This window comes from Triticum aestivum, chromosome 2B, assembly GCF_018294505.1.
Source record: "Triticum aestivum cultivar Chinese Spring chromosome 2B, IWGSC CS RefSeq v2.1, whole genome shotgun sequence".
Lineage (NCBI taxonomy): Eukaryota > Viridiplantae > Streptophyta > Magnoliopsida > Poales > Poaceae > Triticum > Triticum aestivum.
Window position 1 is genome coordinate 316,284,174 of NC_057798.1, and position 72,089 is coordinate 316,356,262.

Sequence of the window (72,089 nt, forward strand, 5' to 3'; positions counted from 1 at the left end):
CTCCATATAAGATGGTTTATGGAAAAGCATGTCATTTACCTCTTGAACTTGAACATAAAGCATATTGGGCTATTAAGGAGCTCAATTATGACTTCAAACTTGCGGATGAGAAGAGATTATTTGATATTAGCTCACTTGATGAATGGAGAACCCAAGCATATGAGAATGCCAAGCTTTTCAAAGAAAAAGTCAAACGCTGGTATGATAAGAGGATACAAAAGCGTGAGTTTAACGTAGGAGATTATGTGTTATTGTTCAACTCTTGTATAAGATTTTTTGCAGGAAAACTTCTCTCAAAGTGGGAAGGTCCCCACGTTATCGAGGAGGTCTATCGTTCTGGTGCTATAAAAATCAACAGCTTCGAAGGCACAAATCTGAGGGTGGTAAACGATCAAAGAATTAAACATTATATTTCAGGTAATCCTATCAATGCTGAAACTAATATTATTGAAACCATAACCCCCGAGGAATAGATAAGGGACACTTTCCAGAACGTTCCAAACTCCGAAAAGGCATAGGTATGTGGTACGGTAAGTAAACTGACTCCAAAACAACTCTAATGGCAATTTTTATCAGTTTTGGATTATTTATGAATTTTAGGGAGAAAGAAGTAGTCCGAAAGGGACACGAGGCTCCCACGAGAGAGGAGCCCCCCCTTGTAGGGCGCGCCCCCCTGTCTCGTGGGCACCTCGTGTGCCTCCCGGACTCCGTTTTCTTGTATGTTATGTATTTTTGTCGGTAAAAATTCATTATATGTACTCCTGAAGGTTTTGATCACCGTATCACGCAAATATCATCTGTTTTCATTTGGAGCTGTTTCTGTTTCAGATCTAGAGCATCATGTCGTCTCCAAGCACTCCCAAGGACAAGTTTTTCAAGAGGGTTATCAACCCCTATCTCGCGGAGCTGCTGCATCATCCTCAAACCATTGAGATGCGTGAGGGGGTGCTGCACATCCATGATGTGGCGAGACCAAGGTGTACCGGGAGCGTGGAGACAAATCTTGAAGCCGTGGAGCAAGAAGTTTTCAAGTGCGAAGGGATGGTGGAGCGTGGACTCAACGCCAACTAGACGATGATCACGGAGTTTACTAACAACCACAAGGTAGATGCTAAAGTCGTTGGGGAGACCATCTTCAAGCTCCAAGAGAAAATCGAGCACCTCCAAGCCCAGATCTATGACCTGCAAAACCAGAACTGTGAGTATGAATATAGATTCAAACGAATGAGTTTGGCTGCAGATTTAAGGATCCCGGAGACTTGATCATCCTTTTATGATGGAGAGCCTATGCCTTGGAAGATGGACGACAAGCCTACATCATCAGCAACTCCTACTTCACCACCTCCGAGGAAATAATCACATGGGTATGGGCACTCCCCTTGGCAACTGCCAAGCGTGGGGGAGTTGCCCCGGTATCGTATCACCATCACACTCCTATCTTTACCACTTTATTTAGTTTGATCCTTTTAGTAGTATTTTGATCTAGTAGTTTGAAGTTTTGATATCAAGTAGTTTTGAGTTTTGCATTGTGGTCTTTTTATGTAATCGAGTCCGTGTTCTATCTATAATAAAGATTAATGTTGAGTCAAGGGCGTTTCTATGTTGCTATGATCTTGAGAAAGTAGAAATAACAAAAGAGTTCATATTGATCTTATGGATAGTGATAACTTCACACATAGAAAGTATGAGGCATAAAAATTGTTGAGAGTTCATGAACATAGCCTTGGTCATCATTGCAATTAATAGGAAGTGATAAGGAAAGAGGGGTTCACATATAAATATATTATCTTGGACATCTTTTATGATTGTGAAGCACTCATTAAGTATGACATGCTAAAGGAGTTGATGTTGGACAAGGAAGACAACGTAATGGTTTATTGCATTATGGGCTGTTATTACACATTATATCTCAATACTTATGGCAATTCTCTCTTATTTTACAAGGTTTACCATGAAGAGGGGGAATGCCGGCAGCTGGAATTATGGCTGGAAAAGGAGCAAATGTTGGAAACCTATTCTGCACAACTCCAAAAGTCTTGAAACTCCATGAAACAACTTTTTGGATTTAATAAGAATTTATGAGCGAAAGAAATAGGCCAAGGCCCCCACACCCTGTCCAGGAGAGAGGGCGGCCCCCTATCTCCTGGGCCCCCTGGTGGGCCTCCGGCGTCCATCTTCTGCTCTATCATCACTTTTACCCTGGAAAAAAATCATGGCCAAGCTTACGGGACGAAACTCCGCCGGCACGAGGCGGAACCTTGGCGGAATCAATCTAGGGCTCTCGCGGAGCTGTTCTGCTCGGGACACTTCCCTCCGGGAGGGGGAAATCATCACCAACGTCATCATTAACGATCCTCTCATTGGGAGGGGGTCAATCTCAATCAACATCTTCACCAGCACCATCTCCTCTCAAATCCCTTGTTCATCTCTTGTATCCAATCTTGTATCAAAACCACAAATTGGTACCTGTGGGTTGCTAGTAGTGTTGATTACTCCTTGTAGTTGATGCTAATTGGTTTACCTGGTGGAAGATCATATGTTCAGATCCTTTATGCATATTATTACTCCTCTGATTACGAACATGAATATGCTTTGTGAGTAGTTACGTTTGTTCCTGAGGACATGGGTGAAGTCTTGCTATTAGTAGTCATGTGAATTCGGTATTCGTTCAATATTTTGATGATATTTATGTTGTCTTTCCTCTAGTGGTGTTATGTGAACGTCGACTACATGACACTTCACCATTATATGGGCCTAGAGGAAGGCATGGGGAAGTAATAAGTAGATGATGGGTTGCTAGAGTGACAGAAGCTTAAACCCTAGTTTATGCGTTGCTTCATTAGGGGTTGATATGGACCCATATGTTTAATGTTGTGGTTAGGTTTACCTTAATACTCCTTTTTGTAGTTGCGGATGCTTGCAATAGGGGTTAATCATAAGTGGGATGCTTGTCCAAGTTAGGGCAGTACCCAAGTACTGGTCCACCCACATATCAAATTATCAAAGTATCGAACGCGAATCTTATGAACGTGATGAAAACTAGCTTGATGATAATTCCCAATGTGTCCTCGGGCGCTCTTTCTTCATTATTAGAATTTGTCCCGGCTTATCCTTTGCTACATAAAGGATTGGGCCACCTTGTTGCACTTTATTTACTTTATTTACTTTTTGCTCGTTACTATTTATCTTACCACAAAACTATCTATTACCTACAATTTCAGTGCTTGCAGAGAAAACCTTACTGAAAACCGCTTATCATTTCCTTCTGCTCCTCGTTGGGTTTGACACTCTACTTATCGAAAGGACTACGATAGATCCCCTACACTTGTGGGTCATCATTTCCTTGGTCATGCTGGTTTCTATAGGAGGTTTATTAAATACTTCTCTAAAATTTCTAGGTCTCTCAGTAATCTCTGATGTTCCTTTTTTTTGTTAATGATTGTGTAGAGGCATTTGACATACTTAAGAAAGCCTTAATTTCTGCACCTATTGTTCAGCCACCTGATTGGAATTTACCCTTTGAAATTATGTGTGATGCAAGTGATTATGTTGTTGGTGCTGTTCTAGGACAAAGAGTTGATAAGAAATTAAATGTGATCCATTATGCTAGTAAAACTCTAGATAGTGCCCCGGAGAAATTACGCTACTACTGAAAAAGATTTTTTGGTGGTTGTATTTTCTTCTGATAAGTTTAGATCTTATATTGTTGATTCCAAAGTAACTGCTCACACTGATCATGCTGCTATTAAATATCTTATGGAAAACAAAGATGCTAAACCTAAACTTATTAGGTGGGTTCTCTTGTTACAAGAATTTTATTTGCATATTATTGATAGAAAGGGAGCTGAGAACCCCGTTGCAAAAAACTTGTCTAGGTTAGAAAATGTTCTTGATGACCCACTGCCTATTGATGATAGCTTTCCCGATGAATAATTAGCTGTCATAAATGCTTCTTGTAATACTCCTTGTTAGGCTGATTATGCTAATTATATTGTTGCTAAATTTATACCACCTAGTTTCACATACCAGCAAAAGAAAAAGCTATTCTGTGATTTAAAACATTACTTTGGCATAACCCACACCTTTATAAAAAAGGAGTAGATGGTCTTATTAGACGTTGTGTACCTGAGCATGAAAAGGAACAGACCATACACAAGTGTCACTCTTAGGATTATAGAGGACACCACGCTAGGGATAGAACTGCACATAAGGTATTGCAATCCGGCTTTTATTGGACTACTCTCTTCAAGGATGCTCCTAAGTTTGTCTTGTCTTGTGATGAATGCCAAAGAATTGGTAATATTAGTAGACGTCAGGAAATGCCTATGATCTATTCACTTGTTATTAAACCATTTGATGTTTGGGGCTTTGATTATGTGGGACCTTTTCCTTCCTCTAATGTGTATACACATATTCTAGTTGCTGTTGATTATGTTACTAAGTGGGTAGAATCTATTCCAACTAGTAGTGCTAATTATAACACTTCTATTAAGATGCTTAAAGAGGTTATTTTTCCGAGGTTTGGAGTCCCTAGATATTTGATAACTGATGGTGGTTCACATTTTATTCATGGTGCTTTCTGTAAAATGCTTGCTAAATATGATGTTAACCGTAGAGTTGCATATCCATATCATCCTCAGTCTAGTGGTCAAGTAGAATTGAGTAATAGACAGATTAAATTGATTTTGCAAAAGACTGTTAATAGATCTAGAATGAATTGGTCCAAGAAACTTGATCATGCATTATGGGCTTATAAAACTGCTTATAAAAATCCTATGGCCATGTCTCCATATAAAATGGTTTATGGAAAGGCTTGTCACTTATCTCTCAAACTAGAACATAAGGCATATTGGGCTATTAAAGAACTCAATTATTATTTCAAACTTGCAGATGAGAAGAGGTTATTTGACATTATCTCACTTGATGAATGGAGAACCCAAGCCTATGAGAATGCCAAGTTGTTTAAAGAAAACGTTAAAAGATGGCATGACAAGAGGAACAAAAGCGTGAGTTTAATGTAGATGGTCATGTTTTGCTATACAACTCTTGTTTAAGCTTTTTTGCAGGAAAACTTCTCTCTAAATGGGAAGGTCCACTACAAAAAAAATACACTTACGTGATGATACGTGTTTGTCACAGTAGGTCGCGTTTTTTGTCATGCATGTACATCCATGAAAAATTTATGACAGAATCAAGATAGTCATACATGTGCTGTCGTAGAAGTGTTCCATGACATTACCAAAATTATCATCACGGATGTGTCCACTTCCATGACGATTAATCGCGCGTCAGAGAAGTGCTTTCGTCAAGGGTGACTGACACGTGGCATCCACCATAACAGAACGCCGTTAAGCTATTGGGTCGGGTTTTTGATCCGATAACCCGTTAGCAGCCCCGACCAATGGGGATTTTCCAGGTGTAATATCATCATTGGCTGGAGGAAACACGTGTCGGCTTACCGTTGGGACAGATGTCATCCGCTCATTGGACCGAAGGCGCCTATGATACGGCGACACGTGGCACGGCCCAACAGAGGCCCATTCCTGTGAAAAGGCCGACCCGTTTGACTTGGTCAAAAGGTGCCAGGCCGGCCCACGGAAATCCTGTTAATGGCCTGTTCGCATATAGCCCATTTACAGCCCGCTAACCCAGGGCTCGTTACGCCCTATCCGAATTAGGCCTAGTAGCGTCATCTGTGCCATCCAATATGATTCCAGCCTGTTTTAACATCCGACCCATGTGTGGCCCATGACTTCTTTCGGCCCATATGAGGCCCTTTCTAACTCTTGGCCCATTAACGGCCCGTGGTGGAACTGGCCCGTAATGAACAGTGTATCACTTTATACCCATTAACGGCCCCTTATTCTATTGGGCCGTTTCTAGCCCAAGTTATCTTTCAGCCTTCTCAAGGCCCATTGATTCTTGGGCTCATTTGCAGCATTCGGTTATATACGACCCGTTACTGTCATTTTCTGCTTGTGGGCCAAATTCAGCCCATCGTTACAGTCGGCCCGTTTGCGGACCGTTAATACATTGGGCCGTTTTCATGTAAAAAAAACCTGTTGGGCTGTTTTCATAGAGTTATCAAATACGGTCTATTAACGGCCCGTTATGGTCCATGAATTGTACGGCCAATGATTGGCGAAATGATGATATGCCCCGTAGAAGTCCCGTGGATCTACTGGCCATATGTGGCCCATGGATCTACGGCCCGTAGAAGGCCCATGGGTCGTACGGCTGGTAGAAGTCCCATGGACCCTACGGCCCGTAGAAGGCTCATGTACCCTAAGGCCCATATAGAAGGCCAATGGATCCTACGGCCCGTATAGAAGGCCAATGGATCCTACGGCCGGAATCAGGCCCATGGATCATACGGCCTGCAGGAGGCCCATGGTTACAACAGTCCGTGTGTTGCCATGATTATTTTGGCCTAGTTACCAAAAATAGGCTATTGTGGCCACTAGAAAAACACAAAAAAAGAACTGAAGTGACTACAAGAAAACAAATAAACAAGACAATAAGGAAATAAATAAGCAAGCAATTAACGCTAGCCTATTACCGCTATTACACATATTACATCCACTTGGCATCAAAGTTTGCCACCAGTGCAAATATAGGGAACAAAGCAGCATATTACATACACTGGCCATCAAAATTGGCCACCAGTGCAAATAAACACGGCAGCAAGACAAGAGCATAACTGAAACAACTTTAGAAGAGCTCAAGAAACGTTATCCTAGGTATCCACCATGCTGGCAATAAGCTAAGCAAGCTGATTAGCTTTTCCCTGTTTGGCACTAAAATCCTCCAACGCTTGCTGTTGCACCAGAAAGTATGCACCTGAATGCTCCAGGGACTTCCGCAGTCCTTCCGCTTCTTCTCGCAGCACAGCTGATCGATGTCTTTCAGCTTGTAGTTGAGACTCAAGAAACCGAACTGATTCAGATAGTCAGTTTGAATAGCTTGTGCAAGCGGTAGTGGCCAGTAACTCGAACACTAAACCAAGACAGGACTTTGGGGTTGTCTTGCTGTCTTCAAGATGGTCTTCCTTAGCTGTTTTATCAGCTTTGTTGGAGACCAACAAGTATGTGTCACTATCCCAAACCTTATCTACATTACTTCCTTTACCATTCCTTAATAAGGCACTCTTCCGCAATATTCTGTCAGCATTCTAAAAGAAGAAACAAGCAGACACATAACAAGTTTAGCATGTACTAGTATATGAAACTCATTTCGGTGCACTAGTTCATTAGTAAGGTGGACAGGATTAAACTACCAAGTCTTCTATTGCCAAGTAGTAGTACATAATAAAAGCAACAAACAAACATATATCTATGTCCTATGGTCACTGCATTTTCTTGCCAAATCAAAATAGAGACACGGTTCAAATCATATCAGTTCAAGACAAAGCAGCAGTGAAAGAATACAAAGCGTGGGAAACTACATGGCACAACAAGATTTCAGATGGGTACCACGGGTCTACATGTACAACAACACTATTGGCTCTGTTGTGATGCTAGTAATGTGCATGATATGAAAGTCAACTGTATACACAATTGAAATTGAAATCAAAAGAGCTATTGATAAGAGCAAACCTGTTAAAGAAACATGTGTGAACATACCTGCTGTGCCATTGGAGTTTTGATTGGATCCTTCAATTTGAAAATAAGTTTGTATCAGTAAATACAGTGATACAAGAGCAAAGCAATCATAGTTAAAAAAGGCGCGCCTAAGCAAGCGCTTAAGCGCGCCTAGGCTCTAGGCGTTGGCAAAACACATTGCACATAACTATGCTTAATCTGTGCATAACTGCGCATAAGCATGCGCTTTGTTCAGTAAAGCGCAAGGTGGTGGGAAAACACACAATTAACGCCTAGCGCTTTTTTGAACTATGATAGCAATGGAATCTTAAATTAGAACAGTTGTTCTTCAAGTTTAGACACTTGTTCTACATGAACAGAGAACAGTAAGATGCAAGAATATAATACTTAAAAATAGAAAATGAGCTCATAGACCTTACCACATTCTTGGTTCGGCACCAGTACAGAACAAGGCATTCCCATTCATCGTCCAGTAAATGTGTCTCAGGAGAACATAAAGGAATTTGATGAGTTTCTTTGCCGGTGAAGTACGTTTTCTTCAGGTAATTCCGATACTGCCACCAAACATTCTTGAAGATAGCAGAGGTATTAGCACAGGTTACCTCATCGTGAGTTTCCAAATCAGTCCTTCTCTATAGAGAAAAATGGGAAAATTTCTGTATTATAACCATCTTGGAGGTAGGATGTATGGGACGAAGCAAAGTAATTGCCATGAATAACATTACTTACACATAACTCCTGGACAAACACCTGCAACTGGCATTTTCCTTCATCTTCAGTATAATATTTCCAAGATGGGAAGATACACACATACGATTTAACAACATCAAATTCGATAGATGCTAAACTACGACTAGCTGGTTGTGCTTCCTCCATAGGAATAGGCATACTAACTGGTGGAGTTGGGGTTCACCGTGATAGTACTGACCCTTTGGGCATAGGAGCTGCCTTACTAACTGCTCTTGTTTGGGAGCTCTGTGGTGGAGATGGTGTTGTGTCAATAGGAACTGGGTTACTATCGGCTGGGGTTGGGGTTAGATTGGGTGAAGCTAGTTCTCTGTCCATCGCAGTAGGGGTACAATCTGCGAGAGTTTGGGTTATGTGTGGTAGGGCTGGTTCTTGTTCATGTACAACTGGGGTGCTATCTCCACCAAGAGGTAGCACTGTTTTATTTGAAGATCGTGTTTTTATTCCGCTAGATACTGGCATCACCCGCTCCAATTCAAATGGCTGATAAACAGGAAACATAGTTGAATGTACAGACATTGTATGAGAGACAGATGCAATAGATAGTGTGGAAAAAAGAGGGCATGAAATAGTTGACATGTATATTGTTTAACTAAAACGGATGGCATGAAATAATTTCACATATATGATGTCTATCTAAACTCGATAGCATAGCATAACATAATTCAAAGATATGATGAATAACTAAATAGGATCGCCTGACATAATTCACCTACATGTTATCTAAGTAATCAGGATCGCATCATTTAATTCACATATGTGATTTATATGCTAAACAGAGGGCATTCGATATGATGTCTGAACTAAGAACATGATGTTGAATATTGTGTATATGATGTCTAAACTATGCAATGCAAGACACCGTATGCATGATATGAGCAGTATAACCGTGCCAAGTTAGAGCATACAACCTTAGTGGGGGAATAGGACTGGTCATCTGTCTCTGAATCCATCTCTGTGGAGCTATCTGGACCCAACAAGAGATCTGCTTCAACAGGTAGCACTGTCTGCTCTGAAGGCCTTGTTTTCACTCCAGGTTTTTCCATCTCCCACCCAAATGGATGATTCACAGGAAGAGTAGTTTAATGTACAAACATTGTCGACAAATGGAAATGTAATGAAGAAAAGGATGGGCAAGATATCATTCAAATATATGATGCCTGGTTAAATAGGATGGCATTGCACATTTCACATATATTATGGCTGGCTAAAAGACATGAGACTGCATAATTCCCATATATGATATAGAAACTAAACATGTGGCATTAGAGAACATGTCTAAACTAGGCAGATGACATATATGAGGGAACGTTGCAGAAAATAAAAAATTTCTATGCTTCACCAAGAACAATCTATGGAGTCATCTAGCAATGAGAGAGAGGAGTGCATCTACATACCCTTGTAGATCGCACGCGGAAGCGTTCAAGAGAACGGGGTTGAGGGAGTCGTACTCGTCGTGATCCAAATCACCGGAGATCCTAGCGCCGAACGGATGGCACCTCCGCGTTCAACACACATACGGTTGGGAAGACGTCTCCTCCTTCTTGATCCAGCAAGGGGGAAGGAGTGGTTGATGGAGATCCAGCAGCACGGCGGCGTGGTGGTGGATGCATCAGCGATCTCGGCAGGGCTTCGCCAAGCACAGCGAGAGGGAGAGGTGTCACGGGAGGGAGAGGGAGGCGCCAGGGGCTAGGCTGCGGCTGCCCTCCCTCCCTCCCCCCACTATATATAGGGCCCATAGGGGGGCGCCGGCCCTAGGAGATCCAATCTCCAAGGGGGGGCGGCGGCCATGGGGGTGGCTTGCCCGCCAAGGCAAGTGAGGCGCCCCCCACCCCTAGGGTTTCCAACCATAGGCACAGGGGGGCCCAAGGGGGGGCGCACCAGCCCACCAGGGGCTGGTTCCCCTCCCACTTCAGCACATGGGGCCCTCCGGGATAGGTGGACCCACCTGGTGGACCCTTGGGACCCTTCCGGTGGTCCCGATACAATACCGGTGACCCCCAAAACTTTCCTGATTGCCGAAATTGAACATCGTATATATAAATCTTCACCTCCGAACCATTCCGTAACTCCTCGTGACGTCCGGGATCTCATCCAGGACTCCGAACAACTTTTGGGTTACTGCATACTAATATCTCAACAACCCTAGCGTCACCGAACCTTAAGTGTGAAGACCCTACGGGTTCGGGAGACATGCAGACATGACCGAGACGCCTGTACGGTCAATAACCAACAGCGGGATCTAGATACCCATGTTGGCTCCCACATGCTCCTCGATGATCCCATCGGATGAACCACGATGTCGAGGATTCAATCAATCCCGTATACAATTCTCTTTGTCAATCGGTACGTTACTTGCCCGAGATTCGATCGTCAGTATCCCAATACCTCGTTTAATCTCATTACCGGCAAGTCACTTTCCTTGTACCGTAATGCATGATCCCGTGACCAGACACTTGGTCACACTGAGCTCATTATGATGATGCATTACCGAGTGGGCCCAGAGATACCTCTCCGTCATACGGAGTGACAAATCCCAGTCTCGATTCGTGCCAACCCAACAGATACTTTCGGAGATACCTGTAGTGTACCTTTATAGTCACCCAGTTACGTTGTGATGTTTGGCAGACCCAAAGCACTCCTACGGTATCTAGGAGTTGCACAATCTCATGGTCTAAGGAATTTTTTTTGACTATAAACAGTAGGGTAAGACCCCACTGCAATTTTTATAAAATTAAAGGAACAAGGTACCAATTAGTCTTTATGGGCTTGAGATAAACCCAAAACAGAAAAAAGAGCTAAAAAAGAAAATAAGGATTAGAGAAGAAAAAAAGAGAAAAAAACACCTAGAAATCAAAAACTAAAAGATTACAGGAGGCCTTCAAGCCAAACAGAAAATTGTCTCTCATGCTTTTTCTTCATTCTGAACTTTAGTAGTTTCAGTTCCTCGATGAAAATGTACTTCCAGCCTTGAAATGATGGTGAAATGTTTTGAAAAATCTTATTGTTTCTAGTTATCCAAATAGCCCATGCTCCAAGTATGATGATCTCCATGTAGAATGGATATCTAAGCTTGTCTTTTAGATCCTGGAAAGCTTCTAGAACAGACAGGTTTGGTGTTCTTGTTGGACAGATGAAGTCCCAGCATTGCTGAACAAAGTGACAACCCCAAAATAGGTGATGCAGTGTTTCTTCTTGCTGACAACCTCCAATAGCACAGTTATAAGCTTCCAACACAAAAAATTTCCTTCTCAGCAAATTTCTGTGTTCACTCGATCATGAAGGAGTTGCCAGAAATAAACTTTATGCTTAGGCTGGCAGGAACTCTGCCAGATCCAATTGAAATGAGGTGGTGTTTGCTTATGCCCAATCAACACTTTGTATGCTTTAATGGATGAATAGTGTTCAGTCCCCCAAATGTAACTCCATGTGTCAAGTGTGTCCAAATATTCTGATTGTCTCATGGAAATACAGATATCTTCCATTTGTAAGAATTCCTCATAAGCCTCAGTTGTCAAGGGTGGAAAGAAGAGATCCTGGAGGTACTCTGTCTGCAAGACTTGTTGAATATTCAAATGAGGGTTTCTGACAAAGGAGAATAAGTGTGGGAATTGGTGCTTTAGAATTGTTTGGCTCTAGAGATCTTCCCAAAAGAAAGCAGAGACACCATCTCCCACATTACATATAGCCATAGCTTTGTACTGATCAATGAGAGCTAGGTTGGATTTCCGTCAGAATGATCCAATCATGTTATCCCCTGGTAACTTACCATCACTATAGTATGTCTCCCAAATCAGGTTGACCCAAGGGATATCGTGTCTGTTGAAGAATTTGTGAAGGTTTTTCATGAGCAATGTTTTGTTATGTGTGAAGATGTCCAAAACTCCCAATCCCCCCTGGTCCTTTGGTCTACACACAGTGCGCCAGGCAACCAGAGCAGGTCTTTTGTCCTCCATATCAGGTCCTCTCCAAAGACAGTGCCTCAAATATTTGGTGATCTGTTATTTTATTGTAATGGGAATGTCCAGACAGCACATGAAGAAAACTAATAATGATGTCATCACTGACTTGACCAAAAGTAGTTTACCAGCTTGAGTCATGAAGATGGAGATACCTGCCAATCTTTTTGCAATCCTGTTCACAAGGGGGAGGCATTGTTTAACTGTTGGTTTGTATATACCCAATGGCATACCAAGGTAAGTAAATGGGAATTGTCCTCTAGCACACTGCAATGTATTAGTGAAAATCTCAACCCTGTATTCATTAATATTCATAGGGACCATGATGGACTTCCCATAATTCACTTTGAGCCCTGTTGCTATAGCAAAAGTATTGAGAAGAGCATTTAAACATAACAGTTGCCTAGAATCAGCTTGCATAATAAGAAGGGTATCATCAGCATATTGCACAATTGGGAAGTGTGGGCAAGTGTTGACTTGGAGAGGAGCATTGATCAGTTGTAATCTCATGGCTTTATTAAGAATGGATTGTAGAAGATCAGCAGCTAGTACAAAGATTAAAGGAGAGTAAGGATCCCCTTGCCTTACTCCTCTTTTGATGTAAATTCTTTTTCCAGGCATACCATTCAATAAAATGGAAGAAGAAGCTATCGTAAACAGAGCATCCATCCAGGAAATCCATTTCTATCCAAAACCTTTGGCTCTAAAAATGTCAATGATAGCAGCATGTTCAATTGTATCAAAGGCCTTCTCAAAATCCAATTTAATAACTAAGATTTCCTCTTTTGACTTATGACACTGGTGAATGTACTCATATGCCCATCCAAGACAATCTTGGATCACTCTATCTTTGAGGAAGCCATATTGATTAATGTGTACCATCTGCAGGATAACTCTTTGCAATCTATTGGCCAATAGTTTAGTAAGTATCTTCAGCACTCCATTCAGCAAGGAAATAGGTCTGAAGTCATTTGGGGACAGAGGCACATCTTTTTTGGGAACTAAGGTTATGAAAGAGGAGTTGATGCTCTCAAGATTTACATTCCCAGCATGGAATGCCAGAATAAGCTCAAAGACATCATTTTTTATAATATCCTAACAACTTTTGATAAACTCATTATTGAAACCATCTGGCCCTGGGGATTTGTCTACAGGCAGGTTTTTTACCACTTCCTCAACTTCTTCAATAGAAATAGGTTTTTCCAGGTCAAGGAAGATTTGGGGGTCCACTGTGTTTTCATATAGGTCAGAAAGGTTAAAGTGCATGGAATGACCATTAGATTGCCCCAATCTTTCTTTAAAAGCCTCCCGTAGGATTGCAGCCTTACCATCATGATCTGTGACTTCCACTTGCTCCTTATTCAACAACATAGCAATTTTATTGTGTCTGTGATTAATAGAGGCTTTAGTGTGGAAGAATTTTGTATTCTCATCTCCAAATTTGACCCCTTTAATTTAACTCTCTGTTTGCAGTAGATCTTCTGATCATTTAGCATAGTGAAAAGATATTCCTTGAGCATTGTCCTGCAGTTATTCTCAAACACTGTGAGATCCCTGTATTCCTCAATCATGTCCCAAAGAAAGATACATTCATTGAGATCAGCAATTAGCTTGCTATGAGAAGCAAGATTTTTAGCCCAAAGTTTAAGAGCTCTTCTGACATTTTTGAATTTAGCATTGAGCTTCTTTGCACAATTAGCATGACCCAAAATCTAAAGTGTTCAGATTTGAGAACTATTGGCTGAATCATAGGTCTAAGGAAATGATACTTGACATTTGGAAAAGCTCTAGAGAAATGAACTATGATGGTGTGCTATGCTTAGGATTGGGTCTTGTCCATCACATCATTCTCCTAATGATGTGATCCCGTTATGAATGACATCCAATGTCTATAGTCAGGAAACCATGACTATCTGTTGATCAACGAGCTAGTCAACTAGAGGCTCACTAGGGACGTGTTGTGGTCTATATATTCACACATGTATTACGATTTCTGGATAACACAGTTATAGCATGAACAATAGACAATTATCATGAACAAGGAAATATAATAATAACCATTTTATTATTGCCTCTAGGGCATATTTCCAACAATATATGATGTCAAAAGTAGGCACTGCAAGGCAACATATGCATGATATGACTAACACATATCATGCCAGGGTAGAGAAAACACCTTGGGGGGTAAATAGGAGTGGTCAGCAGCGTCTGAATCCGCCTCAGAACAGATATCTTCCTCTGGATTACAATTTGGAGAGGGGTGGGGAGGGTTTGCCATTGAACCCACCATGGAGCAATGTCTCCATGACATTGTATTGCCGCGCAAAACTCTCCTCTTTTTCTCTACATGTTCAGCATGACTGTGTACAATATCTGACATGCATACGAAAAAATATGGTGAGATTATGTAAGGAGAACATGCAGAAATTTAGGGTGATGGTAACAACCAGTGGATGGATCCAAAAATAATGATAGCAGGCTGATGATTGCTTTAAATTAATAAAAATACAGATGATGATTGCTTTACTATTTGTTTCCCACCCAAGATGAACAACATAGGCATACTCTAGGTGAACCAGATATTAGACATACATACTATTCATTGCTGCCTCGATATGTGCCCCACAACTAATTTAGAACTCAAGTCTGAACATTAATTTGGACCTGACTTGGGATTCCAAGAGCTGAACAGGAAGATAAAGTAGCAGGTAAGTTTAAGCAATGCATAACATAAGCAGAAACAAAAGAGTGCGACCTCTCTTGCGGACCCGTGTACTCCTCAGGTTCATCTGCTGAGTAGATGATGGTGATGCCGTTGGGGTCGGTGCCGGCGGCAGGGAAGGAGATCTGAGGCGGTGAAAGACAGTCAGGAGTCGTGATGTCTGGTTTGGTGGATGCTTCTGTCGATGGATCAGCTCAGGTGAGGTGGACGACGTCGCGGCAGGAGCAGGACAAACCACACAAAGTTCCCTTCGACACGTACCTGTAACTGAAGTAATTCTGTAAGGGCTCATTTGGCTTGCATGATTCTTAACACGCAGGGATAGGAAAAACACTGGAACAGGATAGGAACATGCACATGGTAAACAGACAATTTGTAAACACAGGATTTCTGTCAACTTGGGTGTTTGGTTTATAGGAATTGGAAGAGTGGAGGAATGCAAAGAAACATGGCCAAAATAAAGAGAAACCATATGAAAGCGTTTATAGTTAGAATGTTATTCTGTCACTAATGCACTTGGTCTTGTTTTCATGCATAGGATTTTGAAAAGTAGGTCTAGGTGGATGTTTTGCTTCATTCCTTTCAACAAAATGCATGAATAATTGAATAGTAGAGTGCCATTGGAAAATTCCCTATTGCTATGTTTTTTCCGTTGAACAAAAGTAGCCCTAATGGATCGGCGTGAATGTATAGTAATAAGTGATGCAACAAGTGTACAACCTCTTTGCCATAGCCGTGTCGACCTCAGCATCATTGGGTTGGTCGCTGAAGCAGTTGAGCTAGAGGTGGCTGTCGGAGGTGTGGAGGAAGATATGAGGAATCTGTAGACGGCGTCCAGGGCACTGCTCTGTTGTGATGGATCGTTCTGTCGTTGGAGCAGCTCCGGTGAGCCATAAGACGTCAAGGCTGAAGCAGCACAAGACAGACATCGTCAATCTCAAGTGGGATTCTAATAGCACCTCCAATAGATGATGTAGAATGGATGTAAAATTAAAATCACCAAAAACCACCTGACTACAATAGATGAGGTAAAAACTGTTGACTCTGAACTTAACTGTTGAAACTGAAATTTACTGTGGAATCTGAATGCTACTGTCAAAACTAAATGCAATGGTAGCAAAGAGGCACTTGACATGTAGTTTGGGGAGGGCCTGCAGTTCATCTTCAACCTGCGCCCCCTGAGCCGCCTGCCACTACCGGCCGAACAGCCGGCCCCCGCACCGCCTCGCCGCCCTGAAACAACTCGCCACCGCCACCCCAGCCAGCCCTCTAGGACCCCCGCCCCCACCCTGAACCCTAAGATACATAGTGGGGTACCTCTCCGGCAAGCCCCCGTCCCCGCTGTGGGTGGTTCTTCCTTAACTCCGGCGAGCCCCCCGCAACCCCTAAAAATCGACTGACCCAAAAGTCGATTTAGTCGACTGAAGTGTGGCTTAATTGGAGCAGAGCAGCAGCATGAGCAAGGGGGAGAGCAGCAGCAGTAGCTGGGCAAGCGAGCGATCGAGCGAGAGCCGGAGCAGCAGCAGCAGCACGAGCAAGCGAGCGAGAGCCGGAGCAGCAGCAGCAGATCCGGCTGGTATGGACGCCGCCGCCGAAGGGGCCTCGCACTAGGGGAGAGCCGCCATGGAGATGTCGCCCACGGAGCCGGCTTCAAGGTAGCCGCTCCATGGGGGTGCGGGATGGAGCGTCGTCTGCGCCGGGAGTTTGAGTTAAGGAGAAGGTCTGATGCGATGAGTGTACAACCTCTTTGGTGGCGCCGAGTAGGCCTCGGCTTCGTCCGAGGAGTTGGTGAGGATGCTGCAGTTCCAGTGGAGCAGGTTAAGGCGGCGCTATGAGGATGGAGCAGCCGCGATAGGCGAGGCGATTGTCGGAGCAGCTCCTCGGAGGTGGAGGACGGGGCAGCTGAACCGGCGGTACGGCGAGATGGATGACGGTTCCTCATCCGGGGAGGTGGACGAGGGACTTTGACCTCTTGCGGTGGACAACGTCGTCGGGGAAGAGGCTCCGGCTGGGCAGCGATGACATGGCGGATGGATGAGGGTGGGGTTTCCCGGCTGGAGCAGAGAGGTTATGGTGGCCTGGGATTTCGAATGGCGAAAAGGGGGCGATGGGAGGGTGTGAAGCATGACTTAGGGACGCGCTTGTCCAAAATGTAGGGTGTGTTACAAAAGTACTGCCGACCGATTTGAACTAGCAGCCCTTTCGGCTCAGGGTTAGAAGGGGGATTTCACGTGTCGGGATTTGGCAGCTGGAGGGAGTTTTCGCGCGCATTGTAATTTCGGGTTAGCGAAGCGCGGGTTCTGAAGATGCCAGTTTTGGGAGCACGATATCTGAATTTTCGGGATATAACAAGATGCTGGTTGAATTTTAGGGACAAGCCTAACGTGTAGTAATATTGTACTTGTATGTACCAAATCAATTCACACTTCCCTCAACCAAAAAGAAAACAAAAAAACTAAAACTATTCACACCACACAAAGAGAGAGTCTTGCCCCGTTCTACTATACAAATGCTATTCAAAGCTACTCCCTCCTTCCATCTATATAGGGCCTAATGCGTTTTTTGATGCTAATTTGACCAAATATTAGAGCAATGATATATGACATGCAACTTACACAAAGCACACCGTTAACTTCGTTTGTGAAAGGTTCTTTCAATGATATATTTTTCACATTGTGCAAGTCATGTACTATTAATCTTGTCAATAGTCAAAGCCGGTCTTAAAAATCTCATTACGCCCTATATAGATGGAAGGAGGGAGTATGAATCCATGTTATGTCCGATTAAATTTTTTTGCTTGCTGTATAATGCATGTAACCTACTCATACCAACATTTTAGTGCATTCCAAATGTCTATACTACCGCTGCAATTCGAACTAAATTTGAATTTGTTTCTCTATTTCAATAAGAATCTACAATCATGATTGTTGCCAACTTCAACCATCATTCGTGTATTACCTTAATAACACACCACATGATTACTATAGAGATAGATATGAACTATGTGTACTACATGAACTCGAATTCTATTTTTTGAATACACTTGATGTTGATTCCAAATAATAGTACATTTGATGTAATAACTATATATTCATAATCTAAACCAGGTTCCATATGTACACCGTGTTTAACACACAAACTATAGTGCCCCGCCCCCTACATTATGACAAATATTTACACCTGAGTTGCAAAAGCCACACATTAGCCCAAATTATAATCAATGTTCTACATTATGATATATTCTTCAAGTATCTGTATCCACATTTTTATAATGAATTATGATCTTTGTTCGTCTTTTACACCTTCACGATCCTCTTCTATTTGTAGCTTGCTAGTGCTAACTTTCTATCGTGCATGCACACGCCCGCCCCCCTCACACACCCTTAGCATACCCTCCATCGCGCACGTTCATTATTTCTCTTTAGGTCGTCCACCAGCGGTTTGTGTCGGCCCCCGACTCCTTCTTTCTGGCACACACCGGTCGATACACCTCTCTAGCCAAGTGTGACTACAACAAACACATATATACTTCCCCTCTTCTCTTCTCACCGTCCATGCCCCCATATGTCCAATACGATTCCACGCAGGTACACACTCCCGCCCCTCTTTTCATTAATCACATGCTCGCACACTCCTCCCCCCTCGACATGGTAGGCCTCTCGCACCACCTCCTAGCCACACCATCTCCCCTTGTCTGCCTCTCCGGACATTATTTGCTTCTAACACATGCAGGCATGTATATGAACGGATCTCCCTACATATAGCCAGGTCGACTATAATTCGTTTTCACCAAGCACCGATACACTTACCTCGCTAGTTATGTCTCTCCTTTTCTCGGACACACGATGGTTGATCTTCCTATGTACTTACGCATGCTTACCACAACCATGTCTTCTCCCCTCATCATCCTTGAATACCTCCCGACCCGTCTCTCACACGCACGTGCATAGACAGACAGACATCCCCCGCCCTCTCTTATTGATATTGCACTCATACCCTACGTTTGTCTAGCAGGCCTCTCCCACCATTTGTGAGACGCCACTCCACCACCAACCCTCCTTTGCTCTACCTTTGTCTTTTTCCCAACCTTATTCCTCTGCTACACATATCCATGGATGTCGATCGATCTCCCTCAATACATAGCTAGGTCTCTCTCCTTCCCCACACATATACTAGTCGACCGGTCTCTAGCCCCCCCCACACACCGATAGTCGAACGTTGTAGGTAGGTATCCATGCGATGGAGAAGAACTGCACCTCTGCCCTCTCGAATTCTAGTAGGCCAGCCGCCCTGTATCTTTGACGTGGACAAACACAAATTTGATGGCACTCTTTAGCGATCGCGCGGCCACACACTTCATCCCTGTTTTCAATTCTATCGATATCTAATGTCCATGACTCCATTTCACACACATTACATATGTTACGTTTTTCTGATTGAGATATCATCAACACATTGGCTCTGTTTCGGACAAACCATCTCTCTTACACCCACCCACGTACGTACCTGCACCTAAAGAAGAAGTGCACGTAGGATGCACGTACTCACGTCTCGTTCCCGGCCACACCCTCGTGGGTACACGATGGAGTTCGCTTTTGTATGAAAAGGAAGCCCACGTGATAATTTGACGCGTGTAGCGGTTGTTTACCGAAGGAGGGTCGGGTACCACGCTTAGAATACAAAATGATTGCCGTGGGGAAAATGGAAAAATGGGTTTGTCTCTCGTGAGTCTCGTCACACCATCTCACACAAGGCCGCCATGGCCTCTCTCTCAGCGTTGGTCAGTAATCCGGCCGCATCCCGTCCGCCGGCGGAAAGGGAGGATGTGCATCGTCTCTCTGTTCGACGGCATTGAGGTAGCTCATCCCGATCTGCGGTACCCACCGTTCTCTCTGACCAAGCTCCGGTGCTGTAGGGCCTTCACCACTTGCTCGCTGCTGCAGTATGGGAAGATCCCGGCCGCCTGCGCCCTCCTAGTAACATTTCGACGACCCTCAGGTACAACTTCCTCTGGCGTTGCTCCACTGCCCATCTTCCCACCTTGCTGCATGTGGATCTTCTTTAGTTGTTTGCTTAAATCCTATCTCGCCGGCGTACTTTCCATCTTGCAATCTCGTCCTCAAACCATTTTTGATAAACCACCATGTGCTATATTTCCCTTTTTACATGGAACATGCTTCTTTTGTGTCAGCGTATGTGTCTATAACTCATGTTATTGGGCAGTAATTGTGACCTTTTGGTGAACTGCACAAATCACTTTTCCGAAGAGTGTTTTGTGCAGTTCCGCCAAAATGTCACATGGGCAACGTTTTTACATTTCTGTGGGACTACAGAAAGGGAGATTGGTTTTGCTATCCTCCGCATCCAACTCCGTTCCTAATCTTCTCCAACAAGAAGTTAGTCCTAAAGAGAGATTGTAGAGGTGATCGGCTTCTATATATGTGTGTTATGTTTCATCATCTAGTTCCACTATTATTGTAATCACACTGACTGGGTATCTTTGCAAACAGGGATGGTCCGCCCTATTTTAGTGGAGCTGCACAAAATGATCGGATTGTGGTGTCCTTCATACACCTCTTTTTTGGCTATAGAGCTGGGTGAAACTAGCTGCCAAGCAATGAACACTATGCCAAGAAAATGTAGCCATGCCTATGAACAACATCGATCAATTATATCTTTTTCTTTATTTGTACACCTTCTCACAACTTTGTATTCAGTTGTTCTGTGAATATTGGCGCTGATCTGCGAACCATTGAGATGCATTATCCATGGTAGTTTCATTTGTATTTGATGGAATGTTGTAACGAGATAATCTCGAGGCAAGACACATGAATCCTAAGTTTAAACCTTTGTTTTCCTGCACGAACTAGAGTTGAAACCTTCATAACATCACAGTACAATTTCATCAAAATTATGCGTAACTATAAACAAATCCTGAAGGATTGATAGCAATGCCAAAAACAATTCAACTTCGTCTCGCCGACATGTTGGACATCCTTCATCCGGCTCCACCTGCCATGCAACAATATTGAGTGCACAACACAACTTCAGGGAAAGATTCACCCCGGTCGTTGCGCCGCAGTATTAATGACTAGTGAGTAGTCAAATCAAAGATCCCCACCTTCGCCACAGTAAGTTGCTCGGACAAAGCAACCATCATTTGTCTGTTCCTTGAATCCGCTGGTACTCCCATATTCCCACAGTAATAAGTTGCTCGGGCGAATCAACCATCACTATATCCGCTCACGTGTGATGACAACAGGAGCTACCCATTCAGATTCCACGTTAAAAAAATAAAGGTCGATAACTAATGCAGCAAACTTTCAAAAAACACTAAAGCGGCACCTCGGGCCAACGCGGCCAGATCGCATTTTTCACGAGAAATTACACACCATGTTTCATTGACATGTGGTCCCGTTCCAACATATCAGTGAGACGACGGCGAGTAGTAGGAGTATTTCCGAACCGACATGTAAGCTGGGGCGCCCCTTCGTGAACAGTGGCAAACTGGCAACCATCCACCGACTCTTCGCCTGTCCCTCTCGATTTGGAATTGCTGTCGCATGCTCTTCCTCTCCCTCCTCCATTTTCCTTTAGCCCTTCACCCTTTCTTCTGCCATTGTTCGATCGTCTTCTCCATGGAGGGATCAGGACAGAAACGACCCCGTTATTCTTGCCCCGATCTGAAAGATCACATGGTGGAGGAACTCATTGATCGGTGCGACATCATCACCTCGGCTAGCATGGCAGGTTCATTCAAGCCCATTCTTGACTCAACTAATAACATAATTACAAGGAACCCAAGAGTCAAGGAGCGGTTTGATCTCCCCTATCTTCTTTGCTATGACCCTGATGACTGGCATCGTCACGATGGAGGCCTCGCCCTGTGCAAGTTGATGCCGCTTGATAATGATATGTATGATGTTAAGATGCCATTGCTTGAGGGCAAGGCATGGGTAGGCGCAAATAATGGAGATTGCGTTGTTTACATTGGGCCCAACTGCGAGTGTTAACTTGTGAATGTGTACACTCGTGACTGGGTTCCACTTCCAAAAATCTCAGCAGACTGTCCAGAGGTTGAGAACACCGGTATTGTATGCACGTTCAAATACAATCATGGTGACTGTCTTCTATGGAAGATACCAATTTCTTGAGTTCGCACCCGCTCTTGCATTTACAACAACTATGAAGTTGTTGCTATCTTCGACAAGCTTGTTGCCGTGGTTGTTGGTTTGACTCGATGGACATTGCTCAAAAATCAGTTTCTGTACACGCATGAGTACTGTGATGCAATTCAATACGAGGGCCTTGTGTTTGCTGCCACCACTCGTGGCACTATTTTTGCATGGAATCGTAATGATTTCGGTACGTTTGTCTTCCACCGTAATTATAATTGTTTCATCCACATGCATGCGGGTTAGCAAGTTTCCCTTTACTAATTAACCTTCTTCTTGTGTTTCCAAGGTCCTGTGAACATTCCACCACCTATACTTGAAAAAATTTATAACCAAGGGGGAGATGACGATGGTGATGATCACGAGCATGAGGACGAGCAGTGACCATATACTCGTTGGGCCTAGCAACTATTTCCGATGGATCACCTCTTCCTGTGTGTATACAGCCCACTAATGATGTTACAGCTAAGGAAGTAGGTGTAGTCTCCCATGGTCGCACTCTCCGGACCTATTCCAATACCCGTTGCATGGTATTCGGGATGGATACTTGTGTGCTAGCGCCAACACCTTCTCCCTGGTACAGAATTGATAGTCTTGGAGAAAACTCGCTCTTCCTTGGACAAAACTATCCGATGATGGTGAAAGGTGATCCAACTGCTGTTGACACAGCATTACTAGCACCATTTATGAGAAGAAACTATGTCTATACCTCGGACATTAGCGTGGTTCCCTACCCTGGTACTGATATAGTAGGCCGCTTCAGCCTGGATGATCAGTCGTGCATTGGTCTCGAGATTGACAATAGATGCCCCGTCCCAGAGAGTCACTGGTGGTTCAAAGCAAGCGTTTCCAATGCTGAGGAATGGTTGAGTTGAAGTTCATTTCATTGCTTGTTATTTGTTGTGTGGTGAAAACTTTAGTATTTATAACGTATCCTCGTTGTCGATGTGGGTTGATGACCTGTTGTATGTAATAAAATGATATGCCTGTGATAAACTTACTAAATTTATGAATGGCTTTCGAGTTGCTTCTTTGAGTGAGTGGTGCGACGAGGCAAAAAAATATTTTCCAAATACATAATTGTACGTGCATTGCAACAGGTTATGGATGAGGCCAATCAAAAATAGTAGTACACTATTTGTACTAGCTTCATATGCTTCGCGCGTCGTGCGGGTGTTTTTACTGTATCCATATTGTACGTAACCAGCACCTCGAATCCTCGATACTAGTATAGTAAGTAGTAGGAGTAGTAGGGTGGCATGGGCCAGAACAAGCATTAACGTCCAGGAGTACGGCACACGCCACCAGCATGACTTCCATCTGACACCATATTTCTTGGAGTCCATGCTAGAGCAATCTCTTCAACCTCATCGTTTCTCTAACTCAGCCATCACGCGGCGGGCGAGGTGGGGGTTTGCCGATAGTCGGTTTCCTCAATTGCGGTCCCACTTGTAAGGCCAACTCCAACACTCTATCAATATATGGATGTACTCTTCTTCCCAATACAAAAACTTGCATCCATTCTACTCCCTCCATTGCACAATACATGCCTTCTACTACCTCCATCCTGGTTTATAGGTCCCCTTTGTAGTTTGTGTCAAATTTTGACTAAAGATTTAACTAACAAAATATCGGGTTCTTCCTCCTTTTGCCGACACGTGGGACATCCAGCATCCAGGTCGTGTCATGAAAGAAAATAGAGTGGTAGTTGATAAGTTGAAGCCACGAGATGTGCATGTTCGGTTAAACTGTAAATAGAATCCTACTACTCTTGAGTAACTCCAAAAGCGGCCATCGAAGATCTTTCTTGGATTTGTTTTTCATCCCCAGCACGTCAGGGTGAAAGATGTGCAGGTTCAGTGGGTCCTCTTGCATTTTCACTGACATGTGGTGCCGCATGTGAGGGAACAGACGATGGGCTCCGCGCATCCACTGGCTGGCTGAGAAGAGAGATAGAGGAGGGCTGAGCATGGACTGTAGGAAATTTGTTCTGCGTAACCAGCACCTCGATATTCACATGTGGCTGTTTCTAGAATAAAAAAAAGGAGGTATCCGTACTTATGTTACTCCCACTACGCCTAGCCTAAGGTTAGTAGGTGGCCTTGCGCTTGGCTCTTCGCCTCTTCTGAAAGTCGATGGTTCTACAGTAGTGCTTCTGGCAATCTAACACCAAATGAACTGCTGCACGTCCACCGCTTGTAAGCAAAAGTTTCTCCTCGTGCTACGAGCCACCGCGCACGCGTTGGCGAGGGAGAAAGCGTAATCAAGCTTCTCGTCGTTCTGCGAGTTGAAGGGACACATCAAAGTTATTTACTACTAGTATGTATTCTCTCCAAAAAAAGGGCTGACCATGTCATTGCTACCATCCCGTGCTCCGTCGTTGAGTACATGCACTATTCACGTGCCATTCACGTGCCATCGAGCAGAAAAAATATTGCGTAGGTGCCATCGAAGTGCACGACTCACTTATAGAAAAGGGTTTCCCCCCGCTCCCCCCCCCCCGCATGACTCACTTACACATTGCTTATCTGATTATCTCCATTTTCTTGCAAGACACGTGCACCTTGATGCTAGATCTCTCGTGTGTTGGGAAAAGGATGAACAAATCTTACGTAAAAGAAAAGAGTTGTAGAGTATAGATTCCCGTCGACCGAGGAGGAGCAAGGAACCTCGCGGTGGAGCGTCTGCAAGGAACCTTGCGCGTTTTCCCCTGTTTTTTGCCGCCTGCCCACCTATAAACAACTAAAAGAACATGAACTTTTTGCTAACCACTAGAAACGGTACATCAGGATGCTAAGTTGAAGATGTTTTATACTCCCTCCGTTCCCAAATATAAGTCTTTTTAGATATTTCAATAAGGGACTACATACGAAACAAAATGAGTGAATCTACACTCTAAAATATGTCTGCATAGATCTGTATGTTGTAGTCTATTTGAAATGGCTAGAAAGACTTTTATTTAGGAACGGAGGGAGTTGTTTATATTGAGTTATTGATAACCACGCAACAAGTCACACATGTACACAAGCCAACACACTAACTCCATCCGATCCAACTCATGCACATACGCGCACAACATGGAGCACACAACGCACGTACACAAAGACGTGCATGCACACACGCTCGGCCGCAGAATGGACGTGAATAACACATGCATGCACACACACTCGGCTGCATGGAGGCGTGCGCCATCCGCGGCGACGTCCGGTTTGTCGTGCTACGGTGAAGCTCGCACGCAACGGTGCATACGCATCTCTAGCAACACCTCTTTGACGTCGTTGCTCAACTACTAGTCAGAGACAAAGACGACCGCAACCTCGGCCTTAGAGCTAGCATCGATGGAAAAACACGCACGCTGCATGCACACGAGCACATACGGAGTGCCCACGACGTGGTGGTGGTGCATCCCCAGTCGCCTCTACTCCTTCTGCGCATGTTCTCTATCAAGGCGGCTGCATGCTAATGATGATGTGGGTGAGATCTTCTAGGACTCAGATGATGACGAGGAAAATTATGAGACACAAGGTGATGTACACCATCAAGGTCCACGGTCAAAGGGGTGCTAGCAAGTGCTTAGATGTGCTTAGAGCAAGTACAACAGAGCCGAGTCAGCGGGCTATAAGGAATAAACAGTAGTATTTTCTGCTTAGTTGGAGGAAAGAGAAGAGGAGAGAGAAGGTAAGAGGGCTCTTCGTGAAGAGCCAACTCTACCACATGCTCCTAGGCACTTTGTGAGAATGAAAGGAGGGCCACAGAACAAAAAAGTAGTAGTACTATTGTACATGTTGACTATAAGATGGGATGTAGATGACATGGCACTGGCTTATAGCCAGCAGCTGGCTATACTATTAATGCTCTTTAGATGAGGTGCTAAGTGCATTAAATGGGTTAGTAACTCAAGTCTTCAATGCATAGGTGCTTAGTTTATTGGTGCCACATTATATTTTATGCCTACATGGCAGGCTTAGCAGCTATACATGGTGGAGCACTGGGAGAGGCCAAGGCTGGTCATAGTGGAGAGTAACTTGTATTGTAACATATTACTATGTTACTCTAAACATCTCTATAAACCGGAAACGAGGGAGTAGTAACATAGACTAGTGTCATATGCAGAGTATGGGAGCACATGATATTTCCCCGTCCGGAATGATCCCAAGTTGGCTTCTCACCTTCTTGGCACAACAAAAACCCCTCCCCCCTCCCGCGTGCACTTCCCGCCCGGCTCCAGCTGAGCCCGCCGCTCCACATTGATGGCAAGTCAGGGCGACGCAAACTCTCACTGCTTCTGCCATTGAAGCGGCGTGCCGACCGAGGGCACTGCCCGCTGCATGCCCAGCATTTCAGACTACAAAGTGGATAATAACTTTTACAGCAAGTACTACAATTAGATGACATAAGCAAGCTATAAGGATTTAAATATAGTATTTGTTCTTAGTTGAAGGATAAAGAAGATGAGAGAGAAGAGAAGCGGATTGTAAACGTGTAGCCGGTTGTACTCCAACATACTCTACTTTGTGAGACAAAAGGTGGGGCCATTAATAATGATATTATATTTATACTAAAGGGACTAACGAACGCCTCAATTACTCCGGTTTTTTTGAGACAAACCGTGGTGGGGCTATTATTAACTTTTTTGAGCTATTATTGACTTGGACGTGGGGTTTGGGGGCCAAAGGCCTACTATTATACTCGCACGACCGACCTGACATGCTCTACCCTAGCCGCCACTGTATCATATGGTTTCACACCATTCCAGATCTTAGCGCCGCCACACAATTCTTCTCCAGCCCTCCTTCCGGCATGCACCGTGAGAAGGGACAATAGTCCTCCAAACCCCGCCTTTCGTGATCCTGTACGGGAGAGGGGCGATCAGGTTTTTGGGTGAGCACACTCCTGTGACTGTTGCTAGGGACGACTTCCTCAATGAAAACCTTCTTCCCTGACCTCAGTAACCTCTTCATGAACGACATGAGTGACAACATCAACCACATCGATTCTGCTCCCGGTGTACAGGATGTGATTCTGTCCTCCTGGTTTAGTCCGCATCATTACTTTGATGTTTGCAATTGTCGTCATGATCTATTTACTGCTGAGTCTGATTAAATCTCATACTAAATTGCTCATATATTCAACAATCCAATCCAAAAACCTGATCACAGGCAATTTACTCCAAGGGGTTTTGTTGCACTTTTGAAGCCGCCTACTTTTAAGGGGGTGCAATATAAAAGGTGGCACACAAGAGCAGTATATTGGTTTCAGATCATGTACTGCTATGACGCCACTAAGGGTAAGCCTGAGGGCGATCTTAATCCTACACAGCAGGAAGCTTTTCAGAACATGGATACCCTCTTCAAAGCCGCCCTGCTAAGTCTTCTTGACAATTCCATTGTGGGTTCATATATGTCGTTTGACAGCGGCAAAGACATGTGGGCTGCACTCGAGGCCACGTTTGGGCCCTCGGGCGCTGGCAACGAGTTGTACGTCATGGAGCAATTTTGTGACTACAAGATGACTGATGAGCGCTCTGTTGTTCAACAGACTCATGAGATACAGTCACTCTCTAAGGAACTTGAGTACTTTAAGTGTGTGTTGCCGGACAAATTTGTTGCTGGGACCATCATTGCCAAGCTTCCACCTTCGTGGAACGATTTTGCTACTTCTCTGAAAAACAAGAGACATGAGTTTTCTGTTTTGGATCTTATTAGCACTCTTGATTTTGAGGAGAAGGCAAGAACAAAAGACACACGTGCTCGGGTCGCCGAGGGAGCTTCTAGTTCCCACTTGGTACACAAGAAGAACTTCCAGCCCAACCTGCCCCAAAACAACAAGAACAAATCTCAGGGGAAAGGCAAGTTTGATGCAAAGAACAAGCCGTCACATTCTAACAACTTCAAGAAGAATTCTCATAACGGAAAGGGATACAAACCTCAACTTCCTTAGCACCACACAAAAATTATATGGCTGCATCTACCTGCTGTAAGCTAACCTCATGGTGCTCCAGGTATTCCTACATTCGTAACTAGGTACAATGACCACCGCAAGATGAATTAGCTTATTCGTACATTGACTTGCTGAATGCAGTGCAGAACGATCCTGTCATGTGTGGAGGAGAAAACAAGCAGTGTAGCCGAAGGTGGAAATCAACCAAGGACTTATGAAGTTATATGTAATCTTCCTTGGGCAGGTCAGTATCCCCTTCGTCGAGATGATCGTGTTTTGTCACGCCGAGCTATTGATATGTGCTACTGTTTTGCAACACCGTTTAAGTATAGCTATTGTTTTCCTATCTTTTCAGATTCAGGATAATGAATATGATATCAGGGGAACTCCACAATATGGACCCATGTTGAGTCACCTCTATTGCCTCATGTGTTTGCTGCAAATGTGTCAACATCAATTGCAAGATGAGGCAGCTAGCTAGCTGTGGAGTTGCCAACATGCTCAAAGTGCTCGCAACATTGAGAAGAAACAAGCATGCCCAGGAAATTAATGCGTGCGTAGGGAGGCCCATTGCTCAGAGAAGCATCGACCGATTTTCTTTATTTCCACACCTTCTCACAGCTTTGTATATTGGTTATAGTAGGGTGAATCATTGAGATGCATAGACATGTTGAACTTTTGTTCTTCTGAATGTTAGTTTAATGTGAGAGTTTGCATCCAGTACGCATCCTCCAATTTGGTGGATGCACACAGAGAAAATAAATCTCCTTAATATTCTCCATAACCACCCTATAAATAGGCCTAGTAACAAACCAGGCACATGCAGTGGCCGGCGGGTAGATGCATCCTGCATGCATGGCCAGTCATGCCGCAACGCAAAAGAAGAGAGCGGTTCTTGGGAAAAAGCGAGTAGTTAGTGCAGCGGGCCTTATAAACACGAACAACTCGCTCTCCCGCTTCTGTCTCCCAACCCAATTACCCCGCTCCCCAATCTTCCTCACTCGTCCAAAAAACCCCGCTCACCTTCTTCCTCACTCGTACAGAAAATGCCTGCTCCTCTTCTTCCACTCCTACAGAAATCCCCGGCCCTCCTTCTTCCCCACTCGCACTGCCACTAGGCTCGTCTCTGGCTACTCTGCTCAAACCCGTGAGCTCGGCGCAACGCGCACAAGGAAATTGGAGTCGGCTGGCCCCAGCGCCAATAAGATGAGGCTCCCGCCAGCGGCGATGCCGGTTGTAGATCCCGCAACCGGCAGCACGGGGAGAAGCGGCGAGCCCCCCCCCCACCTGGATCTGAGGAACCGGTAGAATCTCCGGTGGACCGCATCAGCGATCTCCCGGGCGTCATCCTTGAGGAGATCATCTCGCTTCTCCCCACCAAGGATTGCTGCCGCACACAAGTCCTCTCAACTAGGTGGCACCCTCTATGGCGCACCGCGCCCCTCAATCTCGACTGTCGTTAGATATCTGTCCTTCCTGAATTTGATCTCATCAGAGCCATTGTCTCTTCTCACCAGCAGGGCCCTGTTCAATGCCTCTGCATCCTGACAAGCTACATGCTGTCCATACCCGGCAAGGTGGACGCTTGGCTGACATCCCCTGAATTCGGAAAACTCCAGTAGTTTGAGTTCTACCATTACCACGAAATTTTCATACCATGAACATACCAAAAATTTGTGCCCACACCACCGTTGTCCATCTCGTGGTTTTCCTCCTCTCTCCACACCTCCACCTTCGCCCGGTGCCATCTACCAGACGATCTGGTACAAATGCTTCGACTCCCACTGCTAAAAAAACTTTCGCTTGTGGTGGTTTATCTGTCGGAGGCCTCTCTGCACAGCATCATCCACTACAGTTGCCCTGCCCTGGAGCGCTTGCTGATTGTTTTGGGAATAGAAATCGGTATCAGTTGTCTCCAAATAAAGTCGCCTCACCTTAAAAGCATTGGAATTTGATTTAAAGGACAACAGCTCATCATCAAAGATGCCCCTTCACTTGAAAGGTTGCTCCTTCATAATTGTTATATACCTTCAGAAATAACTGTCGTCTCTGCGCCCAAACTGGAGACCTTGGGTGTAATTCGTGACCAGTTTAATAATCACAAGGAGTTGGTGTTTGGCTCCTCACTTTTTCAGGTACCGTATATTATCATCTACACATTTGTAATCATATGCTGCATTTTTCATTTGTGCGCATAAGTTTTATATCATCTTGGAGTACACTTTGGGTACTAATATTATGTTATATGCTCAATGAAGAGTTTGTCCATTGATAGCCTATCAATGCTGCTGGATTCTGTCAAGATCATATATATTAGTATGTATAGTTTTGATCTGGACATAATTAATGGCTTGCTGCAATGCTTTCGATCTCTGGAGAATTTATACATAGAGGTGATGATTTCATGCACATTGAAAGCCCATATATATTGTACTAGAATTAACTGTTCAGTTGTCGTTTTTTCGAAATACTCTTTTTTCAGACCTTAACTGTTTTCAATCTGCATGTCTACTTAGGGAGAACCACATGGATAAAAACATATAACCAATCGTTGGCGTAATAAGCACAAGGTATTTCTCAGTTCTCATGACATTCATTTGAGGACAATAACGATGGAACGATATGCATCCAACCAGGCAAACAGAAGCTTTGTCACATTTTTCTTGTTGCACGCGAGGTTACTATTGTCCATGAGGCTTAATTTTTACAGCAAGAGATTTCTCACAGACGAACATGTTGAACAGCAAAAATAGAAGTTTCAGGTGGAGAAATGTGCTTCTATACGTGCTCGGCTTATATTTACAGTAAGTTGTAGACATCCTGAAATAATTTTTTTTGCACAGGATGTTGATTTCATGTTCAATCTGGGTTTTGTCTGTGACTGCAAAAAAGAGTGGTTGGGTTAGATGTTACTATCATGTTCAATCTGGGTTTTGTCTAAAAAATTGATGAACAATTAATCCTTGGGCTTTTTGTACCATTTGTATTCTTGACTTGCATGTTGTTGCCCTCGTACTCCCCTCCACCTGCCACTACACTGTCGCATCTTCCATGGCTGTTGTTCGTTCCCGCCCGAGGCCTTGCCATCGTTCTCCGCCTTGGTTAGCTCGCTGTGCCCGCTGCCGTCTGGCGTTGTCAACATGGTCAACAACCAAGAGGAATCAGGAGATGACTGTACGTGGAGAGGCTGACAGTAGGGACCCACCAGGGTCATTGCATTTCGCAAGCAGGTGCCTCGTTATTACAAGCCAAAAAATACTTCCTCCTAATTGTTTGACAACTAGGTTCCACGCCATTGTCAATGTAGTCAATAAACAAGAAAATTACACAACGAGTGGATAACACTAGGGACCCAGCAGCTCGCCCACCTGTTTTGCAGTTTCAAAGACGGAGCTCAACTGCATGTTGTGCGGGGGCTGTGGCCCGTCTAGCCCACACTTACGCTTTTATTAAGCACATAACGAGCCCAGTTGATATATTTTTTATTTCTGAAATTGGCTAGCCCAGTTCTTTTTTTTGGAGCATACAAAAACCGAGGCCTACTTGCTTTTCTCAGCCCTGCTGGGCTGCAAATCTTTCAAACGAGGAGGGATAAGAAATGGGCTTCCCCAGAAAACGGGCTATAAGTTGTAAGAAATGGGATGTAAATTTTTAAACCAAAGCCAACCGGCAATTGCATTAAAATATCATCTTTTCAGGATTTCTCTACTCTCTACTCTTATAAAAACCAAAGCCAACTGGCAATTACATTAAAATATCATCTTTTCTCCCACAAGATAAACTACTCATACAAATGCATCTTCATGTTCCGTGCAACGAACGGGCATCTTGCTAGTTAAGATTCTAAATTTCATTCATTTTTTTGGCGGAGAATTGTTTTTTGAATTTTATTTTGATATAATTTTTTGAAAACTATTTTTAACGTGACTCGAAATTTCGTGATTAAAAGAGTTCGGACCCCACCGAAATATGCAAAATTTCGTTGAATTTTTTAGGAGTGCCCAGAATATATGGTTTGTAATGCTAATAAAAAGAATATGGGCTTCAAATATCCTTAAAAATTAGCAAATGTGCTGTAAATTATTGAAAATAATGGCTAATGGGTTGTATGTTGTTTTCCACAGATTTGGAGGCTGATTCTAGGCCTACTAGGTTGACGATGACGCTGTCCTAAAATTTTTTTTGACGCATACGCAAGGCTTTGTCAACTTAGTCAACACACAACAGTGACTATTGGATGTCCATCCAACGGCCGCCGTGCTTCTTCAATCTCTAAACTTCCTGCTCCAGCCGCCCAAACCAGCGCCGGCGGGACTGCCTGCTCCCTCCTCCCGTGGCTGGCTGTGCTGTCGCCAGGCCATCCTTTAACCACCCACACATCCTGTTATTTTCTGGCGACGTCAGCCTCACCTTGCAGCCGACCAGTAAGCGCTCGTTCTCCCCTCAGCGTGGGCATCCGCTGCGGTGGCTTCGCCGGCTCAGGGTGGTTCTCTTCCTGGGCCTCACCCTCATCCACCGCATTTGTGCTCTCGGTGCGGCGAGGTGAACATGGTCTACAAACAACAGCCATCATAAGAGGCTGACAGTAGGGGCCCACACAGGAAAATGCCTCCTTATTACGCGCAAAATAATGATTCCTCCACCTAATAGCTAGGACCCACAGGAAGGGTCTCTGTATTTTGTGAAAAAAACGTTCCCCCCGCTGTCAGCTCGGACACACCGGAAATGCCTCCTTATTACGGACAAAAAAATGAATACTCCCCCTGCTAGCTGGGACTCACCTTGGTGGGAGGCTGACTTGTGCGCCTACTAAGTTAACATGGACGGAGGGCTTTGTCAACTTAGTCAATATGAACGACTCTAGCTCCAGTGACCGTACGATGTCCATCCAACTGCCGTAGTGCTTCTTCAACCTCTGGTCTTCGTGCTCCAGCCGCCCAAAGTAGCACCAGTAGTGCCGCGTGCTCCTGCCTCCCGTGGCCGGCTGTGATACCGCGGAGGACACACCGCCCCCTACTACTCCCACCGCTGGCCAGGCCATCCCTCTACTCACCCACACCCACTGTTATTCTGGGGAGACGGCAGCCTCACCCTCGTACTCCTCTTCGCATGGGCATCCACTGCTGCGTCTTCCCCGGCACCGCGTCGTCCCCTTCCTAGGCCTCGCTGTCATCCACCGCCGTGGTGCTCTCGGCGCGGCGTGGTCAATGTGGTCAACGACCGACTTCCATCGGAAGAGTACTGTGCATGGAGAGGCTGACAGCTGGGTCCACGGCGGCCGCAAGAAAGTGCCTCCTTATTACGTGCAAAATAATTATTCCTCCACCTGACAGCTGGGACCCACCGGACGACCACCGTATTTCATGAAAAAAATGTTTCCCCCCTGACTGCTGGGACCCACCAGCTACACCTTCGCACGCAAGGAAGTGCGTCCGGGCAAAAAAAACGATTCGCCCCCCTGACTGCTGGGACCCACCAGCTACATCTTCGCACGCAAGGAAGTGCGTCCGGGCAAAAAAAAACGATCCCCCTCCCCTGACTGCTGGGACCCACCAGCCACATCTTCGCAGGCAAGGAAGTGCCTGACAGTCAGGACCCACCAGGTCGAAGCGTATGTAGCGTTTTCATTCTAGTCGCGAACGTGTACGTACATACTGGTCGATGTAGAGGCGCGCACGTGTCGTAGTAGAGGCGCGCACATAGCATGTACATGTATGTATAGCGGCGAGCGTGCAAGAAAGGAAATACAGTCACATACGTACATACGGGCAGGGTCTCGAACGCCTACTCGTGCATACATACATGGCTGGGTCAGAATGGAGAAACAACGTTGTCGTCGTGTTCATGGGGAGCCAACCGGCTAGGTCAGAACGGAATGCGTGGTCGTGTTCATCGGGAGGGCTTGGATGGAACAGGCGATGGAAATGAGGCCTGGCGTACCGCAAAACGGAGGAAATGGACCTCCTACATTCGGAACGGGGTCCTGTTGATCGGGAGGGGTGTGGCGTTCTGCAAAACGGAGGAAACGGACCTCCTACGGTCGAAACGGGGGTCCTATTCATCAGGAGGGTTGTCGCATACCGCAAAACGGACGAAACGGACATCCTACGGTCGAAACGGGGGTCCTGTTCATTGGGAGGGGTGTGGCGTACCGCAAAATGGGACTCCACTGGATACTGTTCATCTCCACCGTCGACCTTCCCCAGCCTCCATGGGCTACCGTCGACCTCCTCCAGCCTCCACGGGCTCCTGTTCATCCAGCCTCCACCGCGCGCTACTCCAAAGGCTACTGTTCAACTACCCCTCCATCGGCTACTATTCATCCAGCTCTCTACCGTCTACTGTTCATCCAGCCCTCCACACCACGGGGTCCTGTTCAACCACCCCTCCACAGGCACCCCTCCACCATCTACTGTTCATCCATCCCTCCATAACCTGTGGTCCTGTTCATCAAGAGGCAACGCCGCTGCTCACTGTTCATCCACCCCCCCCCCACAACGCTCACTGTTCATCCAATCGATCGGCTTCAGTTAGCAGCAGTAGCAAAGGAATCACTCCATCGGATTCAGTTAACAGCCATCGATCGATCGCTCGGGTTCAGTAACGCGTAGCCTAAAGTGCAATCGCTCGGGTTTAGTTAGAGCCCAACGCCTCGCTCGGGTTCAGTTAGAGCCAATGCCTTGCACACACGCGCTTATGTGTACGAGAGAAACGCGCATCGCTCGGCCCCTGACCTCCCACCGTAACCGGCGACTCCTCGAAATTTTCCTCCCCCTCGCTTCTACCACGTTTTTTCCGTCATGGCCGGCCTAAAGAATGCCATGCAACTAAGTCTCCAGCACGCCCAGGACAAAAAGCCCATTTTTTGTCATGATTTTTTGTCATAGAAGTAGGAGCCCACCACATCTATGATGATACCGGGTTTTGTCACAATTATCGTCATAGAAATGTCATATGTATGACACAAAAAAAATTGTTCGGCCCAAAATGTTACGGATGTGTCTTTTTTTGTAGTGGTCCTTACATTATCAAAGAGGTCTATCATTCCGGTGCCTTTAGAATCAACAATGCGAAGGAACAAATCCAAAGATAGTAAACGGTCAAAGAATCAAACATTATATCTCTTTTAACCCCATAAATGTTGAGACCAATATAATTGACACCGTAACACCAGAGGAGTACATAAGGGACACTTTCCAGAATGTTTCAGACTCCGAAAAGGAATAGGTATGTGGTACGATAAGTAAACCAACTCCAAAACTTTTCTAATAGCAATTTCTCTCTGTTTCGGAATATTTAAAAAATTCGGAAAATTAAAGGTAGTCCGAAAGAGACACGAGGCGACCACATGGGTGAAGGACGCACCCTACCTCCCAAGGTGCACACCCTACCTTGTGGCCACCTCATGTGCCCTTCGGACTCCGTTTTGGTGCACGATACATATTTTGGTCATTAAAAATTCATTATATAGTCTCCCAAAGGTTTTGACCACCGTACCTCGGCAAAATCCTCTGTTTTTGTTTTGAGATGTTTCTGCAGCATATTTAGAACAATATGTCGTCCCAGGAATCGGAGGGAGAAAGCTATGTGTCTGATTACGTTGGACACCCCAAAGTCTACAGGAATTTGGAGCATTGTGCTTGGACCACGGAGGAAGAAGAAGACTATGATCTTAAGCGAAAGGAAGAGACAAGCTCAGATGAAGATGAACTCCCACTACCTTAACCTGGGGACATGTTTGTGGAGTTCAAAAAGTCAAGCCTCCCTAATAAAGCAAAGAAACCTAAGATTGAGTTTATCACTTTTCGTCACTTGCGAGAAAACAAAAATGAATTATGTAAAAAGATATGAAGTCTTGAGCAGGAGATCGATGACTTAAGGGAGAAAAATTCTACCCTCAAGCGCAAGCTAAGGAAGAAGCCTACATCATTGGCAACTCAATCATCGCCACTTCCGAAGAAAGATTCATAAATACCTGGGTATGGGCACTCCCCTTTGCAACTGCCAAGCTTGGGGGAGGTGCCCCGGTATCATATCACCATCACACCTCTATCTTTATCATTTTTTTAGTTCGATCCTTTTGGTTATATCTTGATCTAGTACAATAAAGTTTTAGTATGATCTTGCTTTGAGTTTTGTTTTGATCTCTATCTATGTAATCGAGTTTGTGAGTTATATATAATAAAGAGGAGTTTTGAGTTGAGGCATTGCTTTTGTGCTATGATCTGGAGGGAATTAAAGAAAGAATTAAAAGGAAGTAGGAAGATCATATTTAGATCTTATGGAGAGTAATGACTTCACATATGAAGACTATGATGAATAAAAGTTGTTGAGAGTTGAAAAACATAGTTTTGGTCATTGTTGCAATTAATAGGAAGTAATAAAGAAAGAGAGTTTCTACATATAAATATAGTATCTTGGACATCTTTTGTGATTGTGAGCACTCTTTAAAATATGACATGTTAAAAAGATGATGTTAGACAAGGAAGACCACTTAATGGGTTATGTTTCCTTATATCCAAATAGAAGTTATATTGTCATGGATCATCCAAAATTCTTTGCACCAAGTAGAAGTTATGTTTCCTTATATCCGAATAGAAGTTATATCCGAATAGAAGTTATGTTTCATTTCCCTCTCATGCTAGCCAAAATTCTTTGCACCAAGTAGAGATACTACTTGTGTTTCCAAACATCCCTAAACCAAGTTTTGCCATAAGAGTCCACCATACCTACCTATGGATTGAGTAAGATCCTTCAAATAAGTTGTCATCGGTGCAAGCAATAAAAATTGCCCTCTAAATATGTATGATCTATTAGTGTGATATGGAAGAAATAAATTCAATGGACTTCATAATAAAGTTCTTTATCACAAGTGGCAATATAAAGTGATGTTCTTTTGCATTAAGATTTTGTGCATCCAACGATAAAAGCGCATGACAACCTCTACTTCCCTCTTCGAAGGGCCTATCTTTTATTTTTACCTTCTACCCTTACACAAGAGTCACGGTGATCATCACCTTTCCTTTTACACCTTACCCTTTGGCAAGCACTATGTGTTGGAGAGATCCGGATATATATATATATATATATATCCACTTGGATGTAGCTTTTCACAAAGTATTATTGTTGACATTACCCTTGAGGTAAAAGTTTGGGAGGCGAAACTATAAGCCCCTATCTTTGTCTGTGTCCGACGGAAGCTTTGAACCCATTAGAATCGGGTGAGTTTTAGCAATTGTGAAAGACTAAATGATAGTTGAGTATGTGGACTTGCTGAAAAACTCTTATAATGACTCTTCCCGATGTTATGATAAATTGCAATTGTTTCAATTTGACTGAGATCATAATTTGTTAGTTTTCAATAAAGTTTCTCATTCATACTTTACTTTGTGAATGATTGTTACTTTAGCATAAGGAATTGTATGACATTATATGTTGATGTTCTAAAGATGATCATGATGCCATCATGTCCGTATTTTATTTTATCGACACCTCGATCTCTAAACATGTGGACATATTTTTCGATATCGGCTTTCGCCTGAGGACAAGCGAGGTCTAAGCTTGGGGGAGTTGATACATCCATTTTTCATCATGGTTTTATATTGATATTTATTGCATTATGGGATGTTATTACACATTGTGGCACTATACTTATGCCTTTTCTCTCTTATTTTACAAGGTTTACATGAAGAATGAGAATGCCAGCAACTGGAATTCTGGACTGGAAAAGGAGCAAATATTAGAGACCTATTCTGCACAACTCCAAAAGTCCTGAAACTTCATGGAGATCAGTTTTGTAGTACATTAAAAATATTGGGTGAAGAAAGCACCAGAGGGGGGCACCAGCTAGCCAGAAGGGTGGAGTGCGTGCCCTACCCCCTGGTTGCGCCCCCTGATATGTCTCCAATGTATCTACTTTTCCAAACACATTTGCCCTTGTTTTGGACTCTAACTTGCATGATTTGAATGGAACTAACCCAGACTGACGCTGTTTTCAGCAGAATTGCCATGGTGTTATTTTTGTGCAGAAATAAAAGTTCTCGGAATGACATGAAATCCACGGATAAACGTTTTGGAATTAATAAAAAATATTGTCGAAATAATCAGCGTAAGGGGGTCCACACCCTGGGGCACGCCCCCTGCCTCGTTGGCCCCCTGGACCTCCACCGACCTCAACTCCAACTCCATATATTCATGTTCGTGGAGAAAAAATCATGGAGAAGGAGTCATCGCGTTTTATGATACGGAGCCACCGCCAAGCCCTAATCTTCCTCGGGAGGTCTGATCTGGAGTCCGGTCAGGGCTCCATAAAGGGGAATCCATCACCATCGTCATCATCAACCATCCTCCATCGTCAATTTCATGATGCTCACCACCGTGCGTGAGTAATCCCATCGTAGGCTTGCTGGACAGTGATGGGTTGGATGAGATTTACCATGTAATCGAGTTTGTTTTGTTAGGGTTTGATCCCTAGTATCCATTATGTTCTAAGATTGAAGTTGCTATGAATTTGCCATGCTTAATGCTTGTCACTAGGGCCCGAGTCCCATGATTTCAGATCTGAACCTACTATGTTTTGATGAATATATGTGAGTTCTTGATCCTATCTTGCAAGTCAATAGTCACTTACTATGTGTTATGATCGGGCAACCCCGAAGTGACAATAATCGGGACCACTCCCGGTGATGATCGTAGTTTGAGGAGTTCATGTATTCACTAAGTGTTAATGCTTTGGTCTGGTACTCTATTAAAAGGAAGCCTTAATATCCCTTAGTTTCCATTAGGAGCCCCGTCGCCATGGTAGGGTAGGACAAAAGATGTCATGCAATTTCTTTTCCGTAAACACGTATGACTATACTCGGAATACATGCCTGCATTACATTGATGAACTGGAGCTAGTTCTGTGTCACCCTATGTTATAACTGTTGCATGATGAATTGCATCCGAGATAATTATCCATCATTGATCCATTGCCTACGAGCTTTTCACATATTGAAATTTGTTTAGTTACTTCTCCATTGCCACTGTTACGATTGCTACAAAACGACTACTTTTACTTTTAACACTGTTACCGTTACCTCCATACTACTTTGCTACTAAATACTTTGATGTAGATATTAAGTCTTTCAGGTGTGGTCGAATTGACAACTCATCTATTAATACTTGAGAGTATTCTTTGGCTCCCCTTGTGTCAAATCAATAAATTTGGGTTGAATACTCTACCCTCTAAAATGGTTTTGATCCCTTATACTTGTGGGTTATCACTCCCATCCTTGTGGGCCCCTGACAGGCCCCCGACGCCCATATTCTGCTATATGGTGTCTTTTGCCCTGAAGAAGTTGGAAGCAAGCTTTCGAGACGAAGCCCCGCCGTCTAGAGGCGGAACCTGGGCAGAACCAATCTAGGGCTTTGGGGGAGCTGTTCTGCCTGGGAAACATCCCTTCGGGAGGGGGAAATCATCGCCATTGTCATCACCATCAATCCTCTCATCGAGAATGTCATGGGAAAACACGACCACCTATGGGACTAGGACGGCCCCTTGCTGGTACGGTAGGGGGTGTCGCATTGCACAAAGAGCAGACTAACACAAGGCAACATGGCTGGGATCACACATGCAGTTTTACCCAGGTTAGGGCCGCCGCGAGGGGTAAAACCCTACTCCTGCTTTGGTGGATTGATTGGGTAAAGGTGGTGGTGTTGCGTTCTACACTTGCCCGACAGGGTTGCTTCGGGGCAGTGGCGACTACGCGCATATGTGGGTGTGTGTGATCTAAGTTTCCAACCCCTCTAATCGTTGCCATGGGCCAATTTTATAGTCCAAGGGGTTCCACAGTGGCAATTTGGTCATTAGATACTGATATGATAGCAAACAGTGTTATCAAACCTAACTCTGCAGGCTGACAGCATGCATTTAATGCACCACTTAGTGTCATGTCATTGGTCGCCCGACAGGGCTTGCCGGGCTAATTCGCCTGCTCCACGCCTGCTCGCTTGACACGTCTCTGGACGGGTGTCATTTGTCGGTTCACTTGGTAGAAATTGCCGCCATGTGGCGAATGGTTGCCACTTAATCATCCTTCATCTTGACACCGTAGTGATCCACGACATGGGTCGTGGTGGAGCAATCGGTGGGATGATTTGGTCTCTGTGAGTCGTGGCAGGCCCTGCTGGGGCGCCTTGGTCCTCTTCTTCTGGGGGTGGCCTCGCTCCTTGCCGGTCTCGCCTGTCCTACAAGGGAGGCTTCTTGCTTAGTAATATTTGGCTCCTCTGGCTCAGTCTTGGCTCTTTTTGATTTGTTAGCTGGTTCTGCAAGTCTCTTGGTGTCTTGTTCTGGTGCTCCCCTCTTGATCTTGTGCCTATGCACAGTCAGGTCAATGGGCCCTGGGTCTGTTGCACCGACAGAAGCCCTCGGGCCTGCCCCGATCACGCTGCCGAGCGCCGTCAGGGTAGGGCCTAACAAGTGCATAGGCAGCACTACTGAAGAAGCTGGTCTCTTGAGATCTTCTTTGCTTCATCATTAGTCTTGATTTTGGTCTAGTTTCTAGTTTTCCTGCGCGTCGAGCAAAGCCAATGGTGGTGGGACTGCTCTAGTAATGGCCTGTGAATGACTTTAACACACGGGGTGGAAACTGCCAATTTACTCTTCCCACCGCGCCCTTATCCTTAGCCAAGTATGTCGCATGCATCGCGCGGGGTAGGTAATGGAGGCGCGTGGCATGCGAGAGCATGATGGTGAGGGCCCAACTCCCTTGAACTGATGGAGGAGGGCGGTGGTCGCTCACTATGGATCCAGCCCCCAAACCCCCGCCTGCTTATAAAAGGGAGAGCTGGGGTGGAACAGAGCCATCCAGCAGCATCCAGTTCTTCTTCTGTCTTTATAAATCTTGGGAATGCTGGAACGGGGAGCTTGGGGCTGGCCTCTAGGCTTTAGCTTCGAGTCGAAAATTCTGAGTGAAGATGCTAGAGCTTGGGGAGTGAGCTTGGTTCAAGCCCAAGAGGAGGGGCTAGGGACCGTTGGAAATCCCAGTACGACCCCTCTCCATAGAGATGGAGTTGATGCCGACGAGGGCTGCGCCTTCCTGCCCGCCAAGGAGGGGAGTGCCGTGCTTCTCGCCTCTCAGCCACCTTGGTGACTCGTCGTGTCTTCGGAGGGGGCGCCGGACTGCGGTCTTGGCGCTCCCCAGGCGTGTCGGTGATGGAGAAAAAATGAGGGAAGGCGGAGGTGGCTAGTGGTGGGGAGCCAGGTCAGAGTATGATGGCGTGGATGCCTTCGCCTCTGACCTGTGACCTGCCGCCTCATCTTTCATCCTTCCCCTCCCTCCCCGGCACCATCTTCACCAGCCTCTTTGAACTATAGCCGGGGAGGGGGATCTCCTCGGTGCCTACTCTTTTCTTCCGGTGATCTCCCGACCGAGCCCCCAAGGATGGCTTCGCCAGGGCTCAAGTCTGGTCTTCTCGCTGGTGAGGGCAGCCAGGGGTGCTCTGCCCCGTTCCTACGCTTCTCCTCCACACCATTGCTGGCCCCGGTCGTGTTCGGTTGCTCCCAAACGGGCTCCTACCAGGTGCTTTTCTCATCTTTTCCTCCTTCCACCGCAGTGTTTGGGGGAGGAAAAACGAAAAGAGGAGATCTGGGGCACTTATCTTTTTTCAATCTTAAACTTGTGGGCACTTGCCAAATTTTAATTCAAATAATGTAATCTCTCAAGTCCATGTTTGTGTTCTGTAATGCTTGTACTTGTATCAGCATATTAATGAAAAATATAAACCTTACCGAGAACTCGTGGATGTATACGTCCATGCAGAGGTGAGATGACTCTTTAGCGTAAGTAAATGATTGTGCCCGGGCAGGCTATCATGTCGGCCTTCTTTTTGTCTGCCGGAGAACCTTATCTGCCGGGGTACAGACAGAAGGACCACCCCCCCGTCAACTTCCGTTTACCAATGGCAACTACAACCACCCGACTGAAGTAGCGTTCAGGCCAGGAATGGGAGCACCTAAGTCTAAAAGGAGTGGCGAGGTTTTCCATTGCATAAGTCATAACTTATAGAACACGAATGGACAAGAGGTAGAACTTATCTGTTTGGCTTGTCGGGACCGCAGTGCCGGGCAATCTTCTCATCCCTTCCTCGGATCCAAGTCCATGATGAGAACCTACAACTTCATGTAGATGAGAATGAATGCAGGATGCAATCCTATCTATATGAAGATGCTCATGAAATGCTTATGTGGTAATCAGAAATGCTCATGCATGCATGCAATCTAGGTTGGGTCCCATCTACAGAGCTTCTTTATTCTCGTAGGGGGTCATCGCCCCGCCTTTGTACAAGGGGTTACATGCAACTAAGGAAAGGCCTGTACAAATGGGTGGCTGCTGGGCAGGGCCCGGCAGCCTCGCGCCTTATGGGTACAACTTGTGGAGATGCTCAATATTCCATGAGTTTTGCAACAGAGTGCCATCTTCGGTGTTTGGATGGACTACGCCAGGTTTGGTGACTCGTACTACCCGGTAAGGGCCTTCACACTTCGGTGACATCTTGTGTGTATCCTTGTCGGACTGAGCGCGCCTAAGGACAAGGTCACCTTCCTCAAAACTCTGGGAGTGAACCCTGAGGAAATGATATTGATTTAGTGCTTGCTGGTAGCGTGCAGCACGCATAGCAGCCCGGAGACGATTCTCCTCGAGTAGCACGGCTTCGTCACGCCGGTGCTGATCTTGCACTATCTCATCATAAGCAAGTACTCGAGGCGACCCGTAAATGAGTTCTGTGGGGATAACTGCTTTTGTCCCGTAGACCAGGGAGAAGGAAGTCTACCCGATAGCTCGGTTTGGTGTCGTTTTGAAGGACCAGAGAACTACCGGCAGCTCCTCGATCCACCACCTACCGTGCTTCTACAGCGTATCAAAGGTTCTTGTCCTGAGTCAGCGTAGCACTTCGGCGTTCGCCCTCTCAGCTTGTCTATTTCTCCGAGGGTGTGCCACATAGGCGAATGAGGTATTGCATCCGAGGGCATCAACATATTGCATGAAGGCGCGGCTCGTGAACTGGGTGCCGTTGTCTGTGATGATCCTTGCCGGAACTCCAAAATGACACACCAGATCTTTCAAGAACTTGATAGCTGACTAAGCAGTCACCTTTCTTATGGCAGTCACTTCTGGCCACTTTGTACACTTGTCGATGGTAACAAACAAGAATTCAAAGCCCCCGATTGCTCGGGGGAAGGGGCCAAGGATATCGAGCCCCCTGGCCGAAAATGACCATGGTAGAGGTATTGTCTGAAGCACTTGGGAAGGCAGGTGGGTTTTCTTGGAATGGAACTGGCAGGCTCCACACTTAGTGACTAGCTCGACTGCACCATGGAGGGCTATGGGCCAATAGAATCATTGTCGAAATGCTTTCCCAACTAATGCCCTTGACCAATGTTGGAGCCGCACATTCCTTTGTGTATATCACCCGGCAGTTCCTTTCCTTCTTCCAAGTAGACACACTTCAATGTCACACCATTGGGCCTCCTTCTGTACAGAGTATCATCGACAAACTTATACATACTGGCCCTCCGGGCTACCCGTTCAGCTTCGTCTTGATCGTCGAGAAGCTCTCCGGTTTGGAGGAAGCGGACAATGTGCCTTGCCCAAGTTGGAGCCTGTGGCTCAACAACGAGGACTAGCGGCACCTCCTTTGCTATGGGAGCACTGGCCTCGTGCGTGAGGTCCATGGACCCAGCAGGAGGGGGTGGTCCGGCAGGCTGTGAGGAGTTATTTCCGGGAAGGTCTCTGCCATGAGCGGACAACTCGACCGGGAGAGGCTTTCCGGTGTCCAACTTTCTCCTCTTCCAGGCCATTGTTGCCGGGGATATGGAAGGCTGACTAAGACAGATAACAAAAGTCCCTGGTTCCATAGGAAACTTCTGTGCAGCAAACTTTGATAGATGATCAGCTATGCTGTTTTCCGCACGAGGTACGTGTTTTGTTTGTAATCTGTCAAAGTAATCCTCCAATATTGTTACTTCCTCGACGTATGCCTCCATTAATGGACTTTGATAATCCTTGTTAACTTGCCTCACCACCAATTGTGAGTCTCCTCGAATGATCAACTTCTTAATTCCCAATTCAGTTGCAATCCTGAGCCCGGCAAGGAGCCCTTCATACTCTGTTGTATTGTTGGTGGCTTCTTGTCGTGCAAAATGCATCTGGACGACGTACTTCAAGTGCCCCCCGATGGGGGAAACAAGAAGAACGCCAGCCCCCGCACCTTGCAGGGAAAAAGCACCATCAAAATACATAATCCACTCTTGGGGTGCTTCCCTGCCGGGGACAACTGTCTCTGTCACTTCCTCGTCAGGGGTTGGCATCCATTCAACAATAAACTCTGCCAATGCCCTGCTCTGGACAGTTGATGTGGTCTCAAACCATAAACCAAAGATGGATAACTCCAAAGCCCACTCCACTATTCTGCCGGTAGCCTCTGGGTTTCGAAGTATCCATTGTAATGGGAAACGAGTAGCAATCGTGATCTCATGGGCTTGGAAGTAGTGGCGCAGTTTCCTTGAGGCCATGATGAGGCCAAAGATCAACTTTTGCACACCACAGTACCACGATCTAGCCCCCTATAATAAGGAGCTAACGAAGTACACTAGGTGGTACACCACCTTCTTCCTTGCCGCGTCCTCGGGGTACTCACCATTGTTGTGCTTGCTCTTGCTCTGATCCTTCTCTGGCCCTGCTGGCCTCTGCTCACTGTCTTTTGCATCCACTTCTCGCTGTGCTATTAAGGCTGCACTAACCAGTTAATTTGTTGCCGCCAAGTACAACAACAATGGCTCCTCAGGCTTGGGTGCAACTAGAGTAGGAACGGAGGACAATTAGGTCTTCAGCTCTTACAAAGATGCATCTACTTCAGGGGTCCATTTCATTGGACCTGCCTTCTTCAAAATTTTGAAGAATGGCAGGGCACGCTCGGCAGACTTGGAGATGAATCTGCTAAGCGCGGGAATGCATCCCGTCAGGCGCCTCACATCTTTTATTGTCCTTGGCGCTTGGATCTGTTCGATGGTTTTGATCTTGTCGGGATTGGCTTTGATCCCCATGTTGGACACATAGTATCCAAGCAGCTTGCGGAGGGGATGCCAAACACACATTTCTGTGGGTTTAGCTTCAATTTGATCTTGTGCAGATTTGCAAACGTCTCCTCCAAATCCTGGATGAGAGTTGCCCTATCTTTGGTTTTGACCACAATGTCATCCATATAAGCCTCAATGTTTCTGTGCAGCTGAGGTCCAAAACCAATCTGGGCTGCCCTTGCAAAGGTGGACCAGGCACTCTTTAATCCAAACGGCATGCGGATAAAGCAATACGTACCACATGGAGTGGCGAATTATGTCCTCTCCTCATCCTCCTTTGACATGAAGATTTGGTGGTACACAGAATAGGCATCTAGAAATGAGAGCAAGTCGCAACCTGAGGTGGAATCCACTATCTAATCAATGCAGGGCAAGGGGAACGGGTCCTTCGGGCAAGCATTGTTGAGGTCTGTGAATTCAATGCACAGCCTCCACTTCCCGTTCGCCTTCCAGACTACTACTGGGTTTGCTAGCCAAGTGGGATGCAGCACTCCTCTAACCAAACCAGCTGCTTCAAGATTCTTGATTTCTTCTGCAATGAACGGTTGCCTCTCCAAGGCCTGCTTCCGTAGTTTCTGCTTACAGGTCTGGCGTGTGGGCAGACAACAAGGTGGTGCTTGATTACCTCCCTAGGAACACTAGGGATATCACACGGTTGCCAACCAAACACATCGATATTTTCCTGCAGGAAGGCAACGAGCGCGCTTTCCTATTTGTCATCAAGGATGGTGCTGATGGTGAAAGTATCATCAACGCCAGCCAGCCCTGCTGGAACCTTTTTCACTTGCGGAGCAGCAACCTTGGATCTCTCGCTGTTGGAACACTCTGGCACGTCGTCGACGGGTGCTGTGCACTTGGAGGAGGCACGCTTCCCGCACTCTTTGCCAGAGGCCCTACAATCCTATTTCTTCCTTTTGCTCTGCTTGGCGGGAACTACTGCCGTCGTAGGCTCTGCTACGACCGCGACCCTGTACATCTTGTCCACAAAAATGACGGCATCTTTCTCATTTGACGGGATGGTGCGGACTTCCAGCACGGCCCATGCATTTTCAGGGTATTGTTGGCATAGTGGGAAGCCGCCATAAATTTAGCCAAGGCTGGGCGTCCAAGGATCCCATTGTACGGCAGGGGGAGGTCAACTACTTCAAACACAATCTTCTCAGTCCGGTAGTTAAGCTCCCCCCAAATGTTATTGGCAACGCAATCTTCCCTTTAGGATGGCTCCTACTAGGGTTGACTCCTTGAAACATGCCTGTAACCTCTAACTCTTCTTCTGCTATCTGCAGCCTGCCGATAACTGCCGGGGAAATCAGATTCAGTCTGGCCCCACCGCCCACCAACATCTTTGTGACCTTGAGGTTGCGAATTGTTGGAGAAACCAACAAAGGCAAGCATACTACCATAGTGGTGTCGCTAGGTTGATCTTCTACGTAGAAGCTGATGGGCGTACGGGACCATTTGAGCGTCTTCTAGGCCTCCGGCGCTGGTTCCAAGGCATTGACTTCCCGAGCCCACCGCTTGAGTTTGCGGTGAGAGGTGTGCAAAGATGAACCTCCGTCAATGCACAGGGCGTCCGTGGCCTTCTGAAACTCCTGCTCACTGGTTTCCTCTTAGTCCCCCTTTGTCACTCTCATCACCACAGACTTCTTTCTCCTGGCCCATGGCGGGTTTTCCTTTCTTTCGAAAGGGCTTGCCAGGGCGATATTCTCCATTGCCTCGGCCCTTGCCGCTAGTGGCATTCTGACCCTTCCTTATGAGTGGAGGTCGGGATCGCGCGATGGTTAACTCCTACCAACCCTTACCCTAGGAGCATGCGTAGTAGTACTTTGCTTCGAGGGCTAATAAACTTTTGCAAAAAGTATATGAGTTATTTATGACTAATGTGATTCCATGGATTATACGGACTCTTACCCTTCCATCATTGCTAGCCTCTATTGTACCGTGCATTGCCCTTTCTCACCTTGAGAGTTGGTGCAAACTTCGCCGGTGCATCCAAACCCCGTGATACGATATGCTCTATCACACATAAACCTCCTTATATCTTCCTCAAAATAGCCACCATACCAAGCTATTATGGCATTTCCATAGCCATTCCGAGATATATTGCCATGCAACTTTCCATCGTTCCGTTTATTATGACACGTTCAGTCATTGTCAAATTGCTTTTGCATGATCATGTAGTTGACATCGTATTTGTGGCAAAGCCTCCTTCATAATTCTTTCATACATGTCGCTCTTGGTTCATTGCATATCCTGGTACACCGTCGGAGGCATTCACATAGAGTCATATTTTGTTCTAAGTATTGAGTTGTAATTCTTGAGTTGTAAATCAATAAAAGTGTGATGATCTTCATTATTAGAGCATTGTCCCAAGTGAGGAAAGTATGATGGAGACTATGATTCCCCCACAAGTCGGGATGAGACTTCTGACTTTATGAAAAATGAAAGAGGCCAAAGAAGCCCAAATAAAAAAAAGAGGCCAAAGAAGCTCACCAAAAAACTGAGATAAAAATAGAAAAGGGACAATGTTACTATCCTTTTCCACACTTGTGCTTCAAAGTAGCAGCATGATCTTCATGATAGAGAGTCTCCTATGTTGTCACTTTCATATACTAGTGGGAATTTCTCATTATAGAACTTGGCTTGTATATTCCAATGATGGGATTCCTCAAAATTCCCTAGGTCTTCATGAGCAAGCAAGTTGGACGCACACCCACTTGGTTTCTTTTGTCGAGCTTTCATACATTTATAGCTCTAGTGCATCTGTTGCATGGCAATCCCTACTCCTCGCATTGACATCAATTGATGGGCATCTCCATAGCCCGTTGATTAGCCTCGTCAATGTGAGACCTTCTCCTTTTTTGTCTTCTCCACACAACCTCCGTCATCATATTCTGTTTCACCCATAGTGCTATATCCATGGCTTACGCTCATGTATTGCGTGAGAGTTAAAAAAGTTGAAGTGCATTAAAAAGTATGAACCAATTGCTTGGCTGAAACCGTGGTTGTGCATGATTTGAGTATTTTGTGTGATGAAAATGAAGCATAGCCTAACTACATGATTTTGTAGGGATAAGCTTTCTTTGGCTATGCTATTTTGATAAGACATGATTACTTGTTAGTATGCTTGAAGTATTACTATTTTTATGTTAATATGAACTTTTATCTTGAATCATTTGGATCTAAATATTCATGCCACAATAAAAAAAATACATTGAGAAATATGCTAGGTAGCATTCCACATCAAAAATTCTGTTTTTATCATTTACCTACTCGAGGCCGAGCAGGAATTAAGCTTGGGGATGCTTGATACGTCAACGTATCTATAATTTTTGATTGTTCCATGCTATTATATTACCCGTTTTGGATATTTATGGGCTTTACTAAGAACTTTTATATCATTTTTGGGACTAACCTATTAACCGAAGGCCCAGCCCAAATTATTGTTTTTTGCCTATTTCAGTGTTTCGCAGAAAAGGAATATCAAACGGAGTCCAAACGGAATGAAACCTTCGGGAGAGATATTTTTGGAACAAACGCAATCTAGGAGACTTGGAGTGGACGTCAAGAAGTAAACGAGGCGGCCACGAGGTAGGAGGGCGCGCCCCAGGGGGTGGGCGCGCCCCCACCCTCGTGGGCCCCTCGTGACTCCCCTGACCGACTTCCTTCACCTATATATACTTGCATACCCTGAAAACATGCAGGAGCACCACGAAACCCTATTCCCACTGCCGCAACCTTCTGTACCCGTGAGATCCCATCTTGGAGCCTTTTTCGGTGCTCCGCCGGAGGGGGAATCAATCACGGAGGGCTTCTACATCAACACCAAAGCCTCTCCGATGAAATGTGAGTAGTTTACCACAGACCTTCGGGTCCATAGTTATTAGCTAGATGGCTTCTTCTCTCTCTTTGAATCTCAATACAATGTTCTCCTCGATCTTCTTGGTGATCTATTTGATGTAACTCTTTTTGCGGTGTGTTTGTTGACATAAGATGAATTGTGGGTTTATGATCAAGTTTATCTATGAGAAATATTTGAATCACCTCTGAATTCTTTTATGTATGATTGGTTATCTTTGCAAGTCTCTTCGAATTATCAGTTTGGTTTGGCCTACTAGATTGACCTTTCTTGCAATGGGAGAAGTTCTTAGCTTGGGCTTCAATCTTGCGGTGTCCTTTCCGAGTGACAGCAGGGGCAGCAAGGCACGTATTGTATTGTTGCCATCGAGGATAAAAAGATGGGGTTTATATCATATTGCTTGAGTTTATCCCTCTACATCATGTCATCTTGCCTAGTACGTTACTCTGTTCTTATGAACTTAATACTCCAGACGCATGCTGGATAGCGGTCGATGTGTGGAGTAATAGTAGTAGATGTAGAATCGTTTCGATCTACTTGTCACGGACGTGATGCCTATATACCTGATCATGCCTAGATATTCTCATAACTATGCAATTTTCTATCAATTGCTCGACAGTAATTTTTTCACCCACCATAATACTTATGCTATCTTGGGAGAAGCCACTAGTGAAACCTATGGCCTCTGGGTCTATTTGCCATCATATAAGTTTCCGATCTACTTTATTTTGTAATCTTTACTTTTCAATCTATATCATAAAAATACCAAAAATATTTATCTTATTATTATCTCTATCATATCTCACTTTTGCAAGTGGCCGTGAAGGGATTGACAACCCCTTTACCACGTTGGTTGCGAGGTTCTTATTTGTTTGTGTAGGTATGAGGGACTTGCGTATAGCCCCCTACTGGATTGATACCTTGGTTCTCAAAAACTGAGGGAAATACTTATGCTACTTTGCTGCTTCACCCTTTGCTCTTCAAGGGAAAACCAACGCAGTGCTCAAGAGGTAGCACACCTTAGTTACTTTTGTTACTTGTTACCCATCACGAATTACTTTATCACAAAACTACCTGTTACCGATAATTTCAATGCTTCCAAAGATTACCTTGCTGAAAACCGCTTGTCATTTCCTTCGGCTCCTTGTTGGGTTCGACACTCTTACTTATCAAAAGGACTATGATAGATCCCCTATACTTGTGGGTCATCAGTAATCGATCCAGAAATCATACCAAAGTTAGAGAATGATTTGGCGCAATGTCTTGTCAGTTTCAAGTTGGTGTTCCCACCATCCTTCTTCAATATCATGACGCACGTCCTAGTTCACCTAGCCGAAGAGATTGCCATTCTGGGTCCTCTATTACTACACATTATGTTCCCCTTTGCGAGGTTCATGGGAGTCTTAAAAAATATGTTCATAACCGTGCTAGGCCAGAAGGAAGCATCTCCAAGGGCCATGAAAATGAGGAGGTCATTGAGTTTTGTGTTGACGTTATTCCTAACTTTAAGCCGATTGGTCTTCCTGAATCGCGACATGAGATTAGACTTGGTGGAAAAGGCACGCTAGGACCGAAAGCAATAATATGTATGGACGGGCATTATCTCACTAAAGCACAATACACAGTTCTACAAAATTCCTCCTTGGTGGCTCCTTATATCGAGGAAAACAAGAATAATCTACACTCCAAACACCTAGAGCAGTCTGGCGACTGGATTACATGTGAACAAATGGAGACTTTCACTGGTTGGTTGCAGACACGTCTCATGCATGACAACATTGTTGATGATGAGTTGTACTTGTTGTGCAAGTTACCATCTTCGGATATATTGACTTTCAAAGGGTACGAGATAAACGGGAATACATTTTACATGATCGCCCAAGATAAAAAGAGCACCAACCAAAACAGTGGTGTCCGCTTTGATGCAACAACCAAGAGGGGAAATGACACATATTATGGTTACATAGTCGACATATACGAACTTGACTATGGACGTGATTTGAAGGTCCCTTTGTTTTGGTCCAAATGGGTCAATCTGACAGGAGGCAGGGTAATGGAAGACCCGCAGTACGGAATGACAATAGTGGATCTCAACAATCTTGCGTACGCAGACGAACCATTCGTCCTAGCCAATGATGTGGCGCAGGTTTTGTATGTGAAGGACATGTCTACCACGCCGAGAAAAAGAAAATATAAGGAGGCAAATACATCATACGATGAGCCAAAGCGCCCCATAGTTCTTTCAGGGAAAAGAAACATTGTGGGAGTGGAGGACAAGACAGACATGTCACAAGATGAAAAGTTTCATGAGTGAATATTGACCCGAGCATCCAGTTAAATGATGAAGATTGTCCATGGTTACGGCGCAAGGGGACACACGCGAAGAAAATGTTATACAACAAAAGATCCCACTCTCGGATGTGACCGGCTTGACTGTCATCACCTTCTGCTCTAGTGAGTTTCCGGATTTATATATCTGGAAAGTCTCACTTCGGACAAACCGGAGGGAATCTTTATAACAGTTCGGGTACTTTTGTGTGATAAATTTCTCATCAATATTCAACCCTTTCTGACAGCATTTGCTATTTTTGATGAATTTACTGATTTTTTGAGCTAAATGGCTCTGAAATTGAAAAGCACTACAAATGAACTCTGAACTGGTTGAAAGTTCGCATGGTATCATCATTTCACCCACATAGCATGTGCAAAAAGTTTGAGAGAGTTACGGCAAAAAGAGGATGCACTTCATGTACAAAATGGACAATCTCTTTCGAGGTATCAGGATTTTGGGCTAAAACTTATCTGCTGCAAAAGCATTTCATATTTCAAAACTTATTTCAACTGTAGACTTTTTGTGCATTCAATATGCACCATTCAAAGCTATGTCATCATTATTCAACCTTTCTAACTTCATTTGCCAATTTTCATGCATTTACTGATTTTTTTAGCTAAATGACACTGAAATTGAAAAGAACTAGAAATGAACTCTAAAAAGACTGAAAGTTGGCATGGTATCATCATTTCACCCACATAGCTTGTGCAAAAAAACTTGAGAGGGTTACGGCAAAAACTGGATGCACTTCGTGTACAAAATGGACAATCTCTTTCAAAGTATCAGGGTTTCAGACGAAAACTCATCTGTTACAAAGGAATTTCATTTTTTAAACTTATTTCAACTCCAGACTTTTTGTGCGTTCAGTATGCACCATTCGAAGCCATGTCATAGATTTTCAACCCTTTCTGACTTCATTTTATATTTTTCATGCATTTACTAGTTTTTTTGAGCTAAATGACCATGAAATTGAAGAGAACTACAAATGAACTCTGAAAAGGTTGAATGTTGGCATGGTATCAACATATCACCCACATAGCATGTGCAAAAAAGTTGAGAGGGTTACGGCAAAAACGGGATGCACTTCGTGTACAAAATGGACAATCTCTTTCGAAGTATCAGGGTTTCGGACAAAAATTCATCTATTACAAAGGCATTTCATTTTTCAAAACTGTTTTCAACTCGAGACTTTTTGTGTGTTCAGTATGCACCATTCGAAGCCACATCATCAATTTTAACCCTTTCTGACTTCATTTGCTATTTTCATGCCTTTACTGATTCTTTGAGCTAAATGACCCTGAAATTGAAAATAACTACAAATGAACTCTGAAAAGGTTGAAAGTTGGCATGGTATCATCATTTCACCCACATAACATGTGCAAAAAAGTTGAGAGGGTTAAGACAAAAACTGGATGCACTTCGTGTACAAAATGGACAATCTCTTTCGAAGTATCAGGGTTTTGGACGAAAAGTCATCTGTTACAAAGGCATTTAATTTTTTAAATAACCAAAGAATTAACAAATGGAGTATAATGATAAACCACACTAATATTAAACAGAATAAAAAATAATCACTGGAAAATCTATTTTTGAAGTAAAGTTATTCACAAACTAGTGAATCACACAAATTTCAAATAATTCAAATTTAAGCTATTCAAATTTGAAAACTACTTGCACTAATGGAAAGTTTATAATTTTTTACCTAAAGCAAAAAGATTCACAAAGAAACTCTAAATAAAGAAAAAAATAACTAAGAAACAAAAGAAAATAAATAAAGAGGAAAACAATTTTTTTAAAGCCCGCCTACTGGGCCAGAACGACCTACATACGACTAGAAAACCAACCAGTAGTTGGGCCAGGATGCAGGCCCGCAAGGCCCAGTAGGCCCAAGGGCAGGTGAGGTAGGCCCAGAAGGCCTGCTTTAGATAGGAGCTCGAAGGAGTAGCCGCGGCTGGGCTTATAAACCAGTGCGGCTGCCCTTCGTTGGGCAAGGTTGGACTAAACTTCGTGCACGGCGGCCATGGCAGCACGAGACCTTTAGTCATGGTTGGTGGCTCAACCACGACTAAAGGCCTCCCTTTAGTCCCGATTGGAGCCACAAACCGTGACCAAAGGTGGTCGCTTCCTACCGCTTCGGCTGGCCAAAAGTTACCTTTACTACCGGTTTGTGGCTCCAACCGGGACTAAAGGAAGGCACATATGTATACAACACTTGAAAAATTTCCAGTTTCCCTCTACTTCTTCGACCACAGAGGAGATCGCCGCACCCGATCGATGCACCGCCTGCCCCGACGCCATTGTCGTCCCCGATGCGCCGCCCACACTGTTGCCGCCCCCGTCGCGCCACCCTTCGTCGACCTCGCGCGCCATCACCGGCGTCGATGACTCGCCTCTCCTTGCTGGTTGTCGCCCCGCTGCTAGCCCTTGCCGCCATGGACTCCCCTCCCCCCCCCACACACACATGCATGCATGAACACACACACACATTCTTATTTTCTGTTTTTTTAGTTTTTTATACTTTTAGTTATAGAAATGTTAGATGAATGTTTTTAGGTTTTTATACTTTTAGTTAATTATAGCTAGATAAATGTTAGATATAATTTTTTTGATGAATTTTGACATTTGATCCAATGTATCACAATTAGTAATTGCAAAAATTAAATATTTTAATGTTGTATTTGCAAAATTTTGTTATGTACTTGCAGTTAATTAGTATATGTATGTATACAATAGTTTCTCTTAGTCCTTTAGTAAGGGATTTATCAAGAATACCCCCATTATGAATGTGTACAAGTTGATCCATTTTTTTCTGATCTCATCTATGTACTCTATATGTCACGTTGTCTTGTGTCAAAGTACTGAAGAAATCCATGGTTTCATCATTAGGCAGAAGTAACCGGTGCATGATGGTAAGAAGCTCTCTAAAGTTGTTTTGGAACAAAGTTGCTGATAGGAAAATTCGCTTTTTGGTACGAAGTTCAGCAAAGGCCTTCCAAATAGCGATATTCGGAAGGCTCTTGCTAAACTTCATACCAAAAAGCTAAGTATCCTATCCGGGACTCCGTTCCAAAACAACTTTGGAGAGCTTTGTACCACCATGCGCATGTTACTTTTGGCTAATGATGAAGGCATGGTTTTCTTGAATCCTTTGACAGTAGACAACATGACATATAGAAGGGTAGATGAGATTAGGAAAATATGGGCCATTTTTTTGCACTTCCAGAATGGCGCTATTTTGTTAAATCCCTTAAAGGTCAAGAGAATATGTTATGATTTTGAATCCTGTTAATAGCCAGGGACTAAAGGTTCCTCTCGTATATCAGAAATCACAATCCAAGCATTAAAAAAATGTTAAATTTGCATAGAATTTGTTCTCGACGTCAACGATGCCCGACCCGCATCCTCATCATCGACTTGTTTGCGATGATGTCCTGCTTCAGAGTGCCATGTCTGGGACTGGGCTCCGCTAGGCTGACACTGGGATGTGCTTCCTTCAGGGGCACACATCTTGGTGAGGAACCCGGTCCCGTTGTCGACCCGGAGCTTCTTTGGTGGTCGGCACGTGGGCCACATTCGGTGCAGAGGTTGGCGTCCCCCGCGAAGGTGGTACGTCATCGTGTCAGGGAGGAGGACGAGCATGTCCGTGCTACATGGTTGCGTTGAACTTCAGGTTCTCTAGTACCTAGCAGGTTCTTCAGGGATCTCACCCGAGCTATGAACCCGTGATCGTTCCTTCTCTTTGGGTGTCCACCGCGAGTGATGTTAGCTAGTGATATGTTATATATATGATCATATTCGAGATATATTCGAGATTATATTCGATAATATTTGAGACGATGTATTCGAGATTATATTATTCAATAATATTCCAGACGATGTTATCGAGATTATATTATCCGATAATATTCGAGACAATGTTACATATTAGTGATATTATTTGAGTTGTATATTATCTATTATGATTCAGGTTTTCCTTATTGATTGCATGCATTCTAATTGAATACTATATTGTTTTATCTTTCTTCTAGATTAGTTAAATAAAAGCTATGGACAATCCCGACAGAGAAGGAGAAGAGACCCTGTTCGAGATCATACTCTCCCCGATACCAGATGAGAATGAAGAAGATGACGGCTCACAATATCTGAACAATACCGGTGATGGAATGATGTTCGATGAAGATGAACGAATAGATGAAGTCCAGAACATGCATGACAAAGGAAATGTTGTTCTTCAAATAACGAAGACCAGCGAGGTATATTTATATAAGGCATCTGGTTATCATCACATGTTTTAATTGATTTGTATATATATTAACGAATCGATCTTTATTCTTTTAGCCCTCTCGATCAAGCAAATCTTCTACAAGCAGCAGGGCAGTTCGAGGCCCGGCCAAAAAGTTGAAGGATGGAGTAAAGTACAACGTCGATGCCATCAAACCTAATGGCGGACTTGATGAACCTAAGAAGAATGCGAAAAAGTTCATTCATCAATGCAGAGTTATTGTCAGGGACCAAGTCCCGATCTACATTAAAGAATGGAAAAAACCAGCAAAAGGCGATCCAGATGTTACTTTTGTCGACCAAAGAGCAGAAAATATGCTTTGGGAATCACTCATATCACATTTCACCCTACCAGATCATTTGACAGATGCAGATCTGGAGGAAGTCAAGAACGCTGCTCTTAAGAAGATGGCAATAGCATTCAACAACCACAAGAAAACTATATGGGCTGTGTATGTCAATGCAGGAAAGCAGACTCCAGAATTCAAGGGAACACTAGAGAAGGCAAGAGATCACTAGGAAACTTTCATTAAGTTCAAGGAATCAGAAGTAGCTCAGGAACAATTGAGAAAAAAGAAGATTAATGCCGCAAAAAAGCAGTGGCACCATAAGCTGGGGCCAAGTGGCTACGAGGTGGCCCGGCCTAAGTGGGATCTCGCTGAGCAAGAGATAATGGATGCAGGGGTCAATTACTCTGAGCTAGCCCCCGAGGTGCAGGACATGGTTCTATGCGCATGGGGGCGTTGGACCCAAAGACAGGCGACGTTTTGGAGCGGAAAACTCTTAAAGGAGCCGACGCAGATTTACTTGTTGTAATAGAAGAGGCTCAAACGGGGGTGTTCACGCCCAATAGAGAGAACGACGAGCTTACACACGCCTTGAAGAATCCTGAACACCCGAGAAGAACATGAAGAAAAGCCGTTGTGCCGTGGTTTGAGGGGTTTGCGGACTGGAATGCCGACTACAGAAGCCGTGTGAGAAATAAGCAGCAGGAGGAGCAGAAGAGGAAGCTGGAGGAGGAGCAGAGGAAGAAGGAAGAAGACCACCTTCGCATCATAGAATGAAAGCACGCAGAGTTGGAACTCGCTTTCAAGCGGCAGCAGCAGCAGAACAACTCACTTAGTCAAGAAAGGGGGTCTCAGCAGCGGCAGCGGCTAGCGGATCTAGCATTGGATAGCATTGTCCCATCCATGCCGAGAAGCGGCATGGGGTCCGTTGTCGGTGTCAAAACCGGCGGATCTCGGGTAGGCGGTCCCGAACTGTGCGTCTAAGGCTAATGGTAACATGAGGCAGGGGACACGATGTTTTACCCAGGTTCGGGCCCTCTCGATGGAGGTAATACCCAACTTCCTGCTTGATTGATCTTAATGATATGAGTATTATAAGAGTTGATCTACCACGAGATCATAGAGGCTAAACCCTAGAAGCTAGCCTATGATTATGATTATTGTTGTCCTACGGACTAAACCCTCCGGTTTATATAGACACCAGAGGGGGCTAGGGTTACACAGAGTCGGTTACAGAGTAGGAAATCTACATATCTGAATATCCAAGCATGCCTTCCACGCAAAGGAGAGTCCCATCCGGACACGGGACGAAGTCTTCAATCTTTTATCTTCATAGTCCAACAGTCCGGCCAAAGTATATAGTCCGGCTGTCCGAGGACCCCGTAATCTAGGACTCCCTCAGTAGCCCCTGAACGAGGCTTCAATGACGATGAGTCCGGCGCACATATTGTCTTCAGCATTGCAAGGCGGGCTCCTTCTCCGAATACTTCATGGAAGATTTAGAATACAAGGATCGTGTCTGGCTCTGCAAAACAAATTCCACATTCCACCGTAGAGAGTATAATATTCCATAAATCCAATCTGCTGACAGATTTTTATAGCATGACATCACACCACGGTTCGGTTATTATTCGAATCGTTTCTCACAACCAGCCACCGCACATACCGCGAAGCGGTTTTATCGGCACATATTGTCGAAGCAGAGATCGTGCCCTCTTATCGTGGGATGCTCATCAATATAGATGTGGGTAACCCAACCGTGCCATCAAATGTGGCGTTTGGGGATTAAGCGATTTTAGCGGGCGAGTGGGGGGCACAGGATATTCGCTGCCTTTATATGGGGAGGAGAGTCTTCCCCTTCACCCATAACCTTCCGTATTCATCCATTCCTTTCCGCCCGAGCCCTATTGCCCGAGCGTTTCTCTTCTTCGCCCAAAAAAAAGGCTTCCTGAAGATGTCCGAATCTGGAGCAGGAGGCAAGTGGATGGTGTCGGTGTCAAAACCGGCGGATCTCGGGTAGGGGGTCCCGATCTGTGCGTCAAGGATGATGGTAATAGGAAGCAAGGGACACAGATGTTTACCCAGGTTCGGGCCCTCTCGATGGAGGTAAAACCCTACTTCCTGCTTGATTAATATTGATGATATGGGTAGTACAAGAGTAGATCTACCACGAGATCGTAGAGGCTAAACCCTAAGAGCTAGCCTATGATGGTATGATTGTGATTGTGATCGGCCTTCTAAGGACCAACCTCTCCGGTTTATATAGACACTGGAGAGGGCTAGGGTCTACATGGAGTCGGTTACAAGAAAGGAAATTCCACGCACAATAGAGTCCCATCCGGACACAGTCGAAGTCTTTAGTATTGCATCTTCACGCTTCAGTAGTCCGGACGTTGTACACAGTCCGGCTGTCCGGATACCCCTTAATCCAAGACTCCCTCAGTAGCCCCTGAACCAGGCTTCAATGACGATGAGTCCGGTGCGCAGTATTGTCTTCGGCATTGCAAGGCGGGTTCCTTCTCCGAATACTCCAAAGTAGTCATCAAACACTTAAATCGTGTCTGGATCCACAAAATGATCTTTACACACCATTGTAGAGAGAATGATATATCGCAAACGCATTCTGCCGACAACTTTTTACGATGACGTGACATGTTATTACGGTCGGATCATTATTCGAACCGTTTTCCCAGAACCAGCTACAACGCATATTGCAAGGCGGTTTCTTTGACACGTCTTGTCAAAGCAGAGATCGTGTCCCCATATCACGGGATTCTCATCAATACGGGTATGGGTAATCTAACCGCGCCTCTAATCGCGGCGAGTGGGAGGCAGACGGGTTCCACCAGGCAAGTGGGGAGACGCAAAAAGCATTTACCGCCTCTATAAAGAGGTCAGGTTTCTTTCTCTTTTACCCATGCCTTCTCCCCCCGCTAGCTCATTCCCCTTTGTTCGAGCCCTAACACCCAAGCACTCTTCTTCTCCATCAAAGAGAGGTTTTCCAAAGATGTCCGGATCCGGAGCAGGAGGCAGATGGATGGCCTCGACTGTCCAGGAGAAGGACATCAAGAAGCTCCGGGGAGCTGGGTATCTGGCCTAGAAGATCGGCCACCGTCTTCCACCGGCGGGACAGGTCATCCCCACTCCGTAATCTCACGAGAGAGTCGTGTTCCTTCCCCATTTCATTCGTGTGCTCGGGTTTCCCCTTCACCCGTTCGTTCGGGGAGTCATGTATTACTACGGGATCGATTTTCATGATCATTCCGCCAACTCCTTCCTCAATACCTCGACGTCCATCGTCTTATGCGAGGCTTTTCTCCGGATCCCACTTCACTTCGGCCTATGGCTGAAGATCTCCAATGTGAAGCCCAAGGTGGTGAGTGGAGAACACGCCGAGTGCCGCGACGCCATGGTAAGCAAGATGCCCAAGGCTGTTTGGCCGAAAGGCGCTTCCAACGACTCCGTCAAGGAGTGGCAGCAGCAGTGGTTCTATATCACCGAACCGCGCGGCAAAAAGTGGGCGGCAGCTCCAGAGTTCAGATCCGGAGCCCCGCTGCGACTCACATCCTGGCCCGAGAAGGGCCCGAACTGGTCCTCGTCCGATGAGTTGTCACAGCTCCAGACGCGCATTCAGGGTGTGGTCGATAGGGACGTCAAACTCATCGACGTAGTCCAGGTGATGCTAGTTCGCCTGGTTCTCTCCTGTCAGCGCCGAGCTTGTACTCTGTGGGAGTTCGACCCAGCCGAGTACCAAACCCTTCGGGAGCTTTATGATTCCTCCCATAAGGATATCTGGAAGGTGCTCTTCAAGTCTGGCAAATCGTGGCCGGGCCCCGCCGCGGACCACGGGTATCAATTATCCCATTCTCCAAGCTCGGTAAGCCACAGCCACGCTCTGTCTATTCATGCTTTAGCTGGCCTGTCATGAGGGAGACATCCTAATCGTGTTTCATCGCGACCTCAGGGATGGATAAAGAAAGTGGAACGGCTACATTGTCTGGCCCGATTACCGGAGGAACTGGCCGGACCCCTTCTATCGAAGATGCTGGTCCCTGCGACTTACGAGGCACCAAAGAAGGAGGCCTCCAAGAAGGTCAAGAAGACCCGGCGTGTCCTCCATCGCCGTGAGGCTTCGGATGCAAAATCCGGAGACTCAAGCGACGCTCCTTCTTCGGAGGACGAAGAGGAGGAAGCAGCGGAAGACGAGCCTCACTCGGGAGGTGGGAGGAAGCATGCAGCTTCCCCATCCCTGGAGGCCGAATCACACAAGAGGGGGAAAGGTTCCCTCCCAGAGACATCCACCAGGGCTGCTGACAGCAGCCCGGAGTGGGATCCCAGGGCCCAGCCCCTAGAGAAGTCGTAAGTATACAAAATCTGAACTCACGTACGCGTCCGAGATTGTTTTCGGGTTTATCAGCTTTAACTGTTGTTGCATTTTGCATAGCCCGGTGAGGTCTCGCGCCGGACAGTCCTTGTCGGAGGATTCACTGGGCTCAGACGCCTCTGCGGGCCCCCTCCCCAAAGTCAAGGCATGGCACCTATGTGTCGTCCCGACAGGACCCAGACCAGGGGGACATATCCCCGTTGCCAGACACCTGGGGGCGGATAAGGCCCCTGGGACCGCTAAGGTTCTAGAGTCGAGCGCACAGCCACCTTCGATGGTGGGGGGCCTGCCTACCCTGCCGGCCTCCTCTGTTCGAGCAGAGCTGCCCGGTGGTTTATCGATAGCGTTGAAGAATGCATCTATCGTTGATGAGCACTGCACTCTCATGGGTGTGGTGGTTGAGAAGATTCTGTCCATCGAGAGCAGGCTGAATGAGTCCTGCTTTGGTCTTATAAAGGCCTTTGAGGTATGTTTCCTAAGAAACCTTTGAGGAATTGTCATAATAGGAGTAGTAGCCCCTACGCTGTCCGGCGCAGAAGACGGAGCTGGGCAGGGGATCAAATCTTCCGCTTTCGCAGGAGTTTATGTGAATGATGTAGACCCCTTTATGTGAAAACAGGCTTCTGCCGAGAGGACGGCCGCGTATAATGCGGAAGTGTCTAAACTGAAGCGTAACCTTGCACGGGCCAAGGAAGAACTCGGCCTTGTAAAGAAGCAACTGGAAGGCAAAGTAAGGTATGTTGAAAACATTTGTCTTGAAGTTGGCACGAACGAATAGTTGTGCATAATAAAAAATATTTGTATTGTATGCTCTAGGAGCGGGTGCCGAATACGAGGCACTAAAGAAAGCTTTGGCTGATGCCAACAAGAAGGCTGAGGCCGAATAGGCGCTTCGTGAAAAACACGAGGCCAAGGTTATCGTAGCTGAGCGAGAGCTCCAGGAAGCTGTGAAGAAAAGCGAGGGCTTGCAGCAGAGTCTAAAAGGGAAAGAATCAGAACTCACCCAAGCTCTCGAGGCTGCGGAAGGTGCTCGGGAAGAAGCCCGAGGTGATGCATGGGACATTCAGGAGGCCTGGAAAGTTGCGGCTGGTAAGGCCTTCTGTATTCTTAGCTCTTTATCTGTGATAATGGGAAGAATCCAAAGCGGCAAGATGAATTCTTATTTGTCTAGGGCTTTTGGAGATCTTCCTCGCAGCATTTCAGATGCCGCCCAATTCTACTGCATCAAGGAGAAGAAGTTTGTGGAGAGGGATTTCTGGTCGCAGTATCTGGCGCCGAACTATCCGGTGCCATTTATCGATCAGCTAAAACAGTTGGTCGAACTGCACCAGGTGGCCGAACTAGCCATGAAGGACTTAGTTGTCCGGCTGTGGCCTGCGGAGCCGATTCCAAGCAGTTACTTCAGACTCGTCAAGCGGATTGTGGGCGCCTGTCCTTGGCTTGATGCTATCAAGCGATCAGTCCGTATAGAAGGCACGCGCATGGCGTTTGCCCGTGCAAAAGTGCATTGGGGGAGGCTGGACGCGGAGAAGCTGATGATTGAGGGGCTGCCGGAGGGTAAGGAGCACCGCAAGCCCGAGCTTTACTATGAAAGTGTACTGAAGGGGCCTGCCTTGCGGCGGACAAGTGTGCTAAAGACATTATATATCCCTGAGGGCATTTGTCCCACTTTTTCTAATATTGGATAATGGCAAGTTTATTATATATTGCCTGTTTTGTTTGAACATATGTTCTTCCTGTGCGGCTGTTTATTTTATGCAAATCTTGAGAGTTGGCCTATCGTCGGCTTCTGACCACTCGTAAGAAGAATACGGGGGTGTTCGGGATATATCTGAACGCTGTTTATCCCATAGTTGGGTCCTTTTAAGGAGGTGTCTCTTTCCGCGAACCAGGCAATCGGAATATAAGGCTTTATTACTCTCACTTAGCCATATGAATTCGAGTATGGTCGGCGCAGCCCCTACTATTCGGAAGGCCGAACTAGGGGCTCTATGGGCGCCTGATCAAAAGACCGATCCGTCGCACTCAGCATTTATAATGGCGTTGTGCGGAATAAATCTTTAAGGAATTTATAACCTCTCGAACAGCTGACCGGCACTTGCTTCATCATGACGGTCGGTTTTCGGCTTTCTCTAGTGAGGTGCTCGTTCGGCTGAACCGGGACACAATCGCAGTAGTTCTCCCAGCGCTACCTTAGCCGACAGAACGGAATGTAAGGTACCAAAAGATGGGAGCCGGGCAAACTCAACCAATGACCCAAGACATGATTCAGAGCAGATGCATATAGTGCTATAAGTTCGGGGTGCCGAGCGACCGAAAAGTTGGTCGTACTTTATTGCCGTACTATGAAGCCCCTGGTATAACCAGGTGAATGCGAAGCGTGGCTGTCATTTTTGGCAAAGGGGTGTCCATGATACGCGACGGCAGGTGAGTATTTTCTAAGTCCACGCGTTGTAGTAGGATGATGTGTAAAAAAGAGGTGTTATTTGGCGGAACCTGTGGTGGCCGGACTGGAGGGGGTTGTGAGTGGATCAACAGCGAATCCGAACTGCCTTCTACCTGCATGTTCTTGCCATAGTTTGTCCGCGCCGATTCCACGCCGCCAAACCTGTTCTGCGTGAATCGTTAGTTTTAAATGCAAATGCTTGAAGGCAGCTGGGTATCCTCTTTTTGTTGGTCCCAGGGTCCCTAATCGGGGCCCGGTGTGCCCAATTGTTATCCCATGAGGTAGTGCGGACTCCGCAATGGGTGTCCGGATAGTTGGCCTGAGTGATTTACCATGTGCAATCTAGTCAACGTGGTTTCTCCCATTAGCCTACGGTAAATTACCGCGTGGCGGGAAAGTGCCTTACGTCTTTTAGGAGATGTTATTCATGGCTTGATACCCGTGTGTGCTTTATGGAGCCTCCGGACTACTGTATATGGAGGTACTGCAATTGACTTGCTGTGGTTGATGTGATTATGGGGGATCGGCCGCATTTTTATGCTCTGGGGGTGGGGGGTTCTATTTACTAGACGCCTCTCCTCATTGTATCCGACCCACGACCAACCGCCTTGTTTTGAGGATTCAGCATTCTCTATTGGTGTGCTTTGCCGTCCTTCTAGGAGTTCCATGAATTTCGCATGGTTGATCAAGCCTGTGGCTCGGGCCGAATAGGCTTGAGTTGCTTCTTGCCTGTTGACCGGACTGGTATTTGCTGGACGTGGCGCCGGTTTCCTTGACTTGACGTTTGTTTCCATTGCGCTGGGGCTTGAGGTGGTCCCTTCGCGTATCCTTCTTACTGTCTTGGACCGTAGTGATGTGTGGACGCCGGGGTGTGCGCCCTGGATTCTCCTGCTTTGGTTGAGGTAGCCAGTAGTGCCATGTATGCTCTTTATTGGGGCTGTCGAGTTCGTGCCTTTCAGTGGCCAGTACCTTGGTCCACCTATCCGTTAGCAAGTCTTGGTCCACTTTAAGCTGCTCTTGCCTATTTTGTAGGCTCCTTGCCGTGGCCATGAGCCTTCGCTTGAAGCGAACTTGTTCCACTGGATCTTCAGGTACGCCGAATTCGTCATTGCCGATGCTCACCTCGTCGTCGAAGGGGGGTGTACATTTGTCCTTCTCAGTCCAGCCAGCTTGAAGGTAGGCTGAACACGACTGTATTCCTCTTCGGCACCATCCGGGTTGCTTTCGTCTCCGGGGGCGGTATTGCTGTGGCGGGGCTTGGAGCGGCGATGATGATGCCCATGCTTTGCTTTTCTTCCCGAGGGGTTATCCTCCGTTGCCTCGTTGCCATTATTTTCCTTCGGAGTGTCCACCATATATATATCGTATGAGGAGGTGGCCATCCACCGCACTGTGAGTGGTGTCTCCTGCAATTCTCCTGCATCATCGTCCATACCGTCGATGTCTTCGGACTAGAAGTCAAGCACGTCGGTTAAATCATCGACCTGGAAATGAAGTGGGTGGTGGGTGGGCAACGAATTTCGTCGTCGTCTGCTTCCACTCAAGCCGGACATAGTTCGGTCCAGAGTCTCCTGACAAAGAGAGAGACTTCAATGAGCTCAGCATGTCACCAAAGGGCGAGTGCTGAAAGACGTTCGTCGCGTTGAACTCCATTACTGGAGCCCAACCAGGCTCGGCGGGCTTGGGAACGCGCGGACTGGAACCTACATCCGGATATGAATCCGGGGGTCCGAAGTCACAGGCTTTCTCAGATGGGAGGCCTGTGTTCGGCTCTACTGCTGATGAGGGTACGGCCTGCAGGGTGGGGTCCATCCCTCCGTCCCCAGGCAACGCAGTCTGCTCCGGATTTGAGTCCAGAGCTACTACAGGGGTGATATCCCGAGTGTCGTCGGACAGCAGGTTCATGCCATGCTCGTAACGACTGTCCGGTGTTCCTGGCGCCGGCCCGAATCCGTCGAAGATCAAGTCTCTGCGGATATCCGCCGTGTAGTTCAGGTTTCCGAACCTGATTTGATAGCCAGGGGCGTAGCTGTTTATCTGCTCCAGATGGCCAAGCGAATTGGCCTGCAGTGCGAAGCCGTCGAACACGAAGATCTGTCCGGGGAGGAAAGTCTCGCCTTGGACCGTGTCATTGATGATGATTGAAGGAGACATCGAGCCTGACAGCGATGACACAGAGGAGCTCTCAATGAAAGCACCAATGTCGGTGTCAAAACCGGCAGATCTCGGGTAGGGGGTCCCGATCTGTGTGTCGAGGCTGATGGTAACAAGAAGCAAGGGACACAGATGTTTACCCAGGTTTGGGCCCTCTCGATGGAGGTAAAACCCTACTTCCTGCTTGATTAATATTGATGATATGGGTAGTACAAGAGTAGATCTACCACGAGATCATAGAGGCTAAACCCTAAGAGCTAGCCTATGATGGTTTGATTGTAATTGTGATCGGCCTTCTAAGGACCAACCTCTACGGTTTATATAGACACCGGAGAGGCTAGGGTTTACATGGATTCGGTTACAAGAAAGGAAACATAATATCCGGATGGCCAAGCTTGCCTTCCACACAAAGCAGAGTCCCATCCGGACACGGGCCGAAGTCTTGAGTATTGCATCTTCACGCTTCAATAGTCCGGACATTGTACACAGTCCGGCTGTCCGGATACCCCTTAATCCAGGACTCCCTCATATGGCCTCTACCGTCCGGGGGAAGGACATCAAAAAGCTTCGGGGGCCCGGGTATCTGCCAAGAGAAATGGCCGCCATCTTCCGACGGCAGGACAGATAGTCCCAACCCCGAAACCCAATGAGAGGGTGGTATTTCTCCCCCATTTTCTCTGTGGGCTAGGGTTTCCCCTCCACCCATTCGTTCGCAGCATCATGTATTATTTCAGGATTGATTTCCATGATTTATCCCCAAATTCCTTTCTCAACATCTCGACATTCATAGTCGTGTGCGAGGCCTTTCTCCGTGCTCCGCCGCACTTTGGCTTATGGTTGAAGGTTTTTAACGTAAAGCCCAAGGTAGTGAGCGGCGAGCATGCTGAATGCAAAGGCACCACGGTGAGCAAGATGCCCAATGTTACATGGACGACAGGGACTTTCAATGATTCCGTCAAGGAGTGGCAGCAGTAGTGGTTCTACATCACCGAGTCGCTTGGCAAGGAGTGGATCGCCATTTCGGAGTTCAGATCCGGTGCCCCCCTGCGACTTATGTCATGGCACGAGAAGGACCTGAGATGGGCTTCGTCTGACGAGCTATCAGAGCTCCAGACGCGCGTCCAAGACATGGAAGACAAGAGCGTCAAGCTCGTCAATGTAGTCCAGGTGATGCTGGTTCGCCGGATTCTACCATGTCAACAACGAGCTTGCAATTTATGGGAGTTCGACCCAACCAAGCACCAGACCCTGCTAAAGCTCTTTGGCTCTACTCACAAGGACATCTGGAAGGTGCTTTTCATGTCCGGCAAACCGTGGCCGGACTCCACCGTGGATCATGGATATCAGCTGTCCCGCCCCGCAAGTTCGGTAAGCAACTGAATGTCTGATAATTCATACATTCTGTCCGTACATCCTCAGAGAGATACTTAACGTATTTCCCATCATTTTTGCTAGGGCTGGGCGAAGAAGGTGGGGCGGATCTATTGTCCTGCCCCTCTACCAGAAGAACCGGCCAGCCCACTTCTGACGAAGATGCTGGTCCCGGCACCATATAAAGCACCGAAGAAGAAGGCCGAGAAGGAGGCCAAGAAAACCAGGGATGGCCTTTGTTGTCGTGGTACCCCGGACACGAAATCCGAAGACTCTAATGCCCATTCTTCCTCCGAAGAGGACGGGGAGGAGGAGGACGAATCCCCCGCCAGGGGAAAGAAGAAAAGAATGGCCTCCAGCTCTTTGGAGGCCGATTCACGTAAGAGGGGAAAAACTCTTCTTCAAGAAGAGTCCACCGGCGCCATCGATAGCAGCCCGGAGTGGGATCCCAGGGCCGAGCCCCTGGTGAACTCATAAGTATAAAATCCGAACATGCTCATGCGTCCGGCCTTATCATGGCATCACATTCTAATCTGGGCCATGTTTCTCTTTTTCAGTCCGACGAAGCCCCGCGCCGAGCAATCCTCATCAGAGGATCTGTTGGGTTCAGACGCTATGGGGAGCGGGACACGCCTGAAGGCTTCTTCCTCCAAACATAGGAATGAAACCGAGGTTTCGTCCCAGAAGGACCCAGGCCACGTAGGGGGGGAGAAGGTCGCGAAGGCGGCACCAGGAGGCCATACTTCTGCGGTCATTTACACAGGAGAGAAACATCCCGTGGGTGTCGACGGCGAGGGTCATCTTGAATATGGACCCAAGTCAGACACTATTGTAGACACCCATAAGGTCCCCGAGTCCCATCCGTTAGCCGCCTCTATCCAACTAGGGGCGTCGGGTACTTTATTGGCGGCGCTGCAGGGTGCCTCCATCGTTGATGAACATCGTGCCCTCATGGGTGCGGTGATTTAGAAGATTCATTCCGCTGAGAGTGGACTAAAGGAATTTTGTGTCAGCCTCATAAGAGGCTTTGAGGTATGTTTTATGAGTTTCTGGGAGAATGTCATGGTATAGATAGTAGCCCCTGATACAATGTTTGGTGAAAGAGAGAATCGGACAGGAGATCGAATTCATGTTCGCAGGAGACTCACTTGATGATGTTTATCACTCTGTTTAACCAGCAGGCATCTGTAACGAATGCGGCCTCTCAAGCTGCGGAAGTATCCGAACTAAGGCATAGTCTAAAGCGAGCCGAAGGAGAACTTGGCCAGGTGAAGAGACAGCTAGGGGATAATCAAGGTATATAGAAACCTCGTTTATGCAGCACAAAAGGATGAGTGTGCATGATAACAATTTTTGATAATGTGCTCTAGGGGCGTCGGCCGAAATTGAGGCCTTGAAAAAGGTTGTGGCCGAAGCCGAGAACAAAGCAGCTGCATAGCAGATGCTCCGTGAGAAGCACGAGGCCATGGTTGTTGAGGCTGAGCGAGAGCTTCACGAGGCCATGCAGAAACGTAAGACCTTGGAGTAGAGTTTAGCAGGGAAAGAATCCGAACTCTCCCAGGCTTGCCAAGCCGCAAGTGATGCCCGGGGGGAAGCCCAAGGTGCCCTGAAGGAAATCCAGGAGGCGAGGAAGATTGCGGCTGGTAAGGCTTTTTCTGTAAAAAGAAAGTATAGGGTATGACAAAATCGAGTTTGACAATCTTTAGTTTTGATGTATACAGGGGTGTTTGCAGAGATGCCACACAACATATCTGATGCCTCCCAATTCTACCGAGCTGAATGGGGGAATACTGCGGATAAGCTCTTCTGGATGCAGTATCTGGCGCCAAATTATTCGGTGCCTTCCTCCGATCAGCTGAAGCAGCTGGTCGAGCTGCACAAGGCAGCCGAATTAGCGATGAAGGATTTAATTATCCTGCTATGGCCTGCTGAGCCGATTCCAAGCAGCTACTTCGGGCTCGTGAAGCGGCTTGTAGGTGTCTACCCTCGACTGGAAGTCAACAAGCGATCGTTCTTCATAGAGGGTGCATGAATGGCCTCCGCCCGTGCCAAGGTGCATTGGGGGAAGATGGATGCGGAGAAGCTGATGACCGAGGGACCGCCGGAGGGGAAGGAGAACCGCAAGCCCGAACTGTATTATGAAGGTGTATTGAAAGGAGCCCGCCTTGCGGCGGAGCAATGCCCCAAGGACATTATATTTCTATGAATACGGTCATGTTCGTCCGTTGTAACATTTGAAGAAGAGCATTCTTATTATCTATTGCTTTGCCGTATGAATGTTTTTCGTCCTGTGCGGCCGTTGTATATAATAATTATGAGAGTCGGCCAGTCGTCGGCTTCTGCCCCCACGTAGTGAGTACGGGGGTGTTCGAGATAAACCTGAGCACTATTTATCCTAGTTGTGGGTCCCTAAAGGAGGTGTTTAGCACAACGAACCAGGCAATCGGACTATAGGGATTTATTGCTCTCACTTAGCCATAGGAGTTGTTTCGAGGAAGGTAGGCGCAGCCCCTAGTGTTCGGAAGACCGCACTAGGGTCTCTGTAAGCGCCAGATCGGAAAAGTCTGATTCGTCGCACGCTGCATTGGTTGTAGCATTGTGCGTTAAGAATCCTTAAATATTTTAGAACCTCTCGAAAAGATGACCAGCTCTCGCTGCATCATGACAGTTAGTTTTCGGCTTTCTCTACTGAGGTGCTCGTCCGGAAGAACCGGGACACAATTGTAGTAGTTCTCCCAGTGCTACCTTAGCCGATATAGCGGAACGTAAGGTACCAAAACGTAGGAGCCGGGCAAACCCAACTATTGACCCAAGACATGATTCGGAGTTGATGCATATAATGCTATAAGTTCGGGGTGCCGGACTACCGTAAAGGTGTCCGGACTTTTTTGCCGTAGTATTGGCGTGACGAAGCCCCTGGCATGTTAAGGCGTATCGCGATAAGCAGCCGCCTTTAAAAAGAGTTTTGAATGAGAGATGGCAGTAGGTGAGCGTCACATAAATCCACATGTTGTATTTAAGTAATACGTCAATGCGTATGAGTACAGGTGATGTGATAAAAAGAAATATGACATGCAGAACCTGCTGATACCGGACGTGCGGAAAGTTGTGTGCGGATCAATGGTGTAGTCGGACAATTATAGGGGAATATCTAGAGGTTCCTTGATGCGCTCGAACTGTTCCCACGCCCTCCATCCTGGCCTATGTAGAGGTGAACCTATAAAGAAAACATAAGAAATAGTTTTGCACCACCTGGCGGTTGACTCGCAGTATGTGGCTTGTATTATTCTTTTTGGAGTGTTTTTAATTAATCTCCGGGCGGGCCGAGCTATCCTGCCGCGTAGTAGTTCGGACTCCTTTGGTGTTGTTCGAGAGCTTGGTCTTCGACTCGAGGTTCGACTGTAAGGTGCCGTCCGTTGTTCTTGACGTTAGAGCGGTAGTAGCCTCTTCGACCGTGAGGGGGAATTTGGACCTGCCATTAACCGTGATGACGCCACGTGGACCGGGCATCTTTAATTTACGGTAGGCATAATGTGGCACCATGTTGAACTGAGCGAATGCGGTTCGCCCGAGCAGTTCCTGATAGTCACTGCGAAAGGGGACGATGTCGAAGACTAAGTCTTCGGTACGCTGATTGTTTGGAGATCCGAAAACCACTTCTAGTGTGATTGAGCCTGTGCAACAGGCCTCTACACCTGGTATTATACCTTTAACGGTGGTTTTTGTGGGCTTGATCCTTGAGGGGTTGATGCCCATTTTGCGCACTGTATCCTGGTAAAGCAGATTCAAGTTGCTTCCTCCGTCCATAATGACTTGCGTGAGGTGGAATCCGTTAATGATGGGGTCAAGGACCAGTTCGGCTGAACCGCTATGACGGATACTCGTAGGGTGGTCCCTGCGATCAAAGGTGATCGGGTAAGAGGACCATGGGTTGAACTTTGGGTCGATTGTATAGACCTCCCGTACTGTACGTTTCCACTTGGGAATGTGGCTTGCGCGTATCATATTCACCATTTTCACCTGGGGAGGGAATTTCATCTTTCCTCCTATATTCGGTGATCGAGGCTCCTCGTCGTTGTCGTCATCACTTTGAGACCCCTTCCCCTTGTTTTCAGCGTCAGACCTGCCGGCTTGTCTGAAGACTCGGCATTCTCTATTGGTGTGGTTGGCTGGTTTTCCCGGGGTGCCATGAATTTGGCATGGACGGTTGAGTATGCGGTCAAAACTGGACGGGCCTGAATTGTTTTTGTTGAATGGTTTCTTCCGCTGACCGGACTTGGAGCCGCTAAATCCGGTATTGACTGATGTGTGTTCGGCCTTATCACCGTTTTGGCGGCGCTTGTGTTTGTTACGCCGTGATTTGTCGTTGCTATCCTTAGCTTTCGATGTGCTCAGATTGCTTGCTGTATTGTTGCTGCGAGCCAACCAGCTATCCTCGCCTGCACAAAAGCGGGTCATGGGTGTTGTGATAGCTGCCATTGACTTTGGCTTTTCCTGACCAAGATGTCAGGCCAGCCATTCGTCACGGATGTTATGCTTAAAGGCCGCTAGAGCTTCGGCATCCGGACAGTCAACAATTTGGTTCTTTTTGGTTAGGAACCGGGTCCAAAATTTCCTGGCTGACTCTCCAAGCTGCTGGGTTATGTGACTTTGATCATCAGCGTGTGGTGGTCGCACATAAGTTCCCTGGAAGTTGTCAAGGAATGCGTATGCCAGGTTCTGTCAACTCCCGATGGAGTTTGCTGGCAAGCTATTCAGCCAATGCCGAGTCGGTCCCTTTAGTTTTAGTGGGAGGTACTTGATGGCATGTAGATCATCTCCGCAGGCCATGTGAATGTGGAGGAAAAAATCTTCTATCCATTCCGCGGGGTCTGTTGTACCATCGTATGATTCAATGTTTACGGGTTTAAACCCCTCAGGGAATTCATGCTCCATTACTTCATCAGTGAAGCATAGGGGATGTGCGGCGCCTCTGTGCCGGGCTTCATTGTATTCGGCCCGGACGGATTTGTTAGTGTATCCGGCGTGATGATCCTTGTCATGCGTTGGGGCGCATCCCCGTGATTCGTAAATCGACCTTGACTGTCCTGCTTTGTCCTCCAATACATCTCTCAGGTCCTTCGTATAGCCCTGGGCCTTGGTATTGTCATTTGATTGGCGGCGGGGTGCGGTCTGGACTTCGGGTTGGTACGCCGTTTTGTTGTGGCCACGGGGTGGCCGGTCAGCTGTATCATGTGCTGGTAGTGAGGGCTGTAAGGCCTCCTCCTCGAGTAAAGGTAGCAGCCTGTGGTTTGCGTAGCTTTTGCTGGGGCGCTCGAGTCCATATTCCTCGGCAGCCAGGACCTTGGTCCATCTGTCCATTAGCAGATCCTATTCAGCTTAAGTTGTTGCTGCTTTTTCTTCAGGCTTTTTGCAGTGGCTATAAGCAGGTGTTTGAAGCGCTCCTGCTCGACGGGATCATCATGCATGATGAATTCTTTGTCGCCAAGGCTCACCTCATCTTCGGAGAGAGGCATGTAGTTGTCGTCCTCTGATTATCCATCAGTTGCTTGTTCTTTATGGCTGGCTTGCCCCTCCTCTTGCTCGGACTGCGCGAAGCCTGGCTGGGCAGGGTTGTATTCGTCTTCAGCACCATCCGGATTGCTACCCCTTGTGCTGGTATCACTATTTTTGCTATGGCGGGGCTTGGAGTGGCGCCGATGATGCCGTTAT